Source organism: Corvus hawaiiensis, chromosome 14 (assembly GCF_020740725.1).
Source record: "Corvus hawaiiensis isolate bCorHaw1 chromosome 14, bCorHaw1.pri.cur, whole genome shotgun sequence".
NCBI classification, from domain to species: Eukaryota; Metazoa; Chordata; class Aves; order Passeriformes; family Corvidae; genus Corvus; species Corvus hawaiiensis.
Genome location: NC_063226.1, coordinates 5,323,376 through 5,393,751, shown reverse-complemented (window position 1 = coordinate 5,393,751; position 70,376 = coordinate 5,323,376). Strand labels below are relative to the sequence as shown.

At 45.8% G+C, this 70,376-nt stretch overlaps 3 protein-coding genes across 5 annotated transcripts in view; 2 read left to right on the top strand and 1 right to left on the bottom strand.

Moving 5' to 3' along the window:
* Window positions 1-6,377, top strand: part of TBX22 (T-box transcription factor 22) — a 6,408-nt gene extending 31 nt beyond the window's left edge. The window contains exons 1-8 of one of the 2 annotated variants that reach the window (XM_048319364.1): window positions 1-170; window positions 268-391; window positions 731-832; window positions 1,041-1,215; window positions 1,426-1,590; window positions 1,727-1,791; window positions 1,872-1,957; window positions 4,675-6,377. The exon at window positions 1-170 is cut by the window's left edge and continues 31 nt beyond it. In XM_048319364.1, coding sequence (XP_048175321.1) covers window positions 35-170; window positions 268-391; window positions 731-832; window positions 1,041-1,215; window positions 1,426-1,590; window positions 1,727-1,791; window positions 1,872-1,957; window positions 4,675-5,270 — 1,449 coding nt within the window. In that variant the 5' untranslated portion in view covers window positions 1-34 and the 3' untranslated portion in view covers window positions 5,271-6,377. Of the gene's footprint in view, window positions 171-267; window positions 392-730; window positions 833-1,040; window positions 1,216-1,425; window positions 1,591-1,726; window positions 1,792-1,871; window positions 1,958-4,530 lie in introns of both variants that reach the window. The other variant, XM_048319363.1, reaches the window with a different exon arrangement.
* A 17,174-nt stretch (window positions 6,378-23,551) lies between these two features.
* CHMP1B (charged multivesicular body protein 1B) lies at window positions 23,552-32,302 on the bottom strand. Its single transcript, XM_048319092.1, has 8 exons — window positions 32,194-32,302; window positions 29,907-30,004; window positions 29,044-29,190; window positions 28,184-28,252; window positions 27,923-28,030; window positions 27,532-27,575; window positions 27,152-27,224; window positions 23,552-26,560 (listed from the first exon to the last, which is right to left on the bottom strand). The coding sequence occupies exons 1-8, from the start codon at window positions 32,207-32,209 to the stop codon at window positions 26,516-26,518; spliced, it is 600 nt and encodes a 199-aa protein (XP_048175049.1). The 5' UTR covers window positions 32,210-32,302; the 3' UTR covers window positions 23,552-26,515.
* A 13,613-nt stretch (window positions 32,303-45,915) lies between these two features.
* TENT5D (terminal nucleotidyltransferase 5D) lies at window positions 45,916-64,257 on the top strand. 2 transcript variants are annotated; one of them, XM_048319335.1, is made up of 4 exons: window positions 45,916-45,971; window positions 52,856-52,977; window positions 54,093-54,207; window positions 59,084-64,257. In XM_048319335.1, the coding sequence occupies exon 4, from the start codon at window positions 59,099-59,101 to the stop codon at window positions 60,272-60,274; it is 1,176 nt and encodes a 391-aa protein (XP_048175292.1). In that variant the 5' UTR covers window positions 45,916-45,971; window positions 52,856-52,977; window positions 54,093-54,207; window positions 59,084-59,098; the 3' UTR covers window positions 60,275-64,257. The 2 variants fall into 2 exon arrangements, with proteins under 2 accessions (XP_048175292.1, XP_048175293.1); XM_048319336.1 differs by lacking the exon at window positions 45,916-45,971 and adding an exon at window positions 45,986-46,162.
* Window positions 64,258-70,376: the final 6,119 nt, after the last annotated feature.

The window sequence follows — 70,376 nt, the reverse complement described above, 5'->3', positions numbered from 1 at the left end:
GCCGCCCGGGGGGACCGCCGGCAGCCCGGGGGGGATGGCGCTCAGCTCCCGGGCTCACGCCTTCTCGGTGGAAGCCCTGGTGGGACGCTCGGCCAAGAGGAAGGTGCCGGAGGGTCGCGATGAGGAGCCCGGCCCCGGCTGCCGGCCGGGTCGCAGAGCCCCGGAGGAGGGTGGGTACCGGAGGGAGCCCGGCGCGGCGGGGAGCGAGGGCCGCCCCCTGCCCCGGGAGCCTGCCGAGCCGCCCCCTGCCCTTTGTGTTCTCCGCAGAGAAGCGGCCCAAGGCTGGTGCCGAGAGCCGGGCTGGCGGGGTGCAGGTGGAGCTGCAGGGCTCCGAGCTCTGGAGGAGATTCCACGACATCGGCACCGAGATGATCATCACCAAGGCCGGCAGGTACCGGCCGGCCCCCGCCGCCTCGCTCGGGCTTTGCTTTTCCGTTTTGGTTTTCTTATTTTCTTCCTTTAATTTTTTTTTTTTTTTTTTTTTTTTTTTTTTTTTTTTTTGTTGGGGGGGTGGAGGGTGATGTTGTTTCTTGGATTTGGTTTTGTTTTGTTTAGTTTTGTTGTCTGGGCCCTTTCTGTTCTGATGGGATATTTCACTTAGTTTCCCCCTTTTCCCGCTATTTTCGTTGAGTTCGATTTTCCTTCCTCGCGCCGCCCGTTCGTAGTTTCGCAGCCTCTTTTCGCCCTGTGAGCGGCAGCTCTCGCTCAGCCTCTGCCCCTGTGCCCGCAGGAGGATGTTCCCGTCGGTCCGGGTGAAGGTGAAGGGCCTGGAGCCGCTGCAGCAATATTACATCGCCATCGATGTCGTGCCCGTGGACTCCAAAAGATACAGGTACGGGGGGGACCGGCGGGGACCCTCACGCCCACGCGGGACCCCTCCTGCGCTGCTTGCCGCGATCTGCGCTCCGGCCCGGTCCGAGTGGGATACGGGCGTTCACACAGGGATGCTGGGGGGGCCCGCACGCACCTATAGAATCTATAGGTGTGGGGGGCAGGTGGGGACAGGCTCCCGCCGCCTGACGCGGCCCGGCGCGGGCCAGGTACGTCTATCACAGCTCGCAGTGGATGGTGGCGGGGAACACGGACCACTCCTGCATCACCCCGCGCCTCTACATCCACCCCGACTCTCCCTGCTCGGGGGAGACCTGGATGAGGCAAATCATCAGCTTCGACCGAGTGAAGCTCACCAACAACGAGATGGACGACAAGGGGCACGTAGGTGTGGGGCAGCCCCGCCGGGGGGGCCGGGGAGGGGCAGAGCATCGCCCCGGGGTGCGGAGCATCACTCGGAGGGCAGCGTCGGGAAGGAGGGGGCCGGTCCCTCCTGCCCCGGGGCTCAGGGCTGGGTTCCTCCTGAGCCTCGCCTCGGGTTTTCTTCCTGCCCTTGTTCCTCCGGGGGGCTCAGCCGCCTGTCCCCCCGCACAGATCATCCTGCAGTCCATGCACAAGTACAAGCCCCGCGTCCACGTTATCGCCCAGGATTCTCGCTTCGATCTAGCGCAGATCCAGTCGCTGCCGGCCGAGGGGGTGCAGACCTTCTCCTTCCAGGAGACCGAGTTCACCACCGTCACGGCCTACCAGAACCAGCAGGTACCGGGAGCCGGGGTCGGGGGGATGGAGAGCCGCGGCGGTACCGGGGATCGGGGGCATGGAGAGCCCCGATGGCCGCGGCCGCCGGTCCCAGCCCGCCCCGCTCCCCAGTGGGCCCTTCGCTTTCATCCTGCAGATCACGAAGCTGAAGATCGACAGGAATCCCTTCGCGAAAGGTTTTCGGGACCCCGGCAGGAACAGGTAAGGGCCGGGGCCGCCCCGCCGCCGCCCCCCGCGCCCGCCGGCCCCGCGGCTGCGTTCATCGCGCTCTCGCCCCGCAGGGGGGTCCTGGACGGGCTCCTGGAGACCTACCCGTGGAGACCCCCCCTCGCCCTGGACTTCAAGGCTTTCGGCGCAGACAGCCAGGGTAAGTAAATCCCGCTCGCTGCCTCTCCCGGCCTCACGCCCGGAGCTCCTCGGGGAGCTCAAACCATCAAAGATAACGAGGTGCGTCCAGAAAACGAATCCCTGCATTTTGGGGGAGTTAATTCCGCGTGGGTTTGGACGAAATTCCTGTGAAAATGGATGTGAGAAGCCGGGAAGAACAGGGTGAGGGCGCGGGCTGCTCCAGCCCCCCGCTGAAACCAGAGTTAGACGGGCAGAAAAAAATATCTGAGCATGCAGGAGGCTAATTTGGAGTCGGGTTGTTCCGGCTTTGATCCTATTACACTAATTGCTTCCAACCGGATTGGGAACATCAACTACAAACGTGGTAGCGGTGACCGCCCGTGTTTTCTGTAGCGGCGGCTTCTGCAGCGACAAATGCGATATGCAACAGAAAATAAAATTATCTGATCTTTAGGATGCAGCAGTCGCACAGAAATGCAGGGAAGAGGAGGAAAATTTTCAGGGAAAATGCTCTCCTTCATCCTGACAAGTGCAATCGGTCCTTTACAGCCTTTTCCCAGAAAAGCGGCTTTAGAAAGTAATATTTGAAAACAGATTATTCACAGCGTCGAAGGGGAAAAAACCGACAGCTCGTTTGCACTTTGGAGCGCTCCAAGTTGGGTTTAAAGTCGCGAGTTAAACTCTCGTTTATGTCAGGAACGCTTCAAAGGCTTGGGATACACAAAGTCACCCCTGTGTCTGCCGGGAAATGCTGCAAAAATCACAGCAAAAATTCATGTTCTGCAGGCATAGAAATCAGGGCACAAAGAAATCAGATTCGGGAGAAATTAAGAGGTTTATCAGCTGTAAAGAGATCTAAAGTTATTAATTATAATTGCCATTAGTAGTAGTACTGGTTTTATTCGTATTTTTAATAGGTTTTTTATTAATTTGATTTTTAGAAAATATCTTATGCAAAAAGCCCCTTTTGAACCCGTTTGCTGGGGGAGAGGAGGTGGTGGATGAGCTGCATGAGGAATGAAACAACAGCAACTGCAATGTTAAAGATCCTAAAGTATTATTGTACATATAATATTAGCGCTACCTGGGATTTAAATTTTTTTTTTCTTGTTTAATGTATCTGGTATTTTTCTTCAGGGTGAAATTACTGGACTGATATAAATATAACAAATCTCCAATTCCACTCCTAATAAAATATATTTCTGAAGAAATGCCATAAAACTGAAATCCCAAAGCTCTAAACCGAGGAGGTAAATTAAAAGAAATTATGATCAGCACGCTGAAGAAAGAATTGGCCATAAAACTTTTATTTTTAAGCCAAATAGAAAGGGCAGAAAACATCTGCTCATTGATCTGCTCTGTCCTTTCTGCTGCAATCCCCATTCCCAAACCTGGTCTGGAATTTGGATGATATTACTGCTTGGGATACCGTGGAGCAGATACTGACCCTGCCTTGCTCTGCTGTCTCCAACCATGTAGGGCTTCACTCGCTGCCTCATACACAAATATCGGCTCAATCCCACATTTTACATGACCCAAAGTCCCTGAGCCTTGAAGGACATCAGGATATGTCCAGGGATGAGGACTGGATCCTGCCCTGCTGATGTCAGGACTGAAGCAGCCACTGTCATCAGCAGGGAAGGGTGAGACCTTCACGCCGCAAAACCTTCCCGGATTATTGTGATCAAGGGCTGACCTGTGAGAGGCTCTGCTTGTTGGGAGCTTGGAAATTAATTTCTGCAGCATCCAAAATCTTTGTGGTTTAAGATTTTTTTAAGATTTGCTATACCAGCAGATGTGGTTCAGTTTTACAGTTGATTTCAGGTTGCTGGTTGCGTGTAAAGGCGGATCAGATACCAGCCAGGCATTTTATTGCTCGGAATTGAGTGTAAATAGTAGCCCGAAAAGATCCACATTCTCTTATATCTTTTCCCAGTGATTTTTGGTAAGAAATTAAAATAAAGAGTGGGGGGAAACCCCTCTGGAAGAATTTGGTAATGAATGTGCAGCAGACATTTGGCTCTCCACAGGCGGGAGGTGAAACCAGCATCTGTGTAGCACCAGGGCCGGCTGCTCCCGAGCACCATTCCCACCTCGGAGCAGCCATCCCATCCCTGCTGCATTTCTACTCCTTGGGGTTGCTTTTCTCCCGAGTCCTGAAAGTGTTCATTCATCCCTTCCAGCAAGGAGGACGTTCACATGGCATGTGAGTTTGAATTTCTGGAGACACCGATAGCATTCAGGGGAATGTTTCAAATTGCTTGGGAAGCCAAGTGAAATGAGTCAATTCCTGTGAGCAGGAAGGTACAAAAAAATTCTCCATCAGGCTGAATATGCTTTTTTGTTCTTATATCCAAGGGGGAAAAGCTGTCTGGAATTTGCATGAAAAGTAGGGAACCTGAAATAGCAATGGTATGTGTGTATAGCAGGGGAGGGTTATCGGTCGTGCAGCCAGGTACGGATCCAGGTGTGTGTGGAGCTGGATTTACCATGATCCCAGCCCAAGTAATGGGATTAGACATGTGGAATATTGTTCTTAGACAAATACCAGGTAACAATAACCATTTATGGATAGATCTTCCCATTTTCCAGGAGCTGGTCTTTGGAGCGCGTTCGTGCTTGGATGGACACAGGCAGCATGGAGACCTGGAGAGGGAGCAGGACTCCTCCAAGGATTGCTGACTGGCTGTGGTCACCAGTTAGCCCAGCCTGGATGGTTTCTATTTTCCTTTCCAGGTGGGAGCTCCAGCTCTTCTCCAGTGGCCTCCAGCGGTGGGACCCCCTCTCCTCTGAACCCCCTGCTGTCTCCATCCTGCTCCCCTCCCACGCTTCACTTGCCTGCGAGTAACCTGGGTGTGTCGTGCCCCGAGAGCTTCCTGCACCCCCTCAACGTGCCCCTCTACTACAAGATCTGCCCCACGAGCTTCTTGAGACAACAGGCGCTCCTCTTTCCGAGCCACGAAAAACTGGGAGCCACCAACCCACATCTTCTACCCCACTTCATGGTGGATATGCCCAAACTGTCTTCCCTGAAAAATGCCAAAGCCGAAGACTTAAACACTCAGTGCCTACAAGCCCCCGGTTCTGCTGGTCAAATGCTGTATGGATTACATGCATCTGGAAACATTTTCCCATCAAGTCCCATTGCTCGGGAAGCACTTAATTGTTCTTTACATCCTCCATATGGCGTGTATGGTTATAACTTCTCTGTGCCATCCAGACTGATGAATGCAGCAGGGCATTTCAAAGTGAGTGACAGCATTCCGGCTGCTTTGAGGGACAGCAGATGCAATCACTCCAACTGGCACCCCACAATTAACCACTGCCTTTAGTGGGATCAGAGAATATTTCTGAGTGTTGCTATGTAAAGCAAGTCCTTCCTTCCATCATACCCAGGGGCTTGTTAGCTATTGACTCTGAAACTCTGCATGGTACAGGAGCGGGATGGACAGGCATTTAATCCTTTTATTTGTGGACGGAAGTGTTGTGTTATTGGGAGGGTGGAGGGTCTGAGATGACCCTTTTGGCCACATTTATGTAACAGCTGTAGGTTATGAGCAAACTGTCAGTCACCTTTTTACTATTTGCACTCTCAAGTGGGGACGTTGATGTCTGTATTTCTACAAATGTGTTTTCTTTCTCTCGCTTGCCTTTAGTTAGCTCAGAGCCCTGGGGAGCTGCTGCTCACCCACTCGTGTTTTATCCCTAATTTCAAAGGGACTATCCAGGACCTGGACTTGGCAAAGGAGCCACATCTGGCCAAGCATTCGAGCATGTTCTTAAGTTCCTTTGGCTCTAACGGGTCCTAATTAATGACATGAAAGTCCTTCATTTTCCAGGACCCAAGTGCCGCCGTTATCAGGGTGGGGACATAAATCCAAGTATCTTAAATCCAAGTATCTGCTGCCAGGGTAAAGAAAGACAGGAAGAAAGATGGATGGGATGAGAAGCTGGAGGGGTGCCCCAGAGCCCTCTTTTCCATGCCCCATGGTCCAGTGGCACCAGCTTTGATGGCGTGGTGGGAAGGACAGGGATGGGGTCACACATCTCTCCCATGTGAGATGGATCCAGGCCGGGGCCACGGAGGATACATCTTGGAGAGTTGTGTGGGATGAAACACCCCCAGGAGCCCTGCAGGACCGTCCTCTGACCCAGAGCTCTCAGCCCAAAGAGACACAGAAGATCCACGTGGGATCTCATCCAGCCTGTGCCCGAGGGAAGGGCAGGGATGCTCCTGGTTCAGTCTGATGGAGAACATGGATCCTTTACAGAGAATTATAACTCAACAGGCCCTGCAATATGAGATTTTCAATTCCTTCCTACAGTCCTGTTTGTTTTCTTGTAACCTGTGGATATTCTTGTTATTCCTATAAATAATCTCCAGCTCCCAAGGGCACCATGTAACTCACAATAAATCAGGACACAGGTTTTATTCTTTATTTGGTCGATGTTCAGTCTCTACCTAAAGTCAAATTTATCACTTGATAGATGGCAGAGATTGGAAAATAAGGCTTGGCTGGGACTAGCCCCATTTTGGGATTAATCCTGTATTTTCAAACACAACACACAATATAGAGGGATTAGGCACAGGTTTAAGAATCAAAACTGGTAGCAGAGTTTTGACGTTACTTTCATTCTTAACAGACAACAAATTCAGAACAAAACAAGCAGTATCAAAAGCTGCTCAAATATCAAAATTTACACTTTTACTTTCATGAGACTTTGATAAAATTCAGACAACATTGATTTCCCTAATTTTTCTGCTTTGGGTGTTCACAGAGCCCCCAGTGATGCCAGTATGAAATGGGTGGTTGTGATAAATGGTCTGTACAACTGTAAAAATGAACAAGCCTGCTTTCTTGGGCTGTTTCTTAGCAGTTAATCTCACTATTTTTATTAAAAAAAAAAAAAAAAAGAAAAAGGAATTTTTCCTACAGGAGTCCTTATTTCCAACATTGGTGATGACTGAATCCCTGTGGCAAGTCCACTGCTAGCCCTGGACAGGCTCTGTCCAGCTGAGTGACCACGACCCAGCCCCCACATGTGGTTGTACTCCTGGAGAGCTGGAAGGCTCTTCCTGATCAGTCACGGATTTGTGCAATGGGGAACTTCCAATTTTCCAAATATTTGCGGTTGCATAAGATATTCCAGAGTTGCTGGCCATGAGCTGTAATCCAGTAAATCAGAGTTTGGTTAAAAATGTGACTGATAGTGACTGGGAGAGATATTTTTGGTGCAGTGATTTGCTCCACCAGGAATGATGCTCAGCTGATTCCAGCAGAATTAAGCTGGATTTCAAAGCGCCTCCGTGGGTCCCGTAGGATCCCAGGTTTCACCATCCTCCCTCATGGCAGCCACATGGAAAACACTCCCAGAGCCTGGTCCCTGCAAGGTCTCAGTGTGTCCCAGGGGTGTCACACTTTGGGAGGGTGCTCATCAGGCAGATCCAGAAATACCAATTTGTCCGTATGAGAGGTTGGCAGAGTGTGAGAGAGGCTGCTTGATCTGGGTTATCTGAGGCTTATTTCCGTTTCCTTTGCCTTCATCTCCTGGTTTTATCCTTTCAAAAATCACTGCAAAAAACAAAAAGGATGTTGGTGGTGTTTTCAGGCAGTCGTAGCTCTCTGTCCTGTGCCACCATGGCCACCTCAGACCAGACCAAGCTTCCTGGCCCTTCTGGCATAGGAATGTTTTCCATATCCACAATGGTGACTCAGCTGATTCACTTGCACTATCAAATAGATGAGTTTGCCTGTATATTAAAACAAATGTGCCCCAAAAAGCAGATAACCTGCATCTATACTCTCAGGGTCCTTCGTAAAACAGCCACTGGTGGGAGGTGATTGGCAGAACTCAAGAGAATAAATCAGATTAATAAATATGATTTATTGAACGTGAAACTTGGCCAGTCGAGGTCGATATTTCAAGCAGGCCCATGTGCCTGTCAATACAATCACATCATGTGCTGCTTTGCATTTCCTGCCACAAACATTATTGGAAAACTCTGGCCATTTCAAAGTTCACAATTCTTTGGGCTTCATGGGCAAATAGAAACATCACCTCAGGACTACAGTGCTATTTTTAAATGGGAACAGGGAGATAAAAATCAAAGGGGTTTTTTTAATGGTTAAACTTGCTGAACAATCTCAGCTATTAGTCATTTGACCTTTCCCAAGAGGAGTTTGAAGTTATTGGGGAATATCTGAGCCTGTTTATAGCACTCAGCAAGTAAAACTGGCCATTCCAGAGGTGCCGTGTCCATACCCAACGCCAGGACATGGGATAGGCTCGGTGCTCAGACATGGGGGTGGATTTAAAATCCCGGGAGACAAAATACCCAGCAATAAAATTTTTAATCAAAGTGCAGTTTACTCTCTGGTTTCACCCAAATTTAATCCATCTATTGGAGAAGCCAAAGGCATAGAGGGAGCATCGGATGTTGCTTTTTGTGATGGAAGTGCCTCGGTTTACATTTGATCTGCTGAGGCTGAGGCTGTAATTAGATGATAATTTGTATCACAATTATGCAAAGCAAACGAGGATTGGATAGCAAGATAGTGCAGAACAAATAAGCACCCAGACCATTTGAAATGCATCCAGTATGGAAACCATGTCCATGTGTGGCTGGGGCTGGGGACATGTTGTTCCAATAAAGCTGCAGAAAGGGAAAAGGCCGTGATCGGTTCCTCCAAAAGTTTCAAATGCTCATGTTTACAAATTTGTATTGCACATTAATATGTAAACACAGCCTATTGGAAACAGATGAGGCCACGATATTTACATGTCCTTTCCTCTTCGTTTTGGGTGTCTGGTTGTCCCCCAGAACAAACAACATCTGTGATGACTCATAAAGCTCAGCTCAGGAAGCTAAAGGAGAGGTTCAGATAATTATAAAATCGCTGGTGCTGTGGTGACTCTCCTATCCCAGATGGATTTTGGGTTCTGGGTGCAGGGGGATGCATTCCCAACTCCAGTGGGGGTGTGCTAGGAGCACTCAGTGGATGGAGCTTCACTTTGCAGTGCCACAAGTGAAGCCACATTCCTTGGCATTTACTGGATGAATTTTACAATTTTCTTTACTGCTGACTTGGAGCCATGTCAGGAATCATGGCATTGCTTGGAACATGCAGGAACTCCATCCATGCCTGCTCCGTGCTCCGCCAATGCTGCACCCACTGGGAAAAACAGATTTTGAAACATCAAGAATTATTTTTTATCAATTAATTTTCAAAAGGAAAAGGAAAAGCATCTTCCTCATAATGTGAATAAAAGCTTTGACTTGTTAATCACCTTTTCTTTCACTGGTTTATTTGCATTTTGGGATGCAAATTCCAGGCATCCCTTTCCGGGATCCCAGACTGCCGGCCCTGGGGAGTGAATGCCGGTGGATGCAGCAGTCAAGGCTGTTGGGAATGACAGGGGCTGAGAGGATTTTTGCAGATGTTGGGAATTGCCCTGCAAGCTGTTTGTGCTTAATAGAGCTCTGCTCTCCCCAGGCTCGTGGACTTTCTGAATTTTGCAGTTATTTATAAAGCCACTTCTCTGCCATGTCCCTTTGGTGACATTCCCAAGAAGGACCTACTGTCTACTTCCATCCATCAAACAATTTCCTCCCAGATTTTTGCTCCTAAAGCATCAAGTTTTCGGTTTATTGTAGCAATTAAGTACAAGAAGGAGTCCAGGTTTTGAGAAGGATCCCTTGAGCTTATAAATCAAATGACACAAAGCAGCAAGTAAAAGTCAAGACCTTTCTGGAGAGGGAAACACCAATGATAGGGAGAAGCCCTTGGAAAAAATCATATTTGCTGCCTAAGGAGGCAGATCCTGAACAAAACCAGAGATGGGGGCAGGAGCTGAGGATAGCTTCTGGCTCTCTGAAGTCTGAAGATATATTAGATACATTTTTTTTTCAGATATTTTCAGCTATTTTCTCTTATTTCAAAAGCCTCACTTTTTCAGGCTTTCAGAGAATGGTGTTTTGGAGAAAATCACTTTTTCCTTCTTGGCGCTGCCTCCAGATCTCACCTCGGAGCTGGGTTCCAGCTCCAACAATTTCCTCGGGGTCCAGCCCAGCAGCTGGGAGCACTTAGCAGCTCGTCTGCCCCCTCCGCTCACCTGCCTGAGGAGCCCTGACGGGTCCATCTGCTTCCAGTCAGGCTCACATAAAACCTTCGGCTCTGAGGAGAGTAGAGGACTTGTGTGGTGACTTGGAGTTACTCCTGAAATTACTCAGCTGATGCTCCAGGGATGGATTCTGCCCTCAGCTCCTGGTCCATCGGAGAGAGCTGCTGCATCCCTTCCCTCTAGACCTGCTACATGCCTTCCCCCTGGACCTGCAGCCTGAAACCAGCAGAAATAGCCTTTTTTAGTCAGGTTTGGGTGGATGTTAAACACTGAACCATGATCCTGCCCTGGCTGTGCCCACATCATCTCAAGCACTCAGTGGTTTAAACCATTATCTTCCACCATACATTGCTTTAACCACCCTGTGGGTTTAAGGCAGTTTGTTAAATTTTGAGGCTGGGGTTGTGTTTCCTGGGTGTTTTCAATTCCAGGACAAAATGGAGCGATCCAGGAGGCTGGACTGGATCTGGTTTATCCTTAATGACACAACCACACCCTCTGTGCTGAGTGCCTTTTAAATGTAAAAAAGAGCATAAATCCAGATACAAAGCAATGTTTCAAGTGCTAAATGGTTCATATCCATATAATAGTGAATTATTATTATTATTACTATTATTAAATATCAGGCAATGGGATGCAAGGAGCAGAGCCTCCTGTGCCCTCTAAAGCTGTGGGAACAAAGACACCTTCAAGTGAGTCCAGTAAGGTCCCATCCTCTCACAGGACTTGAGATTTGGGGCTGGAATGAGGGATTTTTCTCCCTGCAATGAAAGAATTTCACATGTCTTTCCCTAGAAATATTCACACAGGATTTTAACATCACTGCCTGTGCAAAATAAACAGATTTAAGTTTAGACCAATACCTTCATTTCTGGTAGCAAATCCTTGTCTGAAAGTGTTAACAAAGAGAAGAACTAACGATCTTCAAAAAATTTGATTATGAACAACTTTTCTTCCATGGAAGCAAATCCATGTTTAATATCCAGCTGCCTCACTCAGGACATGCAGGTGCCACATGTCTCCCTTCACCAGCAGTACTTTTAGCTTCAGCCCTTTGCTGAATTCTTCCTTTATGTTCGTTAAAAGTCGTACTGTAAAATTAAGCAAAGTCGATACGCTATTTCCTGTATCGTATTTCTTCTAACATTATCAATATTGCTAATAAAAATAGAGATTGGAACAGTATGTTGTAATGGCCAGGATATGAGCCAGATCCTGCTGCACCTCAAATAAATATGAACTTGGCCTTTGGCTTTCATAAAAGCAGGATAACGTCTCTATCTGGGCTCTTCTAACGGATAACATCAGCCCCCTTTGCTTCGCTTCTCAGAATTCCCAGAATTTGAGAATTTAGGCTGGTAGAAGAAATACAACTCTGTGTCCTGGAGACTTTTGAGATTAAACCAAATCAAAGTAAAGCAAAGCCCCAAACTCCATTCCCAGATGAAACAAAATCTGGCATTTCCAAAGCCGTTGTGATTTGAAAGTGCTGACACTTCCCATGTTGGCCCTCGGAATTGCAAACGAGGAGCTCTTGGGAGACAGGATGGGACAGAGAGAACAGAGAAGAGCTCATATGGAACTGGTCAGGTCCAGGTGCTTCATCCCTGCTGCTGTTCCTCCTTCCCAAGCTGATGTCCCCACTTTCTGAGGTGGTTTTTAGTCCAAGAATTAGGAAGGAATTCTTCCCTGTGAAGGTGGTGAGGCCCTGGCACAGGGTGCCCAGAGAAGCTGTGGCTGTCCCTGGATCCCTGGAAGTGTCCAAAGCCAGGTTGGATGGGGCTTGGAGCAGCCTGGGCTAGTGGGAGGTGTCCCTGCCCATGGCAGGGGTGGGGACTGGATGGGCTTTAAGATCCCTCCAGCTTAAACCATTCCATGATTCCATGAAATGGGTTTGGGTGGTGTTTGAGCCATGTGTGTCCGTGAGGATCTTTCCACTATGTCCAGCTGCTCTCCACACCTTGAGGATCCTATGGAGAGTCGGGATTTCCTCAATCCAACATGTATGAATGATCCCTCTGGGAATGCATGGTCCTAGCTGCTGATCCATGGAGTCTGTCTCCAGGTCCAGCTGGTGAGACAGCCAGAGCACCCCGCTCCAAACTGGAGCCTCCCAAATGACCAAATATCACTTATTTTTTAACTGGTTTTGAGTATCACTCATGCATCTGGAGCCACGAGCCTTAATGAGCCATAAAAAGGAGGAATTTTGCTGGGTAGGTCTCCTGGACACAGAACAGAGCAGAGGATGGAAATGAGATCCAGCTCTGCCCAAGCCAAAACTTTCTGGAGGCGATGGCGAGTGTCTCTGCTGGCCGTCCTGCATCGGGCTCATGGGGCAGGGATCCTCCTGCATCCACTGACTTCTCCCACCACCCTGCATCGAATCCAGACCCTGCTCAGGCTCCTAGGAAAATTCCCTCAAAAATTTGGAAGCTTCTGTGTCTCCTTGGGGTTGCATCCCTCACCAGAGCCACGGCTTGGGGGGTAGCCGGGCTTGGTCCATGTCCCACAGGTCTCCCTGTGGACTTGCTCCTCAGCAGGTGAAAACAGGGATTTGCTCCTCAGCTTAAAAAAAAAAAAAAAAAAAAAAAAAAAATATATATATATATATATATATTAATGTAAACATCTCTGGGGTGGAGGAAAGTGTTTTATTTGCAGAAATTTGGCTTGGCCCATTTGGATCCCGGCATTCCTACCCCGGCAGCCACGTGGCCCCAGAACCAGCCCCCGCACTTTAATTCTTCCCTTTTTTTTTCTTAAAATAGGACACACCTGTAAGGAAGGGGAGTTTCTTCAAGACATTCCTGATCTGGAGCATATTAAACTGATATTTTTGTTTTGTATTTTGGGTGATTTGCTCCAGTGATAACATAATAGCATGATATGTAGCCTGGGACTGATTAAAACATTTCTTTTGATCAGTGCAGCAGATTGCAGCAGTTGTTTATTACTGGACAAAGCTTGGAGAAAAGAAATTAAGAAAAAAGAGCTGAAGAAAGAAATGGCTCTGGGTGGCTGTTGGGTTTGGTTTTCACTGGGATATTTCCTTTGCTTTGGGAAAATTCTCTGCTCCAGCCATGGTTTGGGAAGTGCGAGAAGGGAAGGATGATCCATCACGCTGATGGACAACGGCTGAAAAGCTGGCACTGGCTGTTAAAACCACACGTGTGGGGAATAAAAGTCATTTCTCCCTCCCAGGACACACCGGTGGCCCAGTTCATCACTGATGAATTTGTACATCCAAATTTGGCATTTCCTAGGAGGAAACTTCTCAGCTACATCAATCACTGCACATTTCAACGCTGCCTATGTTTTAAAATATAAGATTTCAGTTAAAAAACCTTTTATTTTGCTTTATCATTTAAAAAAAATGCAGCATTATTTTATTACAAACCTACAACATCTGAATGTAAACATGTTATTCTGGTTTAGCTGCAGTTCCTCTAAAGGCTTTTAAGGCTATAGATTTTAATTACACGAATATTTTTAATAAAATCCCCTTTTTAACTGCTGGCAAGACTGTAAGGGAAAAAACAATAATATCTGGCTCTGTCTCTTTGACAGGATAATTCTTCAAGTTGCATTTGCCACATCCCCGCAGCTGCGACCAATAAGCCTCTGTCTTTATGATTCTCCTCCGATATGAAATTAAAATGAACTGGAAATGTTTATGCTGCAAATGGTGTGCAACACATTAAACAGATAATGCCAGCAAAGGGTTTGCTTCAAACAGGGGTTCTTCCTCCAGCAGAGCCCCCCTGTAACTTAATCCCCCCTTTTCCCAGGCAGCGGGAATTGCTGCTCCGCAGAAAGCCTCGGACACATCATGATATCTTCATTAAAGAGGAATTACTTCCATCTCACCATCCCCAGGTGCCACTGAAAGCAGGGCTTTGTTTCATGTAGCCTGTTGCAATTCCTGTGTTTATAGCAGCGGATTCCTTGGCTTCCCGGGACATTTGGAGATGAATCTGTTTTGGGTCCTCTTTGCTTCCCCCAGCCTTTTCCCCGCAGTGTGTTTATAGCTGCATATTAATTCCTTGGTCATGCCTTTGTAATTTTTCACTGCTGACAATAAAAAAAAAAGAGGCCTCATCCTATTTAATCATCTCAGCCCAATATATTTTTTGCTTGCTTGCACCAATCGATACATTGGGCTAAATCAAATTCTTTCAGGTTGTTAATTCCGAGGGGCTCCATTCCCAATGCCTGCACCTGCCCTGTGTTTTCCTTGCAAGGGGACACCTCTCCCCAGCTCTGGAAGTGACTCCCTGACATGTGTGTGCAAAGGGATCCTGGGGATGCAGAGAGCCGGGGGCTGGGGAGGTGAGAGCTGCGACCTGGTCATTTGTGTCACATGTCCCTCGTGTCCCACAGCCAGACATGGTGCCAGTGACTCAGGAGGGGAAAGAGCTTGTCCCTAACTGGGGTGTTTTTCCAGCACAGCCAGTGGGATTTTTGCCTCCTGCTGCTCCCTGGACACAACCACCACAGGATGGTTTGGGCTGAACCATAAAGTCCATCCAGTCCCCACCCCCTGCCATGGGCAGGGACACCTTCCACTGTCCCAGCTTGCTCCAAGCCCCATCCAACATGGCCTTGGACACTTCCAGGGATGGGGCAGCCACAGCTTCTCTGGGCACCCTGTGCCAGGGCCTCCCCACCCTCACCTCAGCTCAGAAACATGGTTTCTGCTACACGGTGCTGACTTCAGGACTGGAGAGTCCCATCAACTTTGCTTTAATATTTCAAAGCATTGGAAATAATTGCTAATTGTTCCTCCAGAGAAACCCAACCCCTCCAGACAGCACCTGCAGAACAAAAAAATTAGATTTATAGGAGCACATTGTCATTTTGGGGTGGGTTTGGGGTTTTTTTTCCAAGCTGCTTTAAGCAGAACAGAGTTTATCCCACACCCTCTGTATGGCAGCATAAATCTGGCCAGGGAGGGAAGGAAGGGAATGGCAGCACGATCTGTCAGCAGCTCCCTGGGATCTGACAGGGTCCAGCAAACGCTCCCCCCATCCTGACCCTGCCTGTCAATCAGCTTTCGGGGAGAAGCCCCTTCCCACCCTCCCCTCGGCCCTTCAGCGAGGAGCAGCAGCCAGCTCCAATTTGGAGTAGCTGTCATTTATCATTATTTCGGGGAGGAAGGGGCCGGGAAGGTTCTCCTCACCCCGAAGGTGCGGGCAGAGCAGAATTTGAGATGATGGGTGGGGATTTCCACCGGCACAAATGGGAATAAGACTCGGAGCTTTCCAGGCTGCACCAAAAATAGCGGCCCAATTTCAATCTCAATTAGAGCTCGGTAACCCCGGAGTATAATTCAGGAGTCAGCTTCTAATATTTCAATTCAGGATGAAGAATAATATTCTACTTCCCCCTCTGCAGCCGAGCGATTTTCATTTCATAGGGGCTAATCTTGACTCGAACATGTGTTTCAGTGAGATGCTCAAGGATATGAGTGTGCTAAAGAAAATAAGGGGAAAACTTGTATAGAAATGGCTGTGTTAAGGTCTGTGCAGGAGTCAGCTCCTTGGAATTAAAGAATCATGGAATGGTTTGGGTTGGAAGGGATGGTAAAGCCCATCTTGTTCCACTATGCCAGGTTGCTCCAAGCCCCATCCAACCTGGCCTCGGACACTGCCAGGGATGCAGGGGCAGCCACAGCCTCTCTGGGCACCCTGTGCCAGGGCCTCACCACCCTCACAGGGAAGAATTTATTCTCAAAATCTCATTAAAACTCCCCTTTTTCAGTTTAAAGCCTTTCATTTATTTTTTGGATGTCTCTATTACCACAGAGTTCCTACCAACAGGCCTTATGGAGAAGAAAAAAACGCAAAAACCCTCCCAGATTTATTCTTTATTTTGGAAAACACTCCCTTTCCAAGGCTTCCAATCAGTATTATCATTCTAATAATAAATTCCTTTAAGAATTAATATCATAAAATGACTGCCTGAAGAATATTTTGAATTTTAGAAGGCAAGTCTCAATATGATTTCATTCTGATGACAAAAGAAATTAGCTTTAATATTCAAATTAACATTACTATTTAATAAATATCATATTTTTCACTTACATGGTTCACCTGTAAGCACTTTTTTAGCATTTAAAAGTAAAGAGTTGTATGAAGGGATTGATCCCTTGAGTGGGAAGAGGGGGGAAAAACATACATGTTTTTCCAACAGCAAAATACTGATTTTCCAGCCCTTTTTCATTCTGTCACTGGAGACTGCTGGGGTAGAAAAGCTCCTTCCGAGTTTTTGCCCACCCATGGACCTTCCTGCAGCTTTGGCTCATCCCTCCAAACAACAAGGCTGGTGCATTGGGAAGTGCCCCTTCCCTGTGCCGCTGGCGCTCCCCCTTTGCCGTAGGAATTATTTCTTTGTTACTTAATCATCTGTAATTATCTCCTGGAGTAAATTCTGTTGGTGCATCAATTTTCAAACACAACAGTCATTTTTATCAGTCATGTTTATTTAATTTTAGCTGATTAGCACAGAACCTAACAAGTGGCTTAGACTAACAGTGTGTCACTGCCCAAGTATTTTGTAGGTAACAAGAAGACATGGAATAGTGCACATGTTGCTTTGTCTGCATTAATCTATTTACATTGTAATTCTTCAACTGTTTTTAATGGCTGGTTCAGCTGGAAGCAATTAGTTGTCTAAATTAAAGCCACATTTCTCACTTCATGCACTGGGAAGGTTTTTTGCCGTTGTCTTTTCCTTGCTTTTTTGTTTTCCAAATCAAGATGGATACCATTTAAAAATGCATGAAATTTTATTGAGAGGATTGATGCGGGTGTTTGGAGCCGTGTTCCTGTGTGTTTGTCTGGAAGCCAAAGTTTTGGACGGGCCAGGGAATGGTGTGTTTGGAGGTGCACTCTGGAGCAGGGCTGTCAGCACAGCAGCAGCAGCAGCCAGGCCTCGGAGCAAGACCTCGGGGCAGCTCCGAGAGCAGGAGTGGAGCAAAGCCAGGAGAAGAGAAAGCACCGGATCCCCTGGGCTGCTCTGCAGTGGCAGGAGCCCGTTGTTTATATATTAATTAAATTAACAAATAGGTTTGTGTTAAACACAACGTAAGTTATGCAGCACTTCAGAGCAGAGGGTCACTGCGTGTTGGATCCCACCCTCATTTTACTTTACAGGTAAAAATGTCACATTTTTAAAGCACTCGTGGAACACTTGGAGTAAGGCTGGTGCTGCTCCACCCCATCTTTGCTCATCTCATTCTATAACTCTATGATATTACAGTCCAGTGTCTCCCATGAGGTTTGGACTTTCTGTGCAAGATGGGAATTTTTCCTTAAAAAGTACTATTTTATACCATTTGTGAAAAAATAAAATAAAATAAAATAAAACAAAATAAAATACTCTCCAGGCATTGACTCTGAAATCAATGCACAAAGTCAATGACTTATGAAGGCAAGGAAAGAAAAGCCCCACTGTGCCCTCCATGGACTTGGGAAGATCCATGGTGGTACCCAGTGCACCAGACTGGGAAGGAGGATAGAAAACACGGATTTAAGTTGCTGTGTCCCAATGGAGCACCTCCGGGGGCCATTGGACAGGTTTCGGTCTTGACGTCATTGAAATTGACACATTTTCTTTTCATTTTGGTAACAAAATTAATAAAATTCACACGTAGTTTAGTCCAGACTGAGTCTAGGCTTAAGTCGATATTCCAGTAAGTCAGGTTTTGGCTCAGATTTCCTCCTGAGGAAGGTTTAGTTGGTGATCCAGCAAAACAGGGTGAAGGGAAGGAAGGCTATCACCCTGTTTGCTGCTCTTCCTTCTCACCTCCAAACCCAAAAGCTCCAGTGGAGAGTTCTCTGCCTTCTCCAGTTTGTGCCAAGCCAGGAGCCCCTCAGGTGTGTGCATGTGTGTGTGCGTGTTGTCCCTTCTCCCTCAGACATTGTGTGTGTTTTCTCCCTTCTCCCTCAGACATTGTGTGTGCTGTCCCTTCTCCCTCAGACATTGTGTGTGTGCCCCTTTTCCCCTCAGACATTGTGTGTGTTCTCCCTTCTCCTTCACACATTGTGCGCGCTCCTTCTCCCTCAGGCATGGTGTGTGTGTTCTCCCTTCTCCCTCAGACATTGTGTATGCTCCCTTCTCCCTCAGACATTTGTGTGCGCTCCTTTTCCCCTCAGACATTGTGTGTGCTCTCCCTTCTCCCTCAGACATGGTGTGTGTGTTCTCCCTTCTCCCTCGGGCATGGTGTGTGTGTTCTCCCTTCTCCCTCAGGCATGGTGTGTGCTCCCTTCTCCCTCAGACACTGTATGTGTGTGTACTCCTTCTCCCTCAGACACTGAATGTGTGCTCTCCCTTGTCCCTCAGACATTTGTGTGTGCTCCTTCTCCCTCGCACAGTGTGCGTGTGCTCCCTTCTCCCTCACACGTTGTGTGTGTTCTCCCTTCTCCTTCAGAAATTTGTGTGTACTCCTTCTCCCTCAGACATGGTGTGCGTGTTCTCCCTTCTCCATCAGACATGGTGTGTACTCCTTCTCCCTCACATGTTGTGTGCGTTCTCCCTTCTCCCTCACATGTTGTGTGCGCTCCTTTTCCCCTCAGACATTGTGTGTGTGTGTACTCCTTCTCCCTCAGACACTGTGTGTTCTCCCTCATCCCTCAGACATTTGTGTGTGCCCCTTTCTCTCAGACATGGTGTGTGTTCTCCCTCATTCCTCAGACATTTGTGTGTGCCCCTTTCTTTCAGACATGGTGTGTGTGCTCCCTTCTACCTCAGGCATTGTGTGTACTCCCTTCTCCCTCAGACATGTGTGTGCTCCCTTTCCAGTCCATCCCAGCTGTCCCTCATTACATGCTCCGCCTGAGCCCCACGCAGGGTCGGGTTGCGCCGAGGCAAAGGTCAGAGGTACCTCCAGCCTGCATTTTGCCATCGCTTGATTATTCAGATAACAAACAACGTAAAGACTGAGGGGGCTTCTCTGTGCCCACAGACCGGGCCCAATCACTGTAGCAAAAGAAAAAGGCCATTTCTAATTCCTCCTGGCTCCCTGCTATCCTGAATCTCCCAAAAATAATTAAGCGAGCAGATGGTGTTTGTGGAGCTGGTGCTTGGCCACAGACTCCTTGCTCTGCCACGTCCTGCTTTTAATATACTGCCCAGCATTAATCAAGCAGTTTAGAAGCATCCTGTATCAGTTGTGCAAAACAGGGCTTAAATGATTTACTGTCGGATTCTTTCAGCTCCTGTTAGGCTCCTGTTTTTCTTTCATGTGGGGAGCAGGGGTCAGCAGCGGCAGGAGATCCGTGCTTTCACTTGGCCAACATTTGCTGCTGTCATTCCGAGCCCGCTCCAGTCCCTGCCGAGCGACGGATGTGTTCATGCTCCCAGCCCTGGATGTTAATTGATTTTAGGGAGCCCATTTATCAGTTAAATTTAGTAGATCACCCACCAGGTTTGCTGTTCACTGTCAAAGGTAATTCAGTTAAAACTCCACAAGTGTGACTAACCAGTGGATGGTAAATATGTTCACCAGCTGTGTTTGCTGGACCTTCTCCATCCTATTGTGTCTGTGCCTGGTGGAGGATGTGCCCGAGCCCTATACCTTGGCTGATTAATGTATACAACAATTCTGCAGCACTGCCAAAAAAATTAAGCCCAAATGCCACCTTTGGGATTTGAATGCCTGAACATAAGAGCTTCAGAGAAGAGAAATCCTCAGGTGTGTTAAAGGCAGCAGTGCTACCATGATTGAATTAACTCAGGTCTTGGGGTTTTTAAAAGAACCTCTCAAAGAATCTGATTTGGATTTTTGGTTTTGAAAATGACTTCCAAAAAATCGAATTTGGATTTTAAAATCCATTGACAGTTTGGTTTCTCCTCATTCACTCCCAGTTTGCCCTCAGCCATCAGTCAGAGTTGATGTGAAACCATCCAATGTGGTTTTATCCATCATCAAAGCTGTGTATAAATCAGGGAGATGTTCAGGAGCTCCTGGAAAGATGTTTCTATTAAACCCTGAGGTGGGGGAGCCTTGCTGGACCCTCCTGCCCGATCAGCTGGGCTTTGAGTCTCCTGCCTGCTGCCATCGGGCACTCAGATGCGGTTTGGTAGTAATTAAGCACATCATTAACAATCCCATTGCACACCACAGGACAAAATGGTGCGTCTGCTCAATAGATTAAAGGAAAACACTCTCTGAAAAGCACAGGTAAACAAGACACTCATCCCTCAACCTTTCACCCTGGAAGACCAAGGTTCACATCCCACTGGAGCACAAATAAATAGGGACTGGACTCCCCTGGGTCACTGCTGGGGGGTTTATAGTCACGATGAGACTATTTTGGAGCACGACAGAGTTGGTGGGGATGGGAGAGGATGGGTGGGATGCAGGCTTGGAAGGGGCTGGGAGCAAGCAATTCCTTAAATCCCTGCCTATCTAGAAAGCAGTCAATACAGTACTTACAGTGGCTGCCTAAAATTCTTCTTAAAAAATTAATTAGGCAGCAACATGGAGTTTCCAGGAGCTTCCATTACACAGATCCCATTCCAGCAGCCCCTTCTGCAAGAGTGAAAGCCCACACAACACTGAGATTTCCTGATTTCTCTGTGGTTGTAGGAAATAAATGAGCTGGAGCGACTCTGCAAACCACCGGCTTTCCTGCACATCTCTGTAGTGCAGGAGGAGGAAAACCTGTGTGGTAAAGAGTATCCTGAGAAAACAGCCAGATTTCCCAAATATCCCCATAAACCTTAATAAAGAGCTTGGGAATAGCTGGTTTATTACTCCAACCACAGGCTAAGAAAATTGTAAAACTTCAGCAAAAGCATTAAGTTTAGAAGAGAACCTGGGATATTCCATATTTGCCGCTTTACACTCACCACACAGCTCAGGGTTTGGTGAGTATTACCTTTGTATTTCTAAACTATTTGGATGAAAAAACAGTGCTATTGTTAAATGTAATAATCACCACGAATAAATTATTACTTCTACTCTCTTTGCACATAAAACTACTCTGCAAAATATGTTATAATTACACATTTTACATGGAAATAGGAAGATTTTAAGCAGTGGTCAAATACTTACAGTGAGGTAACTGGATGAGGAATGGCTTCGATATACAGCTGCTGCCAGGAATTCTCCTTTTGTTGGTCCTGTTGAATCTCTCCCTTCTTCTAGCGTTAATAAATAAAGGCACCTGCTCTACAAATCAGCAGAAATCTGGAAAATCATTATCACTCCAACCTGGAAACAATGTCCATCATGACAGAACAAATGGGGAATGAGCCTACATGGGACTTTAAAAAAGGGCTCTATTTGTCAAATTACCAGAGGAAAAGTTGATCTTACTGTTATGGACTTTATCCACTTCCAGGTCACATCAATTAGTCACAGCAGGCTCGTGGAGACTGGAACTAATTTACAACACTCTGAACAGGCCTGCCTGCTTCTCCTATGGATTTCCAGGCAAATATTGGGACTTCAGATGGAACCTGGAACTGGAAAACCACCAGCAGCAGAAATTGAGCTTAATGGTTCTAGTATTGACCCATCTTGCAGCAAGAGAAACAAAGCCCTCATTGTGATAAGAATAAAGGGAAATATCTCCTGTAGAGACTCCAGGGTTATGTTTATCTAATCTTTGAAAAAAGAAAGGAGTCATAAAAGATTTAATAAAAAATGCTGAGCGCCTTTAAAGGAAGTTTTAAAATGTTTTCCTATCCCTGACAGCTCATTTTGACAGAAATTGATTGTGATAAAGAATTATGAATCAGATAGCAGGGAAATTAAATTAAGCTGATTATTATCTTGTCAGATACACACATTATGTCATGTTCGTTGCTTTAAACTTTTTGCAAAAAGATTGTTTCACTCAGGCTTAATAAATTTAGACTATCCTAAGCAATACACACAGGCGTGACTGTAAAACATCTTTTTTTTAAGACATTTAGATTTTATTTAGATTATTTCGATATTTTTATTTATATTATTTTCATTTTATTATTTTATATATAATCAAAATATTTATATCACTCTCTAGATTATTTGGATTATTAAATATGCATATTTAGATTAGAAATATGCAATATGAAATACTTTATTCTCTGAAATCTCCCTTGTTTAGGTAAGGGCTGAGAGCAGCTTCTGTGCTGTCTGGATCTGGAAGCTCCTCATGGCGACCAGCACCACTGGAAGACCCTGGAAAGCGTTCCCAAAACCTGGATCCTGCAGCCCTTTGATTTTCTCTTTTGAACCACGTCATGCCGCTGATCCAGGCTGAGTTCCTTAATAAAGAGCAGTAAAGGGAAGCAGGAGCCTGGAAGACTCTCTGAGTGCATCTTCTTCCCAGTGAAGGCGGCTCCACTGGCACGTGAAATTAGTTACAGATTGTTCACGTCGGGCCTTTCCCTCATGGAATGGTAATGAAGGGAGCTGCTTCCGAAACAAGCAAGGCCACTGACCCTTCTCGGGGTTCCACTGGAAAAATGTTGTTTGAAAAAAGAAAGTTGGGAGCCAAGTGCTGCCGTGAGCTCAAAGCAGCCCAAGCAAGAGGTGAAGCCAGAACTGCAGTGAACTGCAGAGAGAATCCTGAAATTAAAGTCAATCCTTCATCAAACCAAAGCTCATCAAACCCCTGATAAAAAATAAAACTACCACTAAAATCCATTTCCATCAGTACACACTCATTCCTTAAGTATAAAACAGAAGAACTACCACAGGACAGAAGCAGAACGCCAACGGCTAAAAACCCCCAAGATTTAACTAAAAACGAAATTTAAACCCAAGTTTTAAGCACAAGGTTACTCACTATCACACTCCTAACAGATCTCAGAGACCTGAATTACCCCCAAAGGCAGCAAAGGACCGTTTTGAAGAGTATTTAGTGCAAACTGACCCCATTCAGCTGATGGCCCTGTGGACGTGCCGGATTTCGGGATCACAGCCCCGGCACAGACACGTCCTACGGCGAGTGGATACTGCCCGAAGAGAGGTTCCACGGGAGAGGCTGTTCCCTAAATCAGCCGGCTCTCCTTAAACTATTCCAACCAGTCATTTCTGTAGGATCCACAAAAGCAAAGCCGGAGGTGCCCTCTGCTGGTTCCCAAACGACTGAAGAGAAATGTTAAAATGCACGGGTTTTAGGTCTGGGAAAGCCAAACCCAATCCCAGACTCAAACCCACACCACCTCCTGCCAGTTTTCCAGTGGTCCCTTGTTCTGTGTGTAAGGACAGAAAACCCTCCGAGATGTTTAAGCACAGGGCTCTCTCCATACCAGACTAAACATTTTTAAACACACCATAAAATTAGAGTTTATGTTGCTATAATTAATATTAATTACTTCCCAATTGTCCCAAATCTCTCTCAGTAGTACCCACTTCATTTTCTTCTTGTTTTCTCGCCATAAAGATTTAATTTTCTGAATTTCTTCCCACAGGAAGGACATCTCATCTGCTTGTCCATCCATGTACTGAGACCTGTAGCAGCCACACAACCTGGACACGCATCCAGAGTAAGTTGTCTGTACAATTTTATTTACCATCTGCAGTTACATTTACAAATTGTCCCATACAAGTAAAGCAGTTTTCAAAGTGAACTCAACCAGAGCTACAAAAATTATTCTCTTCTCTATACACGGTACCAGCTTCAGAATTTGTCTATACACAACTGCTGATTATGTTTAACAAAAATTCACTATTTTTTGGCTCCAAGGATCTCCACAAAGGCAACTTGACAATTTTATCCCATTGCAATCATGACATTAAAGTTCTTGTTCTTGTTTTGCTTCCCTCTTCTTCCACCTGAAGCTTTGCATGGCTTTGTTTTGGAATTCTAACGAAGACAAAGCTACCACAGACCAGCAGTTTTAGTAACAGAGGACAAAAATGCTGAGCAAAACCATCCAGCAACATTTCAAGCAATGTTTCACTTTACATGTGCCTGCTCATCAGCAGAAATATTGAAATTTTAGCTGGCAATAAGGTTCCAGAAAAGCACAAACAAGTGATTTACCATGAAATGAACTTTACAAACAGTCAACTTACAGAGACAAAACAAGGTTGGAGTGAGGAGCCAGAGCTGCTAAGGGAAGAGAAATGTTTTGAGGAGCCTGAAGGGAGGAAGGATGAAACTCAAATATTGCTTTAAGAGTAACTTTCAGCTTTAAGCATTTCCAAATGACATGAGAAGAATGTATATATTTAAAATATAACTTAAACCTTTCTGGATGCAGCTCTCAGCCAGAGTGAAAGCATTTCCCCAGGAGAGGGCAGGAGTTCTGTATGCAGGAGCTGCCAGCCCCAAACCCTGGCACGGCTGGAATACACAGCAACTCCTGGAGTGAAGTCAACAGGGCAAAAATTCCCGGTCTCAACCACTTATTTCTTTCTAAGCCTCTTTGCATCACAGTCCCCCAGACATAACCTTAATTATGTCAGTCAAACTTTTTTATTTCTTAATTCCTTTCAAGAGACACCACTGGAAATCTATGCTGGTCCTGGAGATCATCAGCCTGGGATAAGATCAAAACTCCACAACAATCAATAAAATAATGAAGCTTATTTAACCTTTCTGTTGCAGCAATCTCAGTCCCACTCTATTTTTAAATCCCTCCAAGGCTCACAGCAAGGCAACAGACTGGGAAAACCAACCATGTGGGAGCTCAGAATTGCTGTATGACCCTCAACTAATTCCAGAATAGCCCAAAACAGTCTAACAGCAGCATAATCTTTAACATTAAAAGAAGCCAGACACAGCAGCCGGAGCTATCTGCTATCAAACACTGAATCCTCAGTATTTCATGGACAGCTCCAAGTAAACTCCAGTGTGGAGCGACTCCACAGCAGGAAGCTTCCAGCACTCTCATGATATGAAGTAACTGAACATTAAAAAGCTGAAGAAGTCCAGCAAGGCAAAGGCACACACACAGCCACCCCAGCTGGGTAACTGGGTTGCATAGATACACCATGACCGTGGTTACACTGTTCAGAAGCAGCCAGGGAAGAAAATGCAGGAAGTAGTCCCTTTCCTAGGATGTTTTTTAATAGTTGGAAGGGATTGTAGCCAGACTACAGCTGTCAGGATGTGGTTTTCAAACACCTTCCAACTTCTCCTGTTTACAGAAGAAACACTCTAGGTGTTTACATTTATTTTTAACCCCACTTTCTTTCTAACAAGTGAAAAGATCCCATTTTAAACTCACGGTTTGAGTTCAGCCACCAGTGTGAGAGAAAATCTCACAACAGTTCACATTGTTTTGTCTATCTTATTTTCCTTATTTTATTTTTACAGTAACCTTGATTACTCCAGTCCATAACATCCTGCTCAATCCTTGGAGTGAGTTGGGTAACACATTCAAAATAACGTCTGAAACTGCTCTGAAATGTTTCGTCATTTTTGTACATTTTCACTGAAAAAATCCTGCTTGAATAAAAAAGTGAGGTTTTTTTTTTTTTTCCCTTAAACAATTCCCTAACTCTGGAAAAGCCACATGGCCCTGAGCACCAGGCAATTAAGAATCAATTGCAAGCCTGGTGCTCCACATCCTCCCTCACCCCTACAAAGACAAAACACAAAAATGAGCCCAAAAAAGTCAGGAAGAGAATATGAACGTCACTGTTTATCACAACACATCACAAGTGGTCTCAGCTACAAATTTCTACAACCATTTTTTACTTTACAACTGCAACAAGAGTTTGAAGCTACTGAGAGCAGCCAGACTCTCTTACTATGCAGAAATACAAGGGGATTGCTAAAATTAGCTCCTCCATACAACCAGAATATTACAAATCATGGGGTTTTATCTGCAGACAGCAACAGACCTGGCAGAGTCCAAAAATGTATTTTATTCCTCCTGTGCTAAAAGTGATGCCACCACACAAGTCCTCAGTTATATGAAATCAGCTTTTGGTAACTCATTTTTGAACTAAACTGTTAATTTCAGCACATATATCCTAACTTTTAAAGACTAAAAAACTCAAAGTCCACTTATTTGTTTCAACACGTGCATTTTCCAGGAGGTCCACGCTGTCCATCCCTGCGTGTTCCAGGAGATTGGCTCTGTAGGGAAATCATCTACAACAATCATCTGAACTGATACATCAGTTCTCCAACCATAAACAGTTCTCATAATTTAAAAAAAATCACTTACTAATTTAAAATATATCTCACTGACACTCTGCTTTGCTTGGAACTAGAATGTACCACCATTAGTAGCTGACTTAGAACATCAACTTGAATTTGTGAAAAAAGCTTGCAAAAAATAGATCAACTTCCAAATGTACAGAAAAGGACATCAGAGCTGGTATTTTTGGGTCACTTAATGTATTTCAGAAAGAGTAGCAAGCTGGGAGTGAAGTCCCCTATATTACAAATATTCAAACACCTAAGCTGGACTGTTTTACACCTCGAGTGGAGTGCAGGGTTAGTTCCAGACAGGGAATTTGGAAGCAGGTCCAAAGAACTGCAGCTCTGTTCAGTTAGACTTGATCACGTAGGCGGGCCAGTCTCTGTGACAGCTCATCCTGCACAGTTGGAAAACACAAAGGGAAAACCATCCATCAGGAACAGGAAAAGCAACTTTTGCCACCTCATGTCCAGCTGATGAGAAATTCTCTCATGGCTTAACAAGATTTGCTTAAAATCTCAAGCATGGCTGTGAGGGAGGAGTTTCAGAACACAAAATTAGGTAGAGAAAGGGTTGTTGGGGTTTTGCGGTTTTTTTCAAAGAACGTGGAATATTTGATAGGACAAGGAGGCTGAAACCCTCCCCTGTGAGGGTGGGGAGGCCCTGGCACAGGGTGCCCAGAGAAGCTGTGGCTGCCCCATCCCTGGAAGTGTCCAAGGCCAGACTGGACAGGGCTTGGAGCAACCTGGGCTAGTGGAAGGTGTCCCTGCCCATGGCAGGGGTGGCACTGGACGGGCTTTTAAAGTCCTTTCCCTTTAACAACTGTATTGCTAAAATCAGTGAGACTTTTAACCACATAGTTTCCTTGGGACAGCTGGAAAAGAATTCTAATTTAGCAATTTAGCATTTTGTTTTGACAGAGTGAAGCAATAATTCTCACATCCCATTTCTCCAGAACACAATGACTTCACTGAAATCCAACGTTTACCTGCTCTGCTGAGGCAACGCTTGTACCAACAGAACCTGTCTGTCCTTGAGGTAGTTCCATGTTCAGATCAAGGCTAACAGGAGAAAACAGAGCAAACACCAAGTCAGGCACAGGTGGATAAAGGGGGAAGCACAATAATTGACAGCAGAGGAATAATGAGACAGCATCCCATGAACGCTGTACTCCAGAGCTACACAAGCTGGTGAGTAATTTTGACTCACTACTAAGACAAGTCATGTATGTCCAGAGGTAAAAGGAAAATTGTGGTTTTTCTCTGCTTCCAAGAGACAGAGTTATAAAACAAGGGTGTTTGACCTAAGTTACAACCAGGAAGGGTTGTGGGAACCAAGATTTATTCGAGAAATAGAAATTTCACCTACCCTGCTTCATCTGCCATTTCCTGCAGGAGCATGTCCACCTGGTTCTAAAGGAAAACAAAAATGGATTTTTGTGGTTGGACTTTCCAACAACCTCTCCTGTTAGGTTTTTAGAGAACAGGAATTATTTTAACAAAACTGATTTAAAGGTAAACGTCTTCGGCAGAACAGTTTTGTGCTTAACCACTAGAAGGTATGAACTCAAAGGAGCAGAGGTGCTCAGCAGTCAAAATGACATTAATTGAACTCTGGCTTGTAAATAATGCTTCTAAGGAATTCAACTTATCTGCAAAGAACTGCAAACATACACCTGGAGTGTTTCAAATGCTGATAATGAACAGCTAAGACACATAATTTAAGATCACCTTGTTAAAATATATTTTATTATTCTTACTTGTGGCGTTGTTAACGTTGTAGTGTTGCTCATTGTGTCTTCCATCTGCTGTGTCTGAACATCCAGTGTCTCAAACTGATGTTCAAATTTGTCCATTAGTGCAGAGATCTATGAAAAATATGAACCAAATCACTTATCTTAAGATAACAGAAAAAATACATCTCAACTGGAAAACTCTTGATTGAATGTCCCTTTTTAAAACTTGTGTCTGTTGTCCCTTCTGCCTTTGGTGTCAGCTCCAAGAAAATTAAGTCTATTTACCTTTTCCAAGTTCATGCTCTTCAATGTGGCATCCATAGACTTCACCACCCCTGCCATCGACTTTGTTACCTGAAACGAGGGGAAGGGAATTATTACAGGGAAAAATGAGCAGTTTAGGAACAAATCCTCCCCTGTGAGGGTGGTGAGGCGCTGGCATAGGGTGCCCAGAGCACGGCTGCCCCATCCCTGGAAGTGTCCAAGGCCAGGTTGAACGGGGCTTGGAGCAACCTGGGATAGTGGAAGATGTCCCTGTCCATGGCAGGGGGTGGAACAGGATGGGTTTTTGGTCCCTTCCAACCCAAATTATTCTACGATTCTGTGATTTCTTACCCAGCTTTCTTATCTCTGTCCACAGAGCTTTGACAGCATCAAATAAGAAGGAACATACTATTGCCATCTGGAACGTCATATTTTAAATAGCTCCTACCATTCCAAGCTCTAGAAATTAACTCAGCCACTTGAAGTACACGTTGTGAGGCAAAATTCACTAAAAATGAGCTTTATATGGCATTCATTTCTGTAGACTTGAGACTTGTCGCTGTTAAGGGATACATTTGGTCCACAGGTCACAATAAACTTTCAAGATGAAGAGCAGTAAATTAGTTTACCTTAAACAACTACCTGAGCTAAAAAAGATCTCTGGAATCACAACTCCCACCTCATGACTTTATGTATTTTGAAGGGGAGAACTATCTTTGTAAAACAATCCAAAGAGCAGCTACCAGAGGATTTCCAGCACCCAACTGACTCTTGGCTACATCTCAAACTGAAAGTTCCCAGCTCATTCCAGCTGGGATGAAGTCACTCCACAGAAGGTGAGAGGTGTCCTCCTTGCCCCTGCAGGATGGGGAGGGCCTCACCTTGCCCATGGTGACGGCAGTCTGGACCCTGGCTGCCACGGCGTCCACGCGGGCGCTCATGCGCAGGAAGTTGATGGCCTGGTTCTTCTGGCGGATAGCGTTCTCCGCGTGGATCCGGGCCACTTCCATGTTCCCCTTCTGAATGGCCTTGGGAAAGGGGGAAAGACAAAAGGAAAAGCCTTTTACCCTTCCCCGCTCTTGTAAACAGGATTTCTGTGTAGTCTCTTTTGATTTTGAAAGAAGCATTAATTAGTCACTATATTTTTTTCTACTAAAGAAAACAAACCCCTCCCTCCTCCCACAATAGATCCCAAACATTTCCAAGATGTGAACTCCGAACTTCTTTCCAAGGAAGGCATTGGAAAGAATGCACCTCAAATAGGAAGTTTTGCAGAGCTACAGAAATATAATTTTCTGTTCCTGAAAACATCTTCAGTCTCAAGACACAAACACGGGCACAGGTGGTACAGCTGTATCTCATGGGCAAAAATACAGGCAAATCAACTCAGTCTCTCTTCACTACTTCAAGGACTCAAAAGCTGTTTTGAAGTTCCTCTCCACAAGTCCTTTTAATACAAGCTGATAAACATGAAGTGGTTTTAACTCTGAGAACAACAGTCTCTACAAAGCACATACAAGACAATCCTCTCGGGAAGCAAACGCCACCAGCGGGCCATGAGGATACACAAGGATTTATCCTCATGTTTATTAATAAGCAAAGGAAGATTTATAGTCACATATTTTAAATCACAAACGTTGACCACATGATTATTAGCATGCACACCAGGGAAATGACAAAACACCAGATGTCTTCCTGCTGTAACATGCAAGCAACAGGCCTAGAAAGCTTGGTTCAGACTTACCTTCTTAATTTTAGCTTTCTCAGCCTTTTCTTCTTTGTCGCATTTTTTGGAGTTTCTGTTGAGCTCCTTTGCAGCAAACTTCAAATTAAACAGGTGTTCTGCAGTGCAAGTTAAGGGACCAAACCTACTTCAGACTGATAAATCCAACCACCAAACACCCCCCAAGAGCAACTGAAAGTGGTTCTCTGCCAGTTACTTTCACTCCCACACCTGGGAGCTGCGACTCTCAGTGAAATGATGTGGTTCCCTGACCTGCCTGGAACCTCGCCATCCAAAAAAAGCCCAAAGCCACTGTTGAACACAACAAACGACCAGTGTAACAGCAAACTGGTTCAGCTGGCCATGGCCAGCTACAACCCAGCAGGATCTTGCATTTAAATTGCTCATCCAGCTCCTTCCCAGCCCTGGGTCATGTGAGTGATCCTGGGCTCTCCGACAGCTCCATCATCTGACTTCTGGGCAGAGAGTACTTCAGTCAGGAAAAGAAACTTTTTAAAAACAAAAGTTCAAGTCCTGCTTAAACTGACAGCTCCAAGAAAACAAGACAAGCCTTAAGAGTGACTTGGAATGACTGCACTAGACTACTACTAACAGAGAATGAAGTGTGTGCTGTAAAAATAACAATCAAAAAACATTCTCTTAAAATACTGTTGATGAAAGCTTCCAAGTAATATCAGTCATTCTCAAACAATATGGAAGACTTTGAAAGAAGCTTGTAGGCTTCTTTCCTGCCACCTGTGCTATCTCAAGAGGAAGATGCACCAGGTACTAAGATAATTAACAATTAAGTGGAAGCACAAAGCTAAACATTATGAGTACTTGAGGTTTCTTCAATATTTCAAGCACATAAATTATTCCAGAGCTGTTTTCTGCTTTGAAGTCCAGCCACGCCTCTTACTCTGACAGCAACCTGGAGACATTAGGAATGTCTTTGTTATCCTATAAACATCACCAGCAGGCTACAAACAGGTAACAGGTGTGACTTTGCATTTAGGAGATCTATTAATGTAGGTACCAGTAGCAGAGCAGTTTATTTTGAAGTAACTTCCTCAGTTACCCAGCTGGGGAATTTACCTGACATTAAACCAGCTCACCTGCCACCTCCTCAGCTCAGCCATCCCTGAGAAGCACATTCCTGCTCCTCCCTTCAAGGAGTTGTCTTTCTCAACGTGCGACAACCCAAGTGGAACCCAGCTTCCACTTCAGTTTGTGACTCACAGTCAGCTGCTCCAGCAATCCCGTCAGTCCATACCAGGACAACTGGCAAAGCCAGCACTGCCTGCACATTCCAATCACGCTGAGACCACTGGAATCCACACTGAGACCTCTGGAATCTGTAAGAGTTTTCTGCCCCTGTGCATTAAGATGGTTTTATACAGCAAGAAAGTTTCAGTCAGCCCACACAGGGCTCTGTGTGTAAATTCTTTGCAAGAGCAGGAAGCACAGCTGATGTGGTGGCTGTCTGGCGGACAGCCCGGCTGACATCACTCCAGTCTATACACACGTATGTCGTCCCTGCCGCACAATTTGCACTATTTTTAGTATAAATTGTGTTTTCTGCCTCAGGAACTGGGCTGTCCCTCCATCCACCACAGTCCTGCCTCCTCCCCCTCACTCCCAGCCAAGGCTGCCTGATCACACCTTGGGAAGAGACATCGAACTTCCCACTCACTTCCTTTTCCCTTCAGGGCGGTGAAACCACAGAATCACGGAATAACTGAGGTTGGAAGGGACGTCCAGAGATCACCCAGTCCAACCCCCTTGCCCTGGCAGGTCACCTGGAGCAGGAACGCGTCCAGGTGGGCTTGGGATGTCTCCAGACACGGAGACTCCACACTCCCCCGGGCAGCTGTTCCAGTGCTCTGCCCCCTCCACGGAAAGAAGTTCTTCCTCGTGCTGAGGTGGAACTTCTTGGTTTTTAGTTTATGGCCATTGCTCCTCATCCTGGTGCTAGGCACCACTGAACAAAGCCTGGCACCATCCTCTGACACCCCTTGGAGATACTGGTATAGAACATGAAATCCCTTATCGGTTTTCTCGTCTTTAGAAGAGAATTCCGAGGTTCAGAGAGCTCAGCTCCTGCCAGTGTCACACCCAGCCCTCGCTCTGCTGCTGCTGCAGCCCCTCGGGCCCCGCGACCACCGCCATGAGGGAGGATCGCCTCCTCCTTTCCCCGCGCCCCGGGGGCTCCTCCCGGCGGGGAGGCCTCGTTTGCCACCGCCACCTCCTCCCGGCCCGGCCCGGCCCCGGCGGTTCCCGGCCCGCCCGCGGTCCCGCCCGAGGATACTCTCCATGTTGGACATGCCGGCGGCCCCGGGGGGAGCGGCGCGGCTCCGGACCGGGCTGGGGCAGCGCTGGGCCCGGGGCGGCGGCGGCGGCGGCGGCTCCGGCGGCTCCTGGTTCCGGCCCCGTGACGAGCCGGGGCGGAGCCGCGCCTGCGGCTTTGGGAAGGGAGGGACGGGGAGACTCATTCCGGCCCTCCCCTGCTGTGGGCAGGGACGCGTCCATACAGCGGGGTGCTCCGAATCCCGGCCGGCGTGGCCTTGGACACGTCCAGGGATGGAGGAGCTACAGCTTCTCTGCGAAATCTATTTCAGGGCCTCACCACCCTCACAGGGAAGAATTTCTTCCTAATATCCAGTGTCACTTTCCTAATATCCAGTCTAAATCACAGAATATCCTGAGTTGGAAGGGACCCACAAAGATAACAGTCCAGCTCCTGGCCCTGCACAGACACCCCAGCAATCCCACCCTATGCATCCCTGGGAGCGGTGTCCAAACACTCCTGGAGCTCTGGCAGCCTCAGGGCCGTGTCCATTCCCTGGGGAGCCCTTCCAGTGTGCGACAAGTTCTGGGGGAAAAGAACCTTTCCTGATCTCCAGCCTGACCCTCCCCTGGCACAGCTCCAGCCTCGGGGCCTGTCCCTGTCACCGCCACAGAGATCAGTGCCTGCCCCTTCGCCTTCCCTCACGAGGAAGTTGTAACTGCGATGAGCTCCCCTCAGTCTTCTCCAGCTGAACAGATCAAGTGCCCTCAGATGCTCCTCAAGGCACTTCACCATCTTTGTGTCCCTCCTCTGGACACTCTCTCCCCTTCTTTAGTTTGAATCCATCCACCGCTTGTCCTGTCACTCCAGGCCCGTGTAAATAAATAGTGTATCTTCATCTTACTTGTTGGCTCCTTCAGGTACTGGAAAGCCACAATTACGTCACCCCAAAGCTTCTCCATGGTGGACACCCGCAGCTCTCCCAGGTTTTCTCCAGAGCAGAGCTGCTCCATCCCCTCTAATCATTTGTGGTGTCTTCTGGACTGGCTCCAGCAGCTCCACATCCTTCTGGATCCCAGGGCTGGAGGCAGCTCTGCAGGGCAGAATTCCCCCCTTCCTGCTGTCCGCGCTGGGGATAAGCCCAGGACTTGGGGGGTTCTGGGCTGGGGCATGTCCAGCCTCTCACCCACCAGGATATTTAATGATATTTTCTACTGAGGCATCTCGGACAAAACCTGCCAAATGAGTGATGCATCTGAGCTGGCAGTTCCTCCCAGGTGAAATGCCTGTAGGAGTTGCGGATATGGTAATAATGCAGGAGTGCTTGTGGCAAATGAACTGCAAAGAGTGTGGCAGAAGACACTTGAACAAAGCCAGTAACTAATTATTCTTGCTGGTGTCTCAGGAGTCTGAATTTATAGTGATAAAGACCGCTGAGTCCTGGCTGTGAAAGCTTTGAAACCCAACTGGTGACACCACAGCAGTGGCAGACTCCATGTGTGTAATGAGAGAGGTCTGCAGGAAAAATCTTTTTACCCAGGAGATGGGAAAAGATGTGATTTTCTGGACCTGATAATTCTTAGTATCACCAGTTCACAGAAGTGTTCTTGTCTATAGTTTTAAACCAAATCTCTGGAGGGCTGTAGGAGAGATTTAACATATTTAATAGTTCTGTTTAAAAGAGTCTGTTCCTGCTTGGACGACCCTCCTGTGTTCAGCCTCCTGGAAGCTTGGACAGTAATTCTCATGAGTAACAGTTCTTTAAATGAACAAGGGTTTCCAGGGTCAGAAGCAGACACTAGATCATTGAATATCCACCTTTTTTTTCTCTGTTTCCTGGAACTTTCTCATTAGGACACGATTTGGAGGTGGCAGCTATATTAGATAGGAAGTATTAGAGTGATCATCTACTCTGAAAAAAATTATTCATTTCAGTGCTGTCAAAGAGAAGTGAACCTGACCTAATTATCCACAACAGTGCTAGAGAGCAAAGCAGCAAAACCTGCTCAGAAACAGGAGCATGTAATGTTCTACCTCAATTAAACCTGGAGAAGCATCAATCAGTGTCACACAGGTGACACAGGATGGAACACACTGGGCTGCAGCTTCCTCAGAGCTGCTCAGGACATCAGCTCACAAATTCCCACTGAAATCCCTCTTTCCTTTTGACTGCTGAGGAGATATCCTGGTGATATGCCTTTAAAAGCTACCTGAGTTAATAAAGAAATACAGTTTATTGGTTTGGGTTTTTTTTCCTGACAAGCATCACTGAATTTTCATTATTAAAAAACCCCCTGAATTTGGAAGAAATACATTACCAAGCAATTATCCTCAGGAACCTGAATTAAATATATTACCTACTGTGGGTGCAGGTGTAGAGACACCTGTTGGCACAGATTGCAATGAAACCTGTGTAATTTAATTATTTAGAAATATTTTCATTATAATAACACTCTGGAGGTATAGGAGGGTCCCTCCTGAGCTGTGCTTTGGGCGCAGGGTGAGGCTTCACTCACGGGAACTCAGTGCTAAGACCCTCCAGCCTCTCTCACCCGGGAGAAAAAGAACAACTTTGACATTGGAGTCCCTGTTCTTTGACATCTGAGTCACCAGTGCTTGGAAAGGAATAAAGCTGTTGAATAATCTCTGAACTCTTGGTACAGACCTTCTGCCTCTAAAATGAGAAGTTTGCTGTATCCCAGGTTTTGAAACGTGGAGGCGCAGTTGGTGGCTTTTTCCAGGCAATAAAATTGTAAATAAATTGGTTTACCTTCAAACAATCATGGATGTCCAGTGCTGCTGAAACCACCTTGCACAGCCACAATTTCTGAACAGTTCCCTCCTGCTTTTTGCATTTCAGTTCTTGATAAATCCATTTTAGAGCCCCAGCCATTTTGTACTGAGTTACCAACTCTCAATTCTCAAATCTCTTCCAAAAGCACCAATTTCAAGTCTACCTCCTGCCTCCTCCCCTCCTACACAATCTCCATCTCATCTTGGATGCAGAAAATATTTATTTTTCTGTAAATTTTATTGAGTTGTGAGTTATATGTTCCTCCCTCCATAGCACTTTGGAGAAATAAGATTGATAAACTGAGCTGCACAAGAGGATGAGCTAGGAAAGAAGTAAACTGAAAAGATGAAAAAAAAAATCAGAATTATTAAATAAAAGTGATGAAAACTCAGCAGAACTGAATTTCCAGGCATGATGGAGGTGTATGCATTTGCCAGTTTAATGAGTGCACTTACAGGTGGTGATGGTGTTTAGGGCAGGAAGGAGGTGATGAGGTGGAAAACATTCATTACATAAAATTCTCTTTCTCTGTCTGTGGTGTTTCAGCTCAGTCTTTCTTTTATTCTGTCTCCATCATGCTATTTTCCATCTCTTTTTTCCCTTTCCTGTGTGTTTTCACATGCAGGAATTGACCAACCCAGGATTTGTTGATTATAACAAGCTTTTCAGTGCAGTGTGTTACGAACACTTGGCATTTCCTTGATGCCTTTCAGCCAAGCCTACAGGAATATCCTTCATGTTTTGCAAAAGGGAAGAAAGGTACATTTTATTTTCAGGGTACCTGAGATCCCATATTGCATAAACCTCCCGAACAGTGGCTCTTCCTATAAAATGGCATTTTTGAAATGCATCCAAACCCAAATATTACTTTACCATCAGGTATAAAGGCCATAAACACAGCTTGATTTTTACTCTTGTGACGATCAATCCTTTAATTTTGATGAAGCAATGATTTTACTCTGCTCAATGAGATTCTCACCATATGCAATGGTTACAAACCCAAGCCAAATGAGCTCATGAGCGCTGGCTTGTGAACTGTGACACCAAGAGTGATGAGGATCAATTTTAATCACAATAATTGATCTGTTCCCTTAGTCACTCCTGATGTCAGTCACGCATGAGGTGCAAGAGGCAGCAAATGTTAAACAGGAATTCAGGGGGTAGAACATCAGAACAAGCAAATCCAGGTGTGATACAGCACTGCTGAGAACTCTGACCCTGGGAGAACACTTGTAATTAATTGGCAGGTTTTTTAGTGGATGCCAAAAAAAGCAATACAAGGATTGGACTCGCATAGTATTTAAAGTCTACATACAGCACAAAGAAATTAAGATGATAAAGACATTGGGGGATGTGGCATCTTGGCTGCATCTCTGAAGCAGAAGCAGTTGGCTATGGGAAGAGGGATGATGTTATCCCTTGGGATGAGCCAGACAGCTTGGCCTCATCTTGTTGGATGGAGGAGCACTGGCACCAGGACGTGCACACGTTGCCCACCGGCTACTTTGCTTTTCTGCTTGCAGAAAGACTCACCAAAGCAGGGGGACTCAGCAGCTCAGAATTACTCATGGTCCAAAATGCTGGTGACTCACCAGATTTCCACTGCAGGTGGTTGGCAACTGCACGAGTCCAGTTCAGAGAGGTAACAACAAATCAGTCCTGGTTCAGCATGGAGAGATGATGGCAAAATACAGCTCTGCCAACTGTCTGGACCTGGATAAACAGGGATGCTCTGGCTATAGGGAGCCAGCTACCTCTGGGTGTAAAAGGCCTGTTGATCCTGGCAGGTTTTTGTACCACACACTGCATGGTTACATCCTAAAATGAGCATTTCCTTGACTTGATAAAATCACTACAAGTAGAAGGCAACAACAGGAGACACTGAGGTTGCCAGTGATGGTGATTTAATCGTAGAACCATAAAACCATGGAGTGGTTTGGGTTGGAAGAGACCTTAAAGCCCAGCCCATTCCACCCCCTGCCATGGGACACCTTCTGCTACCCCAGGTTGCTCCAAGCCCTGTCCAACCTGTCCTTGGACACTTCCAGGGATCCAGGGGCAGCCACAGCTTCTCTGGGCAACTGAATGTTGTTTTGTTTACCACTGAACCGCTGGTTGTTCTTTCACAGAGACACGTCTCTAACAGTTCCACCTAAAAGACACCACTGAAAGTGGACAAAACAGAGTTTCTGTTGCACAGAAAATTCACCAAATATTGTTCTCATTTAGAGTGCCCACCAGAAATGACGGAATTTTCCAGGAAACGAGAGTCCAATAATTAATGTTTTAGAAAAAGCTCATTTCCAGATTTTTTTTAATGTTTAATCATTTTTTTTTCATAAAAAAACTCCTCTTAGTCATATTTCGTGTTCTTTAAACATCATTGCCTTTAAAACCTTCTGGCTGTCCTTTGAAATGTTGCCATCTCCTTCAAAGTTTCATGGAAAGAAAGCTTCTTCCACCATGGGCATTATTTATCTGAAGCAGCAGAGGGATTTCTCCTGACTCTTTGTGGAACAATGAATACAGACAGGACTGTAAAGCCCAGGATGAAGTGTTTAGGAATCCAGAGCAAACCTGCCAGGATCTGAAAGGCAGCAGCCAGAGGGCATGAAAGAATCAGTTCAATAAAACCATTTAATTCTCCAATAGCAGCATTAATGATCTGAATCTCCACCTCTGAGGTCCCCCAGATTGTGTCATTTTCAGAAAAAATTGGTGTAAATCTAAGTTAGGTCTTTTTGAAAGGCAGTAGGACAGGGAAAACCAAAGGGCTCTACATCACTGGGCTCATTTATTTTTACTAATAAGTTTTTTTCCCTGTTCTGTTACTATGAATTTCCTGAATAAGCTTCATTTCCAGCTTATCTCTGCCAGGAGCACTGGCACAACCTTCTACTGAGCTGTACTGGTTGTGTTCTGCAATGGTTTGTGGATGTGCAATTTAAAATAGGGATGTGGGGTTTCACTCAAATCAAAACAGATTGAGGAAAACAGACCGTTAGGTCTGAAAAAGATGTGAAACTTTATTTTTCCCCCCCAAAATGCTTCCTGTCTGTTCTTAAATAGATTAATATTTAGCCTTTGAAAATACTCTGTCAACCACTAAGCAAATGAGAAGCTGGGACAGATTTAAGGAGAAAATTAAACTTCGTTAATGTGACAGGGAAGTGATTTTTCTTCTGGAAAATGTCTAGTGGAGAGAAGCAGTTAAAAGAACCAGCATGAAGATAAAAAATCAAAATTATTTATTTTTAAAAATTTACCTCCTTTCAATAATAAATCAATACAACAGCCAGGAGTGGCTCTGCCACTACTTGGGGTTGTGTAGCTGTGGTTAAACTCAGCCCAACCGTGGAGGAAGACAAGGACCTCCAAAGGCGCACAGAGACTACAAAAGCTTTTATTTGGAATAGCAATTTTTTTTTTTTTTCAAATTAAAACAGTATTTTTATGTCCTTGCTTTACCTTTTGTTGCATTTTATTTTGGGGCACTTAATAAATAATCCTCCACAGTACTTTTAGGGGATTTCCCCCCTTTTTTCCCAGCTGAAATCATGTGACAGGGAACCACCAGGAGCCTACGTGACTGCTCTGTGCTCCAGGGATTCAGATTTCTGCTGCCAGGGCTGTCTGAGCTGTGCCGAGTGCTTAAAACATGTTTTCTCAATGATAATCAAAACAAATCCTTCCTCTCAGTGCAGTATTTATCAGATTCTCTAAAGGAATTGCTCTGGATTTGTCATTCTTTGGCATTGCTGCAATATTGCACAACACAGTAAATAATAATACCAGGCTCCACTACAGCTCCTTTCATACAAAGCCCATGAAACAGTTCCTTGTAGCCCATGAATCCCACTGCAGAGCCTTGCTGCTTCTCCCTTAACAATCCCATCCAGTCTGATCTAAGCCGTTCCCACTTTGCAAATGTGCAAACTACTCCCGTTGTTCCGCCTGTCCCGGTGACTCAGCGCTGCTGGCGTCACGCTGAGGTCAGTCCCAGCTGCGGGTCTGGCCCTCGGGCTCCGGCACGGAACACTCACTGGGACACCAGTGCCACCACCTGTGCCACCGCCAGTGCCACCGCCAGTGCCACCACCGGCCTCTGCCCCCGCTGGAGGGCAGGGGCCAGCTCGTCTCTTTTCCCTGGGAGTCCGGGTCGATGGGAAGTTGGATCTGAGTCAGCAGGAGAGACATCCCTGTCCTGGGGGACACCCGGGACAGGGAGGGGATTGTCCTGCTCTGTTCTGCACTGCAGCGGCCTCACCTCCAGTCCTGGGGAAAGTTTTGGATCACAGTGTAAGAAAGACATTAAACTATTAGAGAGCATCCAAAGGAGGCAATAAGATGGTGAAGGGTCTTGAGGAGTGGCTGAGGTCACTTGGTCTGCTCAGCTGGAGAAGAGGACACTGAGGGGAGACTCATCACAGTTTCAACTTCCTCACGAGGGGGAGAGGGGGATAATGGGAATTTACAGGTAGTTAATGCTGTTACAGCACCAATGATGCAACAAACCTGCAGGAGGATGTGCAGCCAGGTGTGACCCCATCGGGGATGTCGCTGCTTCCAGTGGGAGCCAAAGTGCCTGGTCCAGGCAGCAGAGCAGTCCCGGCTGTGGGAACAGCCCCTCAGGAGGGACACGGTGCTGCTGTGCTCCCTGTGCTCCCCTCAACAGCTTGGGATTGCTGGAAGAGCCCTGGAGCAGGAGATCACAGAATCACAGGGTCATTAAGGTAGGAAAAGACATCCAATGTCATCGAGTCCAGCCTGTGACCCATCCCCACCTTGTCACCAGCCCAGAGCACTGAGTGCCACCTCCAGCCATTCCCTGAGCACCTCCAGGGAGGGGGACTCCGCCACCTCCCTGGGCAGCTCCATTCTGATGCTTGACAAAAACACCTATGGAATGCTTCATGGATTTATGTGTCCTCACCTGGGTCTGAGGGTGAGCAGCAGCAATCTCATGACATACTTGGAGCACTGATGCAGGAAGGCATTTCAGCAGTTTCTCTGCTCATCTACAGTATTTCACTCTCATCCCTCAGGTGCTCCAGAGTGCCCTACACAACACAATCAAATTATTGGAGCTCTACTAGGAGAGAAGATTGGATTAGCAGCTAAACAAACCAGATCAGGTTATAGATTTCTGTGCAGTTTTATTTTCTTCCTACTACCACAGGGATATGTGTAAACAGGCACATATATAAAGCCACCAGCATTTGCCATCCAGGGACATCTTGTTATAACAGCCACACATGTCTGAAGTGTAAACATTTTTATGTGGGATCTGATACAGGAGTCAGAGGTGAAGGGCACACACAGACCTCCTCTTTCCTTCAGACTGGACAGGCAGGAAATAGCATTTTCTGAGCTTCCCAGCTGTCCGTTGATGACGAATTCCTGCTTGTTCCCATTTAGCCCAGCTTCAGCTGGCCTGAATATATTCTATTTGCAAGTGCCCTGGGATTAGTTCAAGTTGCTCCAGACCTCAGCGTGCTGACGTTGGAGGAGATAAACAGAAGTAATTTGCTGATTCACCATTACAATTTTCATAAAATATGAGTCAGGGTTTTCTTCTTTCATGTAACACGGAAATTAGGTTACCATGCTTTGCTGAGCCCTGTGCTGCACTATGTGTGTTCCCAGTAGCATCTCATGTTCCTGCAGAGTATTTTTGGAAGAATAACCAGATTTGTGAGAAACCAGATCTGTTTCCCTTGGCCTTCCAACAAACTGGCACTCACCACTCAGTGCCTTGAGTTAAAGGCCTCTTCTTCCCTCCATTTATAGAGTTATGATCCCAAGTGGATTTTCTGCAGCCTCTCACCTGTTGGACTGTTAAACCTCTGTTTAAATTTGACACTCCCATGAGCTTCTCCAAACCTGGACATCTGCAGCAAGGCTTGCTGAACGCCTGTGGTAGAGGGGTTGGAATGAGAAGATCTTCAAGGTTCCTTCCAACCCACACCATTCTGTGCTTCAAGCCTCAGGATCCACCTCAAATTCCAGACTAGGGAGACACCTCTTTCCTCAGGTTGTTCTTTCATCTTGCAAAAGCGTCTTCCTGGCAGCCTTTGCACGTGGATTTCCCCTTGGATGTGTCTCCCATGTTCCTGCTGTTGCCTGGACAAACCATCCCCTCCTCTTGACTCTGGCAGTGCCTTTCTGGTTTAACAGAGAGTAAAATTGAAGTGGTGACTGGAGAAAATGACATCAGCATTTAAATAGATTTCCTGAGGAAATTTTTAATGGTCATTTTTATAGCTTATTTTGTGCTTTTTAAATTTTTCCTCCCTGGTCAAAGGTCAAGAAATTATTTCATACAGACCAGTACAGGAAAAGAACTAATTCTGACTAATCTCAGGGGGTTGATTGTTTTGATTCATTTTCATCCTGAGCACTGATTGCCTTCAGAGAGTTTCTTTGGATGAATCAAAATATTCTTCACTTCTAGGTTGAGGCAATACAAAAACTTAACAAATCTCTTCACATTTAAGAGTAAAACTCCATAAAAGGGAGTGGGCGCTATAAAACCCCTGACCTCAATGGACTTCTGGGACTTTCTTTAAGAGAAATGTGCACAGCAAGGAGCTCTCAGTACTTTCACTCAGTGGCTACTAAATTGAATATAAATTCCATCCAAATCCTGGCCGAGCATTCAATGCAAGGTGCCTGGGGACGAGAGGAAGAGTTTACAGTGCTCTGAGAGTCCTATGTGCAATCTGGCTTCACTCTGGCAGGCTGGAAAGGAAAATTTCTCATGGTTCTGTTCTCTTTGTGTGTGTACGTGTGTAAAAGTGAATGTCCAGTTCACCTGGGAAATGCACATTTACCCACCCCCATGTTGGTTCAGAAGCATGTGCCTAAAGTTAAGGCCACGAGGAATGTTTTTTCTGAGGTGATTTCCTTTGAGACAGAATAAGCATCATTCATGAACTTGAAATTCTGGAGTTTTAGAAGGAAAACATAGCCCTGTGATGGAATTTTCCAAAGGTAAAGATATTTCCTTCCACCTTGCTGAACTGCAGAGTGCCGAGCTAAATGCACAGGGTATCTCAGATCTAAATACACGTGAGAACTGGGGGAGTGCACATCAGGCTCTGACCTTTACAGTTCCAGTCTTCAGCCTTTTACAACTGCTTTTATTGCTCTCACAGTTTGAACTTGTTCTGCACAGCCAAATCCCTGTGAAATTTGATAAAATCTCCAGGTAGGGCTGGACCCCATCGTTGCTGTGGAGGATTTAGGCGCTGTTATTCCAGCAAAACATGACCTTGCATTAGGTTCTCCATGGCATACTATGGACCTTGAGCTCTGCATTCATAAAACCCCATAAAGGGCACGGTTCCAAAGTCTGTGAAAAACTGGCTGTGCCTCTACAGTTTTATTCAGCAAGAAATCAGTGCTGTGCGTCACTGGTCAAAAGATGACTAAGCTCTGGTTATAAATGATAGAAACTGTGAGGATTTACAGCTTGATTATCCCTTTTTACTCCTTTGGAGTAATACCTTACTTCTTCACCAAGGAATTAGAGATAAGCAAATCTTTAAACGAGGTGTTTGCTCAAGAGCTTTGCCTGTGAGAAATGTATTTATGGGTATATTGAGTGCTTTCTGGAATTAGGGCCAAAGCAGGAGGAGGCAGCAAGTGTCCAGGTTTAGGGAGTGTTTCTTGTACATCACCGCAGGAGACCTGGCCTCAGGGGCGGCCTTTAAAATCCTCATTTCCAAACCAAACAAAGGGAGCTGGGTGAAATCCTGGCTTTACTGAACTCAGGAGCAGAAGTTCCAGCAACCTCAGTGGCCCGGGGATGTCATCAGAGAGATGTCCTTGTCCTTCACCCAATCTCCTGTCACTTTTCCACACGGAGAACGTGGTGCTGTCAGCCCTGCGGTGGCATTCCTGACCTGCCTGCCTGTGGCCAGTCCCAGCAGCCTGCTGACATCACCATGGCACATTTTTACATCTGCCTCCCTGAAAATGTGCAAAGAGGTAAAGGCATAATTCCAAAAGAATCCAGCTCTCCCTGACATTAAACTGCATTCATCACCCATTGAACACGAGCTATTCTCGGTGTACTGAACACTATTCCATTGCCCAGCTGTGCCATGGTACTGCAGCTTCCTAGTGATAAAAGTGAAAAAAAAAAGGAAACATATGTATCTTTTCCTAAGTAATTCACTGTTTACGAAGTGCAGGAGGACCATTAACTAATTAATTTTCCCAATTAATCATTCAATAGCTACATACAATGGCTGGGCAAACCATGGGCTTCATCCTGGCACAAGCTGAGTGTGCAGCTTCCATCGTGTTCCTCTCTCCAGCAATGCTGCCTGTCCAGGGCCACTGGGCTCCCTCCAGCTTGGCTCTGGTGGCCCAGGACCAGGCAACTGGAAAAGAGACTTTTGGGGGCTGAGATTTGGTTTGTGTTCGGAATTTGTGAGGCTTTCAAATGTCTCCTCACCTCTTTTCCCTAACTTCTGAACTAGGAATAGAAATTAATATAATAATAATAAACAAAGAAAAGAAATAATAAACTAGTATAATAATATAAAGTAATTGAAATATAAATGCTTTTCAGAGCTAGGAATATAAAATATTATAAACTGACTTAATGACATAAAATGAAGTCGTCTCGGGAGTGGGATTCTTTAATTGTCAAGTGCTTTGTAATCGCTGCAATTGCTCCATCATAAAACTATTCCTAAGAGGAAAGATGTTTTTGAGGGCCCTAAAGAATAACAGCTGGTCTGGGGATTTTTATGTTCAACAAGGGTCATATTTCCTTGCTGTGGATTCTTTTAGGAGAAAAGGTTAAAATCTTGCTTTGGCGTAATACCCAAGAGCCAGCCTAGCAGTACCTGGGTGCTGGAAGGTCAAGTACAGACACAGCTATTTAAGGTGATTTTATATTTCCCTATGATAAAATGCAGTTTAAAATACTTTCATGTCCTTTTTTTTTGCTCATTGTTATGAGTCACTGTACTACTAAATCTGCACTTTTTTTCAAAACTAATCATGGCTTACCCATTTGGCATATTTTCTCAGAACAGTTAAGTAAATTCTCTCTCATTTTAGGTCTGTGTTTAAGCAAACTTAAACCTTGTACAGCAGCAAAGGTATTCAGTGTCACAGTGGAATGGAATTACCAAAAATGGCACAAATGCCATAACCTCATCTCATGCTGGGCTTTATCCCATTCACCCAGTGAAGTAATTGATCAAAGATAATAAATTTTAGAAGCTCACGTTGGAAAGCCTGGTTTTTAAATTGGGTCTTTAGAGCTGAACTGAGTCTATGACATCATGCCTTGTACAGGGAAGAGCATATGGAATGTTTACAGCGGGACCATCTCTGAGCAGAGCCACGCTGGAGGAGATCCTGGTTCCAGAGCTGAGGATCACACAGCTGCCAAGCACTTTTCCACTCTGGGAAGGGTGGGGCTGCAGGTGAGGCAGAAATTGGGGGATTGAGTGGCCAAACTGCAAGTGCTGGTGCTCACATCACTGATTTCCCCTCAATCATCTTAATCCTTCTATTTGCGCTTCTGAAACGTAGATTTCCTTGGCAATTACATCCTGTGTAATTGTGTCTTGCCCAGAGAAGCTGTGGCTGCCCCATCCCTGGAAGTGTCCAAGGCCAGGGTGGATTGGGCTTGGAGCAACCTGGGATGGTGGAAGGTGTCTCTGCCCATGGCAGGGAGTGGGACAATGGTCTTTAAAATCCCTTCCAACCCAAACCATTCAATGATTTTATGAAATAGTGAGGCCAAACCCACAGACTATTTGTGCAGGAAGGACCTTGAAACCAAACAAGTTTAGTTTTCACTTTTCTTGGGTTTAGTGATCTGAGAACTGGATCACCAGGACAAAAATGCTTTCCACCAAGTCAGTGGGACCTTCTTTCCACAGGCTGACAGGACCTCACATTGCACCAGAGGAGGGTCAGGTTGGATATTAGGAAAAAATTCTTCATGGTAAGGGTTCTTAAAGCATTGGAATGGACTGCCCAGGGCAGTGGTGAAATCACAGAAGCATAGAATATGCTGAGTTGGAAGGGACCCATCAAGATCATCAAGTCCAGCTCCTGGCCCTGCACAGACATCCCAACAATCCAACCCTGTGCCTGAGAGCGTTGTCCAAGTGCTCCTGGAGCTCAGTCCCCGTCCCTGGAGGGATTTAGCAGCCATGTAGATGTGGCACTTGGGGACACGGGTTAGTGGTGGGTTTGGCAGCACTGAGGTCTCTCGGTGGCCTTAGGGGGCTTTTCCAACCAAAACAATTCCCTGATTTTATGATTCCTTGAGTCCATGCTTCCACAGTTCTATGCCCTCCACGGGGAGTGTGTGGCAGGGAAGGTGGACGAGGCGATGGTGGCCGTGTCCTCTCGGTGTGACCGCGGGGCAGAGCACGGCTGCGGTGCCGGTGTGCGGACCCTCCGAGCCGGGGCTGCGGATGTGCCGGCGGTACCGGCTGTGCCGGCGGTACCGGCTGTGCCAGTGGTGCCGGGGGTACCGGCTGTGCCGGCGGTACCGGCTGTGCCAGTGGTGCCGGGGGTACCGGCTGTGCCGGGGGGTACCGACTGTGCCGGAGGTACCGACTGTGCCGGTGGTGCCGGGGGGTACCGGCTGTGCCGGCGGTACCGGCTGTGCCAGTGGTGCCGGGGGTACCGGCTGTGCCGGGGGTACCGACTGTGCCGGAGGTACCGACTGTGCCGGCGGTACCGGCTGTGCCAGTGGTGCCGGGGGTACCGGCTGTGCCGGGGGTCCGGACTGTGCCGGGGGTACCGGCTGTGACAGTGGTGCCGGGGGTCCCGGCGGTGCCGGCGGGCCCGGCCGGGCGGCGGCGGGCGCGGCCCCCTCAGCGGCGTTGCCATGGCGGCCGCGCTGCGCTCCGCGGGGGCGGGCGGGGGCGGGCGCGGGGCGGGGCGGCCCCTTCAGCACCAGCGCGGCCGCGGACAGCGGCGGCCCCGGCGCGGCGCGGGCACCACACGGGGCGGCTGCACGGTGAGTGTCCCTTACACCCGCTCCGTGAGTGTGCCCACACGGTGAGTGAGGGTCCCCCCACCCGCTCGGTGCGTGTCCGCCGCTCGGTGCGTGAGAGTCCCCGCACCCGCACGGTGGCTGAGTGTCCGCACACTCGCACGGAGCGTGTCCCCCGCAGCCCCTTGGTGACTGAGTGCTCCCACAGCCGCTCGGTGAGTGAGTGTCCCCCACAGCCGCTCGGTGAACGGGTGTCCCCCGCATGGCGAGTGAGTGTTTCCTCAGCGCCCAGCCCGCAGGGCCGGCGGGTCGCGGGTGCCCGCGGGGTTGGGCCGGGCGGGGCCGTTGCGGGAGCGGTTGGGCTCGGTTAAAAAACTTGGCCAAGCCCGGAGCGCTCGGCTCGGCTCGGGCCTTTTCCTTCTCTCTCCGTAAGGCGTTTTCCTTAGAGACTTATCGGGTGAACTTGTAAAAAGGGCGGTTTGGCGGCGCGGCGGTGCTGGAGGGGGCTGTGTGTGTCTGGCTGCACGTGAGCTCCGTCTCACTACGGGCGTTCCTTTGCATGAATCCTAAAAGCTCCCTGGATTTGGGCAAGCCCTGCCTCGCCACATTCATAGTATAGCAGTAGTGGGAGCGTGGCATTACTTACTCGCTGTCGGAAGCTCTGTCATCCCACTTAGATGATGACAGCCCTGGTAGCTGAGGCCTTTTCTGTGTATTCTGCAAGGACCATCCGTGTTTTGGGGGAGGTCACAGCCTGGAGGTGACAGTGACAGTGACTGCAAGCTGCGATTCTGTGCCCTGAACTATTCGGAAGTGCCTGCATGCAAAGCAAAACTGCTTTCCAGCAACTTGGGGCTGGAATTCTGTGTCTTCCCAGCCAGGAATCACTCTCCTGTGCTCCCTGCCTTCTCTCACAGGCATCTCTGATCCATCTTTAAGCCACTGCAAATCTGTAATAACATTAATTGTTCCCTTGGAAAGAGGAGGGTGGGCTCTGCAGGCTCACACACGTTGTGTTCCGTGTGCTGCCTTAACAGTAACAGCCTGTTCGTGCCTCCCATGAAAAGCAGCCAGGTGGGAATGAATGGGGATGTGCCGAATTCTCCGCTAAAGGCCGAGGGATGAATAATAAATGACAGTGACTCCAGAGCAGGGACTCTCCCACGCTTCGTGCTCCTGACTTCTCCTTAAGCTCTAGACACAGATGTGATGTGTCTGTCCCATTCAGAAATGTTAAAAACAATCCCTGTGCCCTTTCATCCTCTGTGTGCTGTGCCTGCAGCGTCCAGGACTTGGGAATATGGGCTTGATGCGTGGAGGGAGAATAGCAGTCTGCATTATACCTTCTGCTCCTTCTGTCTTATCCCTCTGGCATTCCCACAGCTTAGTTCAAAGGGAGCACCAATAATTCCTTTAATTTGCAGTGCTGCAGACCTTTGACCTCAGGGCAGTGCTGCCTGCACACCCTCCCAGCCCAGTTGTGCATCCCAGGCATAACTTTACAGTAAATTTAGTTTTGTTGCCTCATTAGGCACCAGACACACAGGGCTGTGTAAGGACTGTGTGCTCTAGAATGATTCAGCTGCCACAGAGACATGTTGCCCCCTGAGAGCAAAAGCCTGACCCTAAATTCCTGCCCTGTAGATCAGGGCTTGAACTCCTGCTTAAGCTCAGGAGTAACTGCTGACACAGTAGAGTCCCGTAATTTATGAATCGACTATAAATCAGGGAGACAGAAGTAGACCAAGTTCCTTGAAAGATCACATTGAGACTGAGTTATTTTGGAGAGTCAATTAAGCAGCATTTAGGCTGGCAGTGGAAATTAATTCATTAATTAACACTGCTTGAAGGAATGAAATTCTACGCATGTTTTCAAAACACTCCTAATCCAGAGTGGTTTCGTGGCTTTCCTGGTTCTGGGCTCTGATGATCAGACTGCAGGAGGGGTTTGGGCTGTGCCATCTGTGCTTGGGCATAGGAGGGGGTGAAATCTTTGTACCTTGTGCTCTGCTTTCCCTCCCTCATTTGTGTTGAGAAGACCTTGGTGGGTCATCCTGAGGTTGCTGACAGTGTTTGTTGAGTTCTCAGTACCTTGATGGTCTCTGCATATGGGGATAGATTTTTTAAAATGGATTTAACACATAGTTATGTGTTCTATGTCATATCTCTCTTATGTGTCTATGTTTAACCCACATGGTTTAATGGTGAAAGTCAATGAACAGTTAGAGGATTTGGAGGCAAATTCCAAGTCAAATTTCATCATCAAAGTATGGAGTGAGGGATGGTCCATGGAGAGTGGAAGTGAGCTCAGGGTTTATCTTACAGATACTCAGCCATGAACAGACCAGGCCAATTCTGCTCCCATTTACACCAGAGCAATTCCTGCTGAATTGAATTGTTATTCAGTCAATTCCTTTATCAGGAACTGTAGTGGTGGGACAGGGAGTAGTAATTTCAAACTGAAAGATGGGAGATTTAGCTTCAATATATGGAAGGAATTGTTTCCTGTGAGGGTGCTGAGGCCCTGGCACAGGGTGCCCAGGGAAGCTGTGGCTGCCCCTGGATCCCTGGCAGTGTCCAAGGCCAGGTTGGACCTTGGGGCTTGGAAGCTTTCCACTGGGACAGTGGAAGATGTCCCTGCCCATGGCAGGGGGTGGCACTAGATGGGCTTTAAGGTCTTTCCTGACCCAAACCATTCTATGAATTTATGCCATTTGGATTCAAACATTAAAAAAATAGAAATATTTTGAAAAGTGCAGTCTGGCTTTTTCCCTTTGCCACCATGATCTCATGCAAAAATAATTATTCAAAGTATCAGTAGGGAAATCTAGGATGCCCCAGGAAATCAGCAACGTGCCATTGCCTATGGCCGTGCTGAGTTAGTGTGGTACAGCAGGGGAGAACCCAGCTGCAAAACTGGAGCATAATATTGAGCGTGATTCCTTCACATTGCAGAATTGCTCACAGGTAAACCACCATTTCAGTTCTTTTCTAGCCAAGTTATTTTAGAAGCTCTAAAAACTGTTTCTCTCTCAGTGTGTATCAGCAAAAGGAGGGTTTTCCTCCATAAAACACCACGAACGGGTACAGCAGATGTTGATTTATGTCCACATCAGCTGATTTTCTTCTCCATTACCCTTTCTGCTGGATCTTTGCTTATCCAGCAGGTCCTGTCACCCTGACATCCGATGTCAGGTTGGATGTTTTTGCACATTGGGTGAAAGCTTGACTCAGTCTTTCTCCCCAACTTGGTGTCGTCAGGCGCATGATGGTCATTATGAATTATTGATAGTGATGGAAAAGTCACGAATGCACAGCTGTGCTGCAGGGCCCGGGCCTTTTTCTTGGGTTTAATCATCACTTTATCTCCTCTCTGCCTCTTAGTAATAATGTCAACAGAGATTTCATGCTACCTCACCACAAAAGAGGAGCAGTTCCCTGCTCTGATGCTGCAGTCAGAATCCTTTTTCCTGCTGCAGTTTGACCAGAGTTATGCAGATTTTTTAACTGAAAACTCTAGAAAACATTTCACTTATCAAAAAACTATTTTCTAGGGGAATCTAGGCTGTCACTGATGCAAAATTAAACATAAACTCTTGTGCAGCAAATACTTTGAAGATAATGAATAATTCATTTCTTTTTCCCCACTTTTACAGTATAACTCATAAAATTGGGAAAATGGCTGTAAAATGAAATCCCACTGCTGTGTTTTGTATTCAGAGAGTAACTTTATAAGTATGGAAATTAATTCATAAAAATATGAATTCTATATGAACATTGTAAACACAAATAGTAATATAATTAAGCAGTGGAAGACGCAGTAATCTTTGAGTAGCTTGTGAGACACATTCCTGTGGAGGTGTCAGCCCAGCCTGCTCCAGGATACAGAAGTTTTCCCAATTCAATTTAAACTCCCCCCTTGCTGTTGCAGTCAGGAAGAGCCTTTATTTGAAGTGATCCTAAACTGCTTCACAAATCAACCTGGAGCCTGGGCCTGGAGTTCACAGCTTCTGCCATGAAATGAAAATATTCCTGGAGTGGAACAGAATAATTGTTTAACAGAAACACTTTTCTAACATGTGCAGAGCAGAGCACAGGTGATGCAGGGAGGCCTTCGGGGTGCATTTCTTTCAGCTTTCAGGCTCCTTCCAAGGAAAACTCCAAATCCACTCTGGATGAACCATCAAAACCCACCCTCAATACCCCAGTGGCTCATTACTGATTTAGAGGGGAAAACCCCCACACTGCACTGACTGAAGGAACTAAATGCAGCTTCCAGCAAGGGTTTTTGGGTATGATCAGTCGGAAAAGAGAAATGCATTCTGTGGATGTGGTTGTGTTGGAACCCTCTCAAAATAGACAGAAATGTCATCGTGGAGGATTCTCTCATAGTTTAGTGACCAAGGCAGTTCTTGGGGATATTTGGTGCTTGTCCTTTGGTGTAGATGAGGGGAGAGTGGTTCTGGAGAGTTCCTGAGGAGAGCCTTGACTTTGTAATGCCCTTTTTACCCTGAAAGCAGCCCAGCATTAGGGCTGCAGTGGCACATGGCATCGCTCATCCCTCTTCCTCTGGCATTTGAAGAGGAGAGATGATTATGAAGATGGTTAAAAGACGGAAAAGAAAGATTGTTTCAATTTTTACCTTGCCTGCTTTTGCTGCAGTTTAGTCATAATAATGAGAGTTTTTGATAAGTGAGCTTTGGATTGAGTCACTGGGATCTCGAGTGAGTAAATAGATTTTGGGATTAGTCTGAGGAGTTGAGCAGAGCAGTCAGGAGAAGCTGCAGCACAGAGGGGGAGGAAGGAATCTCTTTGATCTTTGGATCTTATTCCTGCCACTTTGGGGGGCATCACCATGAAATGCCCTGGGAGGGCTCACGAGGTGTCTGAGAAACCTCCATGTCCACCAAAGCCGATGGGAGACATGGAAACCTGGAAGGTTTGAGGGTCAATATTCCTCGGGGTGGAACCTGGGAGTGGGGACACCCAAAGGAGTGACCAGCTGGGAGATTGTGGGACAGAGGGAAATCCAGGACACAGAGCCCCACGTCATCTCCCAGACTCTGCTGGATCTCAGAATAGTCCTGTGCTCCTTAGGCACGGAGACACCAGGGGAAAAGGCTTGGGAATGGGTTTGTTGGTGCGTGTCGCCACAATTCGCATCCCGCATTCAGGAGCAGGGAAATACTCTCTTTAAAACACAGGGTGATTGTTGACACAGTCATTTTTATTTTTGTTTCTCCTTCAGCTGAAAAAGTCCTGGGAAGCCTGAGTGTAGAGTAAGGAAATGATGCTTTTTCCTGCGGTGACTGAGCCAATAAAAGGCAGCTGTTGGGAATAATGTCCCCGTAGGCAAAGCAGCTCATCAATCTCAGCTGCTGCTTCTATGAACATATTATATAATAATGCCTCTTCTAAAAAAAAGTGCCATAAAGGTCTCTCTCTTCTTCCCCTAAATATCACCAGGGGAAGCCATAAATTCTGCTCCAGTGTTAATCTGTTCTATCATGGTGATATATCCATTAATGGATATCATATATCCATTAAACCTTCCATCCTTGCACGGAAAGAAATAACAATATTTCGGTGTTAAAAAGAAGTTTGTATTTTTATGCAAAGTGACTGATTTGTCTGACTTTTCCAGACTCTACATGCCGAGAGTCTTTTATCTAAGCAGCCCAGAACTCCTTCCTTTGCCATCAGGGTCTAACTGGCTGCTCACTGCCAGGCTTAGAGCAGAGCTCAGCCCTTGCCAGACTTAACCCTTTATTCCAGCTGCCAGTGTGAGCCATCAGTGCACGGATTTGGGGGCAGGTCAGGAACACGCATCCAGCTAATTAGTAGCCCATCAGGAGCTGGAAAGCAAATGAAAGCTGCAGACAGGCCCTGGCACAGCAGACAGATCCTCACAGGGTGAGCAAAGCGAATGCTGTGCTTCTGGCAGCACTAAAATGGCATTTTCAGGGATAAAAATCTGCCTGCTGTAGCATGGAGGAAAAATCCATTATATTCCTAAAAAATTAATAACACAGTCCATACCTCCTTGGGCTATAATTTCAGCTTTTCCTGCAGGTTATGCAGATATTTACACTTAAATCATACTTGCAATATTATGTTTCCTAAGAACCATATATAATTTCAGCATAAAAGCTGAGATGGTGGAACACAACTCAGCAAGGAGTAAATTCCTGTGGATATCAAACCATCCAGTGGACAGGCCCTGCTTAGGATAGTCAGGGAACTTGAGTGGGTGTTGTGAACTTTGCGGGATGGGGTGCTGGAATGGGAGGTGTTGGAAGGAAAGCCTGAGAATACGGACTGTCAGCATGTGTTTGAAATGAGAAACAAATATAAGAAAGTGCCTTTATGACAGCAGATGAATATTTACAGAAATATTTCATTCCAGCACAGCCAGCCAATGAACATGGAAATTCCAGCAATAGGATCCTGGGCTTACTCTAAATGAACCAACCTCACGTGCCAGGAAACAAGACCTTCCTGTCAGCTGCACACTCTGATAGAAAGAATCTAAAGCCACTACACAATTCATAATACTTCATTCTGCTGAGTTATTATTCATTCTAAATTTTATATGATTCTACTACGTCCCTGCTAATTTGCATGTCTAGTAATAATATTAAATTCCCACTCAAAATCCCGTAGGGAAAATGCCAAGTTTGTTAATATCCTTGCAGAGGATTAAGCATGACCTGAAACCCAGAGTTTTTATAAGCACTTTGGTGCTTTTTCCACTACTTTTACCTTATAATTTCCAACTTCAAAGGCTGTTGTTATACCTGCAGGACTGCCAAGCTATAATGCATCATTTATTATGTCCAGCAGGTGACTGGTGGTTAACATTGATCTCCAAATGAATGTGGTTGTTTGTTGGGTTTTATTTCCTGCAGCTTTCCCGGGGAGCTTCGTGTTTCTGTCAGTGACAAGATGACAATTCATATTTCTACCAAATGATCCAGTGACTCATCCTATTAACTCCGCTGGAATACACGCTTCCAGTCGTCCTGCCACGGTGAGTCTGGAATTTTGCATCTTTGCTGGGAATATTATTCAGGACTTAGTCCATAGTATGTGTTTGGTAGTACAAATAATCTTTTCCTAAAGCAGGAACTTCCCAGGCACGACCACAGCCCCAAATAGACCAAATATTGCATATGCCAGCTATTTTTAAAAAGTTATTGAAGTATTTTAGAGCAATTGAGATACTGGTGGCCTCATGTTCTGTCCACTGCTTGGTTTGTTTGGACTGGAGGCCCTGTGAGAAGGAGCCTCGTGTGTTGTGGGAACTGATACCAGGTCATAATAAATGGGCCCTTGAAAATGTTGCCCTGTCAGGGGATCCCCATCTGGCTAAGAATGAGTGTACCATGAATCATGATGGAAAAATGGGACATCCAAAAAGCCCTGAATATCCAGCATGGCAGAATATGGATTATGATTTCATAGTGGGTGCCCAAATTAAACTCCTCATTTTGTGCCTCCTGAGAGCTCCCAGCTCATCAAGCCAATATCCTGGAACATTCCAGTACAAACATAATCCCGGGATGGTCTGGGTTGGAAGCACCCTTACATCCCATCTTGTTCCATGGGTAGGGAAACAGCCATAGTTCAGGATGCTCCAAGCCCCATCCAACCTGGCCTTGGACACTTCCAGGGGATCCAGGGGCAGCCACAGCTTCTCTGGGCACCCTGTGCCAGGGCCTCCCCACCCTCACAGGGAAGAATTCCTTCCCAATATCCCATCTGACCCTGCCCTCTTTCCCTTAAAGCCATTATCCATGTTCCTTGGGTTGGGTGGAAAAAGTAGGACACATTTTTGTGGATCAAGTCTCCTCTTGTGTTTACTTTTTGTGCCCTTGAAGGTGACATTCTGTGGTGCAGCCCAAGCCAACTGCTTTGCAGTGCATTTTGCCCACCTTGCAACCTTATCTGCCAGGGAAGAGCTGATATCATTTGTTATCCCGGGGAAACTCGATGGTAACTGGCCTGAAAAACTGATGGCAATTCATGCGTTATCTCTTGATAACAGGATAAATAAACACTGCCTCCACCGTGTGCATTAACATTAATGGAAGGAAAAACTCATGGAAAACACTGTCAAACCAATTTAAATATGTCCCCGTTTAGGTTCCCCAGATGCTTTACTGCTTCTCCTTGTCTCGTCTGGGTTTAATTTACAACTGGAAGTCCCTCCACGTTTGACATTCTTGCCTTTGGAGCTTATGCCAGCTGCAGTCCTGAAGTAAGTGAACAAAATACTTCTAAATGCCTGGCTTAATGGAGAAATGGATCTCTTAATTAAAATAAAGCTTTAGCAGGACATCATGGAAATCGTTAATGATGTACATCATGTGTAAGCAGGAAAACCAGTGCAGAGATGTGAGGAATGGCAGAGTTTCTGTGGGTGTTTCTGAAGTGATCCCCCAAAACAAAGACACCGCGGCAGCTCCCAAGACATTCTGCTACATCTCCTTTCTAGCCTCTTCTCCCAGGGAACAGGGGACAGGATGAGGGAAGTCTCAAGCTGTGCCAGGGGAGGTTCATGTTGGACAGCAGCAGGAATTTCTTCATGGAAAGGGTGGTCAGGTATTGGCAGGGGCTGCCCAGGGAGGTGGAGGAGTCCCTGTCCTTGGAGGTGTCCAAGGAAGGACTGGAGGTGGCACTCAGTGTCTGGGCTGGTGACAAGGTGGGGATGGGGCACTGGTTGGACTCGGTGGTCTTGGAGGGCTTTTCCAGCCTCAGTGATTCTGGAATTCTGTGATCTGTGAAAGGTCCATGCACAACTGATTTCAAGTGAAAAGTAGAAAGAATTGGAGCATTTAAGTATTCCCAACCTTTATTGTAAACAGAAAAACATGGGAGCAGATAGAAGCAAAGGGAAGAGGATGGAGCTACCACAGCTGCACAAAAACTATTTCAGCTGTATCCTGCCTGAAAATGCCAGCACATGGCGAACCCTTTGAAAACACACTGAATCAACATTATGGAATATGTAAAAAAAGAATCTAAACAGTTTATCAGTAAAATATGAGCTAAATTTGATGAGACTGTTCTCTAGACTGTAAGTATCTGTTTCTATGAAAGTTGTGGGGAGCATGAAAGCTGTCATTAGCATGGCAGATTTGCTTCATTCAGATGTAAAGCCCGATCTGCTTGGATTTTTTTGATGAAGCTCATGCATAGTGGAGTACTGAGAGGTGGTTAATGAAAAATTTTAGCATCATTGTAAGCCCAAACTCAGAGCTGCTTGGTCCAAAGAGAAAATTAAGAGCCTCTAATTTCAATGGGAAAACAAATGATAAAATTTAACAATATTATGTTTAATGATCCAACAGTATCCAAACATTTTTCCATATTGTAACCACTTTATCAGCTGAAGGTGACCACTCAAGGACAAGTTGGAAGTTGAGTCAGGGAAATATTTTTCTAACCTTATAATAAGGATAATATATCACAAAACTTGACTGGGTCTGATCCATCTTATTCTGTGCTTCTCTAGCCAGTGTATGTAAAAGAAAACACCCTGAAAACTGCTTTTCCTCATCATTTCATCTGTCAGAGATCTTTAATCAGGTGGGATTCAGGGTCTACTGCAGTTTATGGTAACGTTTAAATCCCATAAACAAAAAAACTTAAGAGAATCTCAGTAAATTACAAATATCAATGAAGTGTGGAAAGAGACATCCTCTTTTGAATTTCACTACCATGGTGGTGGTGTTTGTGCAGCTTCCATTTGCCCACGTGCAGACTTTAGGACAAGAAAGCCCTGAATGTGGAACACATGAGATGCTTTGGGGTGTTCCTATGGAATTCTTTGGCAGGGTGCCACAGGGAAATCTTAAGGAAGGCTGGGATTAGGGGTGCCACTGGGGTGAGGTGTATCTGCATCCAGGGACCATGGAATCCCAGGATGGTTTGGTTGGAAGGGACCTTAAAGATCACCTGCTTCCAGTTCCACTTCTACTGTCCCAGGTTGCTCCAAGCCCTGTCCAACCTGGCCTTGCACACTTCCAGGGATCCAGGGGCAGCCACAGCTTCTCTGGAACCTGTGTCAGGGCCTCACCACCCTCACAGGGAAGAATTTCTCCCTAATTTATTCTAAACCTCTCCTCTTTTACTTTAAAACCATTCCTGTGTCCTGTCAGTCTCTTTCCATGTAAACTGATCACCCTCCATTGCAAACAGCGCCAGTTTCCAAGGAATAAAGTGATTTTCCAGCCTCTTTTCCCATTAACCAGCTCAGTACTCACTTGTGCTTGGCTTCATCTGAGTGCTGTGGTCACATGCAGGGAGTTTCCTTCTCTTCATCCCAGGATCTCTTGTTTTACACAACACTTTGACTAATTGCAACCTCAGTGTTGCTGCTGATGTATTGCAACTGAGGTTAATTACATTAATAATAACTCCTGGCATTAACCTGAGCACCTCAGTAAATAAATTTCCCCCTGCTTTGAGAAATCAAGTTCCTAAGGACTATAAAAGTACCTAGGAATTGTTCTTGCTGCCAGAAGAGACTGAGGAAAAGAACAAGGGAAAATCCTTCTAGGAGAGTGCAGGGTTAAAGTATTGGGTTGCAAACTGGTAGAAAATTAGTAAATAATAAATACTACTACTAGTGCTACTAATGTTTATTTATGTTTATCTGCAAATTAATTATATTTTTGAAAACTGAGTTCCTGGGTTTTTTTCCTATCACATTTTCCTCACTTGTCAAAGCTGAAGGTGTTATTTCAGCACAGAATTCTTTAATATTTATCATAAAACATTAATGGTGAGACTCTGAGCTCCCAAAGCCTCCCCAGATTCTCCAGGAATCCCTTCAGAGAAATGACATTTTGAGGGACGACTCTTCAACACAAAAGAGAGATTTACTGACATTACCTTCTCGTTTCAGTTTCAAACCTCAGTATATTGGAATAACATCTGAAATACCTAAAAACATGTAGCAATAAAGGAAGGATTTCTAAGCTTATTTAGGGATACGTCCATCTTCTGACTTTCCAAGTGTTTGAAGAGGGTCCCTCTGCTAAAAGGGGATTGAGTTTCAACATTCCCTTTTCTATTCCCCCTTTTTTTTTACATCACAGCATCAGCCTCAAAAAGGTCAAAGTTTTGCAATATTAGACAAATGCCATAATAAAAACTACTGCTTAGACAACAATTCTGACAATTCTAAGTTTGCTAGGGGATCATTGGGGCTGGTCCACTGTAATCTGATGTATAAAAAGCTGGACTTGATGATCTTGGAAGTCTTTTCCAACCTTAGTTCTGTGATTCTGTGAATGATTCAGGTGACAACATGGCAGCAAAAACATTTAAACAAAACTCCCTCCTTTCAACCTGCCTCCACCCGGGGTCGTCCCACTTCCAGAATTTCTGTAACAGCTGTTTTTTAGGATAAACTTGTACTGAGTTGTCATAAAGGCTCTGAAGGATGCTTAGCAATAGTTTTAAAGGAATAAGCATGGCATTCTGATGAATATTTAATGATGAAATCATTAGCATGTAAAATAGGCAGTGCTGTGGATGGCAGTTTTTCTGCTTTTCAGTTCAAATGTGTCCTCTAAATGCCTGCAGGAAAAACGTGGATATTTCTGAATACACCTGAAAACATACCTGTTATGTCTGTGGAATTATGCACTATGTACACGATGTCAGGAGGTACGTGGTTGTGCCAGACCTATGGGACCGATTCCAAGACCTTCACACTGTCAATTAAATTCCCAACTTCAGTCCTGCTTTAGCCAACTTTTAAAACATTCCTTCAACTTCAAACATCTGGTTTGTCCCATTCTTTGTCATGAGGCCAGGAAGGTGCTTGGAATTACATATGCTCCTGATCAGCTTAATGGGAGTTGAAATTCCAGCAGAAGTATGTGAAATAGAGCTCTGCCATATTCAAAGCTATTTGGCAGCTCACAAAGTTACTTGAAATTACTAAAATATTCCAAAACGTGGAATCTGAAGGCGAGGGAAGGGGAATGTATGACAACGTACATATGGAGTCACTACTGATTAAGAAACAACAGTGGGGACTTTTCAGTAGTGTTATTACTTAGTATGATTTTATTTTATTTTTATTCTTGAGCTTTGGCTGAAAGAATATGTTTGAGCCATCTGGCTGCAGAAACACTCGGGGGTGTTTCAGTAGCAGGTTCTGGGTGCTGGCAGATTCCCAAAGGCACTTCTTCCGCCCGGCTGGTGCCTCACTGAACATGTTCAGATCCCCCCTGGACACCACCTGAGTGTCTCATCTCCTTGCTAGATGTGATGTTATGAAGGCAAGATACCCTTTTAAACTGAGAAGTTCCCAAATCTGAGCTTTATCCCATGTATTCTATAGGTGTTTCTTTACAGGTTCTCTTGAGGTTCTTTCTCCACAAGACTGGAAGGAGTTGTCTCACCAGATCTGACAAACCACGACTTGCAGCATTGATACATGAATGTAAAACATGGTTAATGGCTTAGAAGGGAAATATTTTCCTCAGAAACATCGTGGAAACAGCTTAACAGTTATCAGACATCCAGTCCTTAAACCATAAGTGATTAAAGGATGCATGTGTTTAGATGAGCCACAGAGGGCAAAGTTCATCCAAGGCATATGGCTGGATAAACAGGGAGCAGGTTGCATCATTCCTGCTTTTCACAAAAAAACTTCCTGGTCTTTTAGTACTATTAAGTATTCAAGTCACTGAAGATCAAGGGAGATGTCTAGGCAGGACAGAAAGAACAAATTTGCTCATTTTGTTCCTTTTAGTTCTTCACGGTGAAATTTATTTGGAGTTTCATTAGAACCACCAAATATTTCGTGTTATTAACCTTTGAGTAGTTTTAAACTGGGTCTATATGGTTTGCTGCATTTACTTTGAGTCATGGGTTATACAATAACATGATGGCTTCTCAGCAGGATTAAAACCAAAGTACATTAAGATTCAATTAAAAGCCTGCAACAAGTGCAGTGGTTGACTCAGACCATTAACTGGGGTTGTGTCTCTGTAAAATGAACAGCTCTGTCACTACACTGAGGGAGGAAGTTTGGTATAACCAAGTGAAATGTCCTCTCTCGTATTCCAGGAAGTTCTAACATTTGTCTGTAATTCCTTTTTCTCCCTGTTTAGCCAACTGATATCACAATGACTGAGGACTTGGACCACAGATTCAGTTATCTCACCTGGGATCAGATTAAAATCCTGGATCAGGTTTTGGCTGAGGCTATACCTATTCATGGGAGAGGAAATTTTCCGACCCTGGAAGTAAAGCCGAAGGATATAATCCATATGGTAAAGGAGCAGCTCATTGAGAAGCAGATCCAGGTTAGAGACATCCGTCTGAACGGTTCCACTGCCAGTCACATCCTGGTGAAGCACAATGGAACCAGTTACAAGGACCTGGACATCATTTTTGGAGTGGAACTTCCCAGTGAGCTCGAGTTCCAGGTCATTAAGGAAGCAGTTCTCAATTGCCTATTGGACTTCTTGCCAAAATGTGTTAACAAGCAAAAAATCACGGCTCAGACCATGAAGGATGCCTATGTGCAGAAGATGGTCAAAGTCTCCACTGACCACGACCGCTGGAGCCTCATCTCGCTGTCCAACAACAGCGGCAAGAACGTGGAGCTGAAGTTCGTCAGCTCGCTCCGGCGGCAGTTTGAGTTCAGCGTGGACTCCTTCCAGATCATCCTGGACTCCATCCTGACTGTCTACAGAGCCACAGACCAGCCGCTGACACAGGACTGTCACCCCACCGTCATCGCCGAGAGCATGTACGGGGACTTCAACCAAGCCATGGACCACCTGAGATACAAACTGATCTCCACCCGGAACCCGGAGGAGATCAGAGGAGGTGGCCTCCTGAAGTACAGCAACCTCCTGGTCCGCGACTTTAAGCCGGCAGATGAGGCTGAAATTAAATGTCTGGAACGTTACATGTGTTCCAGGTTCTTCATTGATTTTCCCGACGTTGCCGAGCAGCAGAGGAAAATCGAGTCCTACCTGCGCAACCACTTCATCGGGGAGGAGAAGAGCAAGTACGACTACTTGATGACCCTGCGTGGGGTGGTGAACAAGAGCACAGTCTGCCTCATGGGACACGAGCGAAGGCAAACCCTCAACATGATCACAATTCTGGCTTTAAAAGTGCTCGGAGAACAAAACATCATCCCGAACGCGGCCAATGTCACGTGCTACTATCAGCCTGCTCCCTATATCAGTGACAGAAACTTCAGCAGCTACTACATTGCTCATGGACAACCCCCTGTGTTCTACCAGCCGTACCCTTTCCACATACAGCTACAGAGCGGGATGGTGTAGGAACGCTCCGACCTCCAAGCACTCACCACTCCTCTCTTTCCAGTTCTCTCCTTAATAAAGGCCTCATTAAAGCGAGTTTTATCAGCACTTTTGAGTTAAGGACGTATTTTCGTGCAAGTTGCCAAAGTTGTTTGGTTGATCGATGTCTAACTCACCATTAAGCAGGTGAAATAAGTGAAGCGTCTGTCATTCGTGAAGTGTTTATACCTTGATGTGTGTTCGGGCTGTATTTTTTTGCAATGAAAAGAGAAGGATATAAATTATTCTAATTTTATAAAAATGAAATGCACTAAGTTCTGGGTTCTAAAAAAAAAAAAAAATTCTTAAGCAAAATTTAAATGGTGTCAATGAAAACTGAAGCCAATGAAATACCTCTTTGTAGAAATGCCTGATGTTAGAACGGTCAGTGCTCTGGGTACATCAAAGTCAATCATCCCTTGGTTTTATCCATGCAGTTCTAGGAACATTTATTTACAGCACCTTTGAAAATACACATTGATGGGTCATCTCGTGGTGGTGTGAGCTCTGCGGATCGTTCCTCAGGTCAGTCAGAGACTCGGGGTCACTCCCCTCCCCAGAGTACTGGTTCGTACTGGTGAGTGGGAAATGCCCCTACCGAGAGCAATTTCTACTGATCCCAGTGAAGGGTTTGGCTGCTCAAGTCAGGCAGCATCAGAGCCCAGGATCTGCCTCACAGATAGCAAAAGCTGTAAGGGATACAACTGTTCTGATTAAATTGGTCTTGAAAGCCAAGGCAAGAGAATGAGAAAGGAGGTAAAAATTGAGCAGATCAGGCTCACTTTCTATTGCTAATTTGTTATTGATCAGAGCTGCTTTAATGCGCAACAAACAGAGTCAGGAAAAAACTCCAGAAGCCCAGGACTGCGCTATTTTTAGGTGAATTAAAACAAATCCTTGGCAGTGGCATTTGAAAAACTGTTTTATACTGGTAAAGTCCTGTCTGTGTTTAGATACCTGCACACATCCACCGGTAGCAAACGAGGATTTACGATCAGGAAGCAAAACGTGAGTTACACATTTGTGTGTGTGTGAGTGTTTACCAAAGATAAGTTTTAAACATGTCACATAAGTGCCTCCCTGTGCCAGTTGCTCCATGAAATGTTGGAAATGGTGCCAGAGAACTCCTGAATTATGGAAAGGGAAATGTGGAAAGGGAAATGCCCTGAGGTTGCAAAGTGTTTGTAGCTGTGATGGGCGGAGGGTTTGCTCCAGGATGAGCAGGTTTGAGACAGATGGATCTAAAGTGGTTTCACCAAAACCAAACATGGGAAAAGAAATATGGAACAAGAAGGACTAGTGGGAAAAGGAGGTTTGGAAGGGGTGTGGGTATAAAATGGGAACAGGCAACTGGAAATGCAAGCTGTAGAGTTTCTTACATCGACTTCGTGTGTCGCCGTGTCGTCCCTGTCACTGTTCATCCTCATCTCCTCCTGCTCCAAAGCAGTGGCTGCATTGCATCCATTTACAACAGCTGTCAGGCCTTGGGAATTTCTTCTACTTGGGCACAAGAGTTTGCTTTATTTTACACAGAAATGTGGACCATAAATGTGCTGTTTCAAATCAAACATTTCTTAATTTTCTAAGTCCAATTGCCAGTGAAATGTAGCTTCCCTTTTCCCCATTATATTCCTGTACATTTGAACAAAGAATCGTTCAAAGACAGCTTTGGTGACCATCATCACTAAAGTCAACTTTTTTCTGTAAAAGACAGTGCAAAAAATTGGTATTTCTGCAACATAAGAAGGGTTTGCTAATGAAGCTGACTCATTTTGTGATGTCTTTCATAAATAGAGTACTGTTACTTTTACTGATTTTTCAGGTATGTCCAATTTGGTGTCTGAAAGCACACTTTATTCCACTTCCACTAAGATCTTTCCATTGGTTAAACAATATTTAATAAAAACCATCAGTTCTGATTGCTCTGTGATCAGCTGTGGTAACACCATATTTGCATGAAAGCACTTCTAGGGAATTCCCCCTGACAGGAGCAAAATGGAGTGAGACATGGTGGATTCCTTTTATTTCTGTTTTAATTGAAGTGTCTGGATGAGAAAGGGAACCTTTACATTTAGTTTGGTGTTTGCCATGTTAAATAGCACTGTGAAATTCTGTAAGAGCCTTACGTGGGTCATGTCCCTGCTACTGCTTGAGATCTGCAGGGATGAGGAGCTGAGAGCTGGACTGGGGAATCTGTGGGAATCAGGCATCCAAATGCCTTAAATTTCAGGAGGAATGGGGCTCCTGATCTCTCTAGATTAGTTGGAAAGTCTCAGTCCATCTGCACTGGCCTGTGACCTTAATGTAGTGTTGCCACTTTGATTTATTACTCCTCCCCTCCTGGTTTCCTTGGTTGCTGGGTGGAAAAATGGGTTGATCTTCTCAGGAACCAGGGAACGGGTCAGGCAGGAAGGAGCATTTTCAGCGTGTCTTGCATGGCCAGTGATCCAATACCCAGAAAAATTCTTCACTAAGGTGTTCTGTAACCAACAAGTAGAAACATGCATTGGGTAAAGGACTAAAATTCTTTTGAAATCAGATACTGTGGAAGTGTCAGGAGTGGTGAACTCGCTGGGGTTTGTATAAACCAGCCTGTGCACTTGTACAGAACTTTATTTAAACATATATTGAATTCTGTCACCTCTCTGTTAATCCAGGTTGGGGAAGGAAGGGCTCAGCCAAAGTCCATGGAGCTGGTGGGAAGAGCCCACCTGGCTGCGATGGGCTTTGTACCCCAGGAAAGAGGAAAGACTTAGGGGAGCACCTACAGGCAAAGGTACAATGATATCAATATGCAACAATCTCTCAGGTATAAAATAAACCCTTCAAATTTATGGAAAAAGGTCTTATATTTCTTACCTAGAGGTAGTTCAGTTCTGAAGGTTGAGGCTGTGATTTTGTATATGTAAGCATATATGTGTAATTTATTTTGCCTTACATATATAAAATCTCGTGTATCTACACCTACAGGGGCAATTAACAAAACCTGATGGTTTAGATTATTTCCTTCCAGATGTTCTATTGATACCTGGCAGCAGTAATTGACCTGGAGGTTTTTTTTTTTCAAGGTTGTAATGACTCTGTAAAGTAATATTAAAAAGGGAATGATGTGTTGACTGCTGCTTGCAAAACAGTGATATCAGTGTGTAGGATGAAATATTGGAACCTCTTCCCCAGTTGTTACTGATTTTATCATGTGCAGATCTAAATCTACAAAGAATTGAGAGTTTTCTCAGTGCCGGTCTCCTGAGCTTCATGTTTGCATTATAATTATATCTCGTTGTTACAATCTGTTCAATGATTATAATGCCTGGAAATTGTAATGCTGATTTTATTTAATCACAAAACTTCTTAGGGTTTACAGCTTAAAGTAATCTAATGTTGTCAGGACCTAAGTGTTACAGTTTCAAGTGCTTTCCTAAAAGAATGTCCTTTGAATTTTGTGTTTCATTGTAAAAGGTCTATTTGAAGCAAATACTTTATGGTAGTTCCTTTAAAATGTATTTTGTGAGCTTTATACTCGAGACGTTACAGAGGTTTTTGCAATGGATAAAAGAAATGCAAATTGTCCTCAGTGGGAGTGTTGCCTCTCCGTGTGTTACCTGGAGGATCTGTGAGGGGATTCGGGTGGTGTTTGAGGAGTTACAGTGATAAATGGGGAATAAATTTGGAGTTGCACAGGTGTGGATTCAAGATGAGCTGCAGAAATACCTGGAGAAAGGAGGGCAGCGAGCTCAGTTTTGGTTTGATCCTTTTTCTATTAAATTAATCACATGGAAGGGCATTCAGGACAAAGCTGTTGCAGATGAAATATTCCTCTTAATGTGCCATCTGAAGCTATGGAAAAAATATTGTAATGCTACAAATGTGTAAGAATCCCACCAATTTGTAGGTCATTAGTCCACGGTGTTGACTGGTGCCTTTGGGTATTTGGGGGGTGATCATTAAAAGAACATTTTATTTAACGTGTGGTTTCCTGTAATCCCTTCATTGCTCCAGCTGGAGCAGGCAGGTTTCTCTAGGAAGCCAAACTGGAGTGGGGTAACTGCAAGAGAGATGAAAATTTGGTTCCAGTTCCTTAGGTGGATAAACCACAAGCTCAGGTTCATTCTGGCTGACCCACAGGGGAGGTTCCAGAGGGGCCAGGTTCCCGTGGATCTCCCATCCCTTGGAATGGCTCTGTGCTCGTTGTCACCAGGCTTGTGTCAGATACTCACATCTGAAGTGCCTACATCTCTATATTTATATAACAAAAACCTGACTGTCTGCTGGGTCAATAAAATTAATACTTCAGTAACAAAGATTGGACCTTACATATGCACATCCCCATGAATTTAATCCCATATTTATCCAGGATTTCTGGTGATGTTGCACCAAGGTTGGAGAAACTCCCACAAATTTGTGGGTTTTAGCTGGGCAACATAACCACGCTCATTACAGTTACATTTCTGGTTGTTTACTTGGATTTTCTGGGTTTTGGGGAGTTTGGCTTGGGATTTTTTAGGGGTTTTTTTGTTTCATGGCCTGGGCTTTGCACTACTACTCATTAATTCAGAGATTTTAAAGAGGACAAGACAATATTGTTCTTTCTCTGGGGGGGTGTCATAGCTGTTCAATCAGAGTCTTACAGAGGAGGGGCAGGAACATTCCAGAGGTTTTGACCCCATGTGAGAGCTTGGAAATTCCCAGTTGACTCACAATGGTCCTCAGAGTTTTCCCCAACTCTGCTCAGCCTTTCCCTGGGCACCGGAGCCATCCCAGGCTCTGGGTGTGGGAGGGCAGAGAGACCCCTGCACTGCAGGGAAACCTTTTTTCCTCAATTTTATCCAACATTACTAAAACCAGGGTTTTTTCACCTGTTTTTCACTGCGCAATGGGCAAATTTTTGTAAAAGCCCTCCCATTATTTTAACCAGCAAACACCATTTAATAATAATTTCCTGACTGTTTCTTTTATACAGTTGGATTTTTAAGAGTTTGCCTCAATAAAATGGGAAGTGGGGAAGTGAGAAGGCAGCACATAAAGGGGAGTTTCTCCTTCCTTAAATATTCACCAGATGCTTTCCTGAGGAATTCAAAATCTGAGGAAATACATGACGCTGAGCGAGAGCTGTTTTGTGTTCTAGTCCCTGCCACCCCCATTTTTTCTGCTCCATCAACCCCCATCATTAAATACTATTTCATAAGCAAGCGATTTTCTTCTTCCCAGCTGCCTCCATATTCAGCTCCATTTCATTCTGTGCCATTGCAGAACCTGTGCCTCGGAAATCACAATTAGTTACCATGGAAAGCAATTCAAGACTGTAATAAATACACTCGAAGGCTGCTCACTCTGCCTAGGATTCCAAAATAAAAGTAAAAATAAGTCCTCTGGAGAACTGGATGCAGATCATGGATGTTTACGGGCAGCATGTGCTTGTACATCCCCAGGTTAATGGCATTTTTGAATTCATTTTCCTCGTGTCTGGGTGCATGGGAATGGCAAACCCCTCCACAATGCAGCCCCGCTCCCTCCCAAGCCCACTCTCCAACAGGAGCCCCTTCCCCAATCCTCTATTTCATTTTCCTGTAAATATTCCCATCCTGTTGTTGATAGGAGTTTATTCACACTCCTTCTGGTTTGCTGCCGGGATAGACGGGCACAGGATGCTGCCCATATGTTCCTGGATTTCTGCACACACAGAACCAGCAGCGTTTCTGTGTTCCGGGAGCTGCCCAGGGCCAGCTTTGCCCTCCTGTTTTCCCTCTGGATGACAATTCCCAGCTCGAGATGATGCAACCCTGCAGTGCTCTCACCATTCATGCCAACAACTTCTTCCTCCAGCATTTTCTCAGCTGCTGACATTTTCCAGACAATAGGCTGGAATTGCAGCTCGTGGTTCTGTGTAAAGGATCCACATGGATGTTGGAAGAGATCCCTTTTTATTGTATTGCCTGCTTATCCCTGGCAGCTCCCAGGGAATGGCATTGCCCAAGCAAGGATCTGGATTCACCACCAGCTTTGAACGGCTGATTTATCCCCAGGTCAGGAGAAAGAGCTGTGACCCTCCCATGTTAAAGTACCAACAACTCATTACACCTCCTTAAAATTGGTTCAACCAGAAGTTCCATCCCAAGCACTCAGTTGTGGAACATTAGGATCATTTAGGTTGGGAAAGACCTTTAAACACTGTATTCAGTGAATGAATTTCTCAACTCTTATTGTAGGACAACAAAGTGTCACAAGTGTTCCCACCCGAGGTGTGAGCCAGGCATGTGTGTTGTGCTCCTCTCACTGAGACACGGCCCTGGGTACATGTAGGTGCTTTCCTGAACTGAAATGGGATTTTTCCCCAGGTCATAGCAAGAAAAATAGGTTCTAGGATAAGAACTAGGGAAGGGCCCTGGCAGAGCGTGGTTTAGGTAAAATCAATCTGTGCTTCTGTGAATGTACAAAACAAGGGGTGCTCAACAGCCATGGGAAGCCAAGGAAGAAGGATCCCAGCCTGGAGCTGCTCGCTTGGTCTGGGTGAGGCTTGGTGATCTTGGCTTTGCCAGTTTGGGAGGCAGGATGGAACCTTTGGCCGTGTCCACGTCCTGCCCAGTGGCCATGAAGGACCCTCTGTCCTGCTTGGCTGAGGACAGCGGCTCTATGGAAACACCACGGGACATCGTTATTTATGGCACTTCTGTCACCCTGGAAACAAAGTAGCTGCTCCCAGACATGACTTTTAACACTGCTAATTACATCATTAGTGTCAGGGCCACTTAACCACGGCCATATCCTTTCCCTGGGCTGGTGCTGCCAATGTTTCCATGGGAATGACCCAGCTCCACACCTCAGAGGGGACGCACCCGAGATGTGACAGGACCAGGGTGAGGTGTCAAGGCTTTCTGCCACTCCTTCCAGGGCACGTTTGGTGGCTAATCCCAGTCCTGCATTGGCTAAAAAAGACTATTTGGAGAGCAAGAAACTGCTGATGAATTCAGTCTGATTCACTGAGCGCTCTGCCCTGAAACATTTCTGCTGCCATCCCCGCGTGTGGGACTTCAGCAGCACTCCCACCTCAGAACCCACTGAAGCAAAAGAATTCATTCAATAAAAGATAATTACAAAAAAAGAGCAAAGTGAAAGCTTTCCTCCCTCTTTCCCAGGGCTTCCTGATCAGCCCCAGCAGTGTTGATCAGCACTTTAAGGTTTCAGAGTGACTCAGAGGAGGTTTTGGTGGGTGTCCAAACCATTCATTGCCTGGCACAAGCCACTGGTTCCGTGGGGAGTGTGACCATGTCCAAAAGCCATGTCCAGCCGGGATCTGCTGCAACAAGAGCCTGGCAGGCTACTGAGATCCACAGGCAAGCAGGAAAATGCTGTTGTTTTCCTCCTCAGTTGTTCATACCTGGGAGGCCAAATCACTGCTGATGGGTTTTGTGAAGTTTAACAGCGTTAGAGCCATACGCTCACAAAGAGTATTGGCTTTAGTTTCTGACTGAGCAGCAAACAGCTCTGTAAAGAGCTAATAAATGATGCTTGGAAGAAAAAAACGCTGAATTATTAAATCCCTGTCCTGAAGGCTGCACACGTTGGCTCTGCATCCTTCCAGAGCTGCTTCCCCCCCCAGGAACAGCCCTGATGGATGGGCTGGTGGGGCTGGGGCTGATCATCAGCATCCAGCTGTTCCACAGAGGTGCTGTCACCACGACTAGCTGGGGCTGGCAGCATTTTGGGGGTGATCAGTGTGTTTTCAGAGGCTGATCCCTCCCCAGAGCTGCAGGGGGTGGTTTCTGAATGAGGGGAAATAAGAGGAGGGATGGATGGGCACATTAAAGCTGAGAACAGTGCTTGTGGATTTAGAGAAATTGGCTAAAAAATAATGAAAGTCACTAAAGAGCCACTGAGAACCATGTGAGTCTGGTTCCCCTCACCTGGGAGAGATGGATGGCTTCGTTAGCAGGTGATAACCAACAGATCCAGCACTGCAGGAGGCACAGGGTTATCCAGGGAATATGGAAACTACAGGGACACGGATGTTGTGGAGATGTCCCCAAAGCCCTGAGAATAAACCCAAGTGCCTGGTGGACATTTTTCAGCGAAGACAATACGTGAAGTTGGGGACTGTTTTGCTGGGGTTCAGCTCCACAGTCCAAATGCAATGGGAGTTTTTCCCCTTTTGGTGATGCTTCTGTGTATCCCCTGTGCCCATCACTCCACATGGAGCATCCCTGGGCCCAGCCATGCACCCAGCTCTGACATTCCTTTACAGGAGTTCTTGAGGTTCCTATGCCTGCTCTGTGCTGCAGCTGTTTCTTGCTCTGAAACAGAAAAAAAACCTGGCAAAATGACGTGTCCTTGTAGAGGAAACAATGTCAACATGAAACTACTCCAGACGGGAAATAAAAGGTGGCTCTTGACCGTAAGGTTTGGGCTGGAGGGCCCAAATTCCTGGACCCACCCCATCCCAAACCCATCCCTGTCACCCCAGTCAGCAGAGTAGGTTTGGGCTCCTCTCCCAGATTCCTGTTGGGAAGACCTCATGGAAAGCAGGGCTGAAGGGCTGCAGCACACCAGCAGAGCCTGTTCATGGTCTTTGTTCTCCACGGACAGAGGGAAATGGGGCAGGAATGGCTTCCCACTGCCAGAGGGCAGGGTTGGATGGGATATTGGGAAGAAATTCCTCCCTGAGAGGGTGGTGAGGCCCTGGAATGGATTTCCCAGAGAAGCTGTGGCTGCCTCATCCCTGGGAGTGTCCAAGGACAGGTTGGACGGGGCTTGGAGCACCTGGGATAGGGGAAGGTGTCCCTGCCCATGGCAGAGGGTGGGATGGGATAGGATTTAGGGTCCTTTCCAATCCAAACTGTCCTGGGATTCCATGTGCTGCTCAGTGCTGTGCCTGGACTGACCCTGGCACAGATTCTGCTGCAAATCCAAGGACACTCTGCAGCAGAATTCCTGCTCCCACCGAAATCCCCTGGCAGCCTCTGCCTCAGGTGCCAATTAGTTCAAACCCGACTCCAGCTGAAGAGCACCTGCTCATAAATATCCACAAATCCTCCCATATCCTGCTTGCATCATCGTCCCTGTGCTTTGGTGGGAGAGAACATGAGTAAATGACTGACTCACAAGGTCTTATTTCCCAAATTTCATGCAGTTTTCGAGTTTTCCTTGTATTTTGCATTAAGATGCTTTTATAACCTTCATTACACAGAGCACAGACCCAAATAGCTCTTGAATTCATAAATATGGAGCAATCAATGTATTTTATTTTGCAATTATTGGGATAAACAAATAGAATATTTTGGGGCTGCTCAGATGTGCTCTGTAAGTGATGCCTCCCATTGTCCTTTAATTGTAAGGATTTGCTAAATGAGCTTTAAAGGGTCTATTAGTATTCATTAGGCAGAAGCTCCCATACATTTTCTGCAAAATTAATGAAATAGAACTGTTTCTTCTGCTGATGACGTGGCTGAGCTGCAGCCCAGCTCAGTGCAGGTTTATTACAGGGAACTTTTAGGGGTTCTGCCCCAATCCTGCTCAGGAAGGTTACAAAGTGGTTTTTTCCAGCTGGTGGCTCTGTACTGAGCACAGGGATGGGCTCTCACCAGTTTTCTGAGGATTTTCAGGGTAAAGTCCATTGCCCAGCTGGGAAATGATGCTTGAAATCCAACTGGATCTTGGAATGCTAAACCAGCATTACCAAGCCAACACCTTTGGGGTGTCCCAGTGCTCCCCATGGGCAACCCCAAAAGTGCAGAAGGTGCTGCCAGTGCTGGGGTGGGGGAAGAGGAGGTGAGCCCTGCCCAGGGGGGTGTGGGGACATGTGTAGGCAGCTCCTCTCATATTTTTTTTAATATTATTTTATATCAAATGCATTTAAAACAATTTGCAACTTTTTTTTTTTTTTTTTTTTTGGTTGGGTTTTGAAACATAAACCAAACTTTTTTTTCTTTTAAATAAAACCAACTGCAACCAAAAGCCCAAAGAACAGCTACACAAGTCCGGAAGGATTTATAAAACCACAGGAGAAGAGCTGAGGACTTTTTCCTAGCAAATTAAGGAAAACTTGACCTAAGGAAGGTTTCAAGGGTCTCCACACAGTGGAAAATTCTTG

What these genes read in the sequence shown, in the direction of transcription:
- CHMP1B (XM_048319092.1), bottom strand. An exon ending in AGAGCATGAACTTGGAAAAG is followed by an intron (nt 28,031 to 28,183) that starts GTAAATAGACTT and finishes TATTTTTCATAG; the next exon opens with ATCTCTGCACTAATGGACAA. An exon ending in GAAATGGCAGATGAAGCAGG is followed by an intron (nt 27,225 to 27,531) that starts GTAGGTGAAATT and finishes TTCTCCTGTTAG; the next exon opens with CCTTGATCTGAACATGGAAC.
- TENT5D (XM_048319335.1), top strand. Translation starts at nt 59,099, where the DNA reads ATGACTGAGGACTTGGACCACAGATTCAGTTATCTCACCTGGGATCAG.